This window comes from Ammodytes marinus (genome assembly GCF_949987685.1).
Source record: "Ammodytes marinus genome assembly, chromosome: 10".
Taxonomy (NCBI): Eukaryota; Metazoa; Chordata; class Actinopteri; order Uranoscopiformes; family Ammodytidae; genus Ammodytes; species Ammodytes marinus.
Genome location: NC_137214.1, coordinates 9720049 through 9780996, shown reverse-complemented (window position 1 = coordinate 9780996; position 60948 = coordinate 9720049). Strand labels below are relative to the sequence as shown.

The following is a 60948-nucleotide window of genomic DNA, read 5'->3' as shown; positions in this document are numbered from 1 at the left end:
AACAAGTAACTCCTTCGCATAGCTGACTAAAAAGTACAATATTCCTTTTGAATTGCAGTGAAAAGTATAACATTGAATTGAAATATTCTACTTAAGTTTTAATTTAATGTTTTTCTAAGCAAACCTTGGACTGTGTAAGTAGGAAAACTAAAAGCTGCACACACACACACACACACACACACACACACACACACACACACACACACACACACACACACACACACACACACACACACACACACACACACACACACACACACACACACACACACACACACACACACACACACACACACACACACACACACACACACACACACACACACACACACTTCCTCCTCACCAAAATTAACAAAACCGGTTTGTGGATTCAAATCACCTCTGAGTCAACTTGCACTGTCCTCAAATGCAACGTACAGTATTGAAATTCAGGTTGAAAAAACAAAGTAGGCCTTTCTGTAATCTTCTCTATTTGTGTTTACACTCTAATAACCTCAACCAAACCAGACCCTGAGCGGTTGGCTCACAGATGCCTATAACCATAACCTAACCTAAGACTTTACTCCATCAATTAATGGTATTTGTATTGTGAAGAATTACACACATTGACACATGACTAAGTCTGAGCTATTCTGTTTGCCTGTAAACACTTTAAAAGAAGAAAGAAGCTGGGCTTGATAGTAATAGCAAACCGGATGGCGTACTCACCACAGTATTGAGGTTGTTCAAATTTAAGTTGTAAATGACCTGAGAAAGAACACAAGTTTAAAAAAAAAAGTTTTAACACTTTGGGATCTTTAATATATTTCATTTTCAATTGCTCAGTCAGTTTATCCATTAGTGCATCAATGGAATGATAGATAGATAGATAGATAGATAGATAAAAGAATGTGAATTATGCATAGAAAATTTGAATGAATTTTTTTTGTGTTTATTTATTAATTTAAAGCATAATAATGGTTTTTAACACAAGTTCAGTTCAGTATAATTTCTTCGTTTTAGTTAAAATATAGCCTATTGCAAGCATATAGACATATGTTGGTGCTACCCTTAGTTGCTGGGCGCCAAAAATGGGAAAAGTTGTTGTCTCATAAATAGCCGCTTAAAACTCAAGGGAAACCATCATGGGGCATATCTGAGTCTATATAAAAAATATGGCCTAGAAATAATAATGTGGGCAGGACTTATTCATAAAATTCGATTTTTTTTTTTTTTTTGGGCGGCAATTCCAGAAAATTGTCAATTTTTACAGTGGAGAGACTGATAGCCTCTCCACTTTTTTTTACAGCACAATTTAGCATAGGCCACGTCCATATAAACCGTTAAGGATTATTAGCAAAATTGCAACTGCACAACGGACTTTCCATTTCAGCTCCCACAATTTCTGCTCTATAACTCCCAAACCGAACATCCCACATTCAAAAACTTTACATTCCCGGATTCTGTGAATTGAGCGGTTGGCGCCACGGTCGATGACGCCCGGGTCCGAGTTTCGTCGGAGGCTTCGGTCATAACTGCTTGCAATCGGACCCAGGAGCTCGTTGCAGAGAAAGGTTAACGGAACCGTATGGTGATGGTGGTGACGGTCTGGATTTTTATATAAAAAAAATTGTTTGGCAGAGTTATAATTTGCGTGAGAAATGCAAGGTGTGGCTTGGAGCGTGTGAATTGCCTGAAATGCGTGTGTCTCACTCTCATTGCGTGACAGTTGAGAACCCTGGCAGCAAATGTAATGCAAATACTGGCAACAGCTATCAACGTGTTGTTCAAATGCTCCGAGCAATAAAATACAACACATCTCCTTAGTGACGTCCATGTTTTCCACATATAAAGCACATGAACACACCGATGTTGAGATGAACAAAGTCACAACTCGGCTGACCGTCCCAGGAGCACGTGAATGCAGCATTACCTCCTCTTCATTCTACAAACTATCTGGGCCTAATGGTATCACAAGGTCTGAAGTTCAAACAGTGCTAACATGCTACTAAACAAAGAGCTGACACTGGGATGTTTGCTCAAATAACAGTAGGCCTATGACCTTTTCTTCTGACACCACTTCCCCCCTCAAGCATTCAATTATGCTACACATGAGCTTTTCTCATTTTTTGTAGGCCTATTATTGTTTCCATTCAGCATAGGCCGACTGTTTCTTTGTAGGCTAAACTGCTTCGTCAATAAATCATGTTTTTGTAAATGGAGTATCCGGAGTCTTGGAAGTTCAGAAACAATGTTGCCATTATTACTCTAGCCTATGCCTATGTGAAACAACCCTATGCTGAATATAGCTTTGATATCCAAAACAAATTAAATGTTGACACAAGTCAGCTAATTAACACAATTTGAAAGGCCAATTCCCAGGAGCAAAGAAAAGTTAACCGTTAGGCTAATTAACAAAGGCCTGCTTCACCTGGGCCCTCAGCTCGTGCGCATGTCAGGACAGCGAATAGGTAAGATCAAAGCTTTGTGTTAATTACCTCCGACCCGCTAACTTCTCGTGCCTCCGTTGGATCAGACATTGTAGTCTCTCCGGTTGACCCGTCGGGCGTTTGTTTTCACCGAAGATGGTCTCTTTCAAAGGACTTTATCGCAGCTTTTCCCGCCTGGCTAAGGTTGCAGCTAAAAAGCAATTCAGCAAATATGAGAAACGGCAAACCATAGCAACCACCACTGGCTTTATGGCGGACGATAAGGTAGGCATATGGCATTCATTTTACCCACGCTAATTGGAGCGCGCATGCGTGCTTAATAGTAAAGCAACTGAAAGTGTTGTACAAGTTGTAGCCTACTTCCTGCACACCCACTCAAGTTTAATATTTGACTTAGATGCTCTGTGTAGTTTACCAAACCCAAAACTTTCGTCACACGCTTAGTTTGATATATAAAATCATTGTGTTGTATGATAATTGTGTCAAATGTTTGACTAATGATGCACATTTGGCAAAACATTAATAATGTGTTAAAATCTAGTTGTTGCATAAAAACATATCAGAGTCCAAATGTTTTATAGAACATATTGTGGATAAAGCCTTTTTTCATTTTAAAAATAAAGTAGGCCTACTGTAGCCTACGGGTCTTAACTGTTATTTTCTGTTGGGGTTTTAAGAACAAACTGTCATCAGACAATTAACAACATATGAGCAAATCCTTTTGTGTTAACTGTCAGAATTGTGCAAAGAATGATTCTGGAAAGTTTAGTTAGGGCTTTAGAAATTAAGATTTTTGGTTCAGAGTAGCCTATTGAAAAAAAAAACTGATGTTGAAAAAATGGCTGTTAAAGACACTTGTGTAGAAGAAATATACAGATGCAAACAGACAAGGTTTTGTAAAATAAACTCCCAAATGTACATTTTGGACCTTTTTGATACTTGTGTGAAAGAAGATATGTTATGGAAGCAAAATAGACAAAAAACTCAATTTGCCTGCTGCGTCTCACCTTGAGAGAGAGAGAAGGCCTATAATTGTTTTGAGGGATGGAAAGTTGTAATGATTCCTGCATAACTTCATCCTGGTTTGAATTAAGCTTCTTTATAGCAGGTTCTAGTGAATATCGGGGGATGTTACTTTGTTTTATACTTTTAATGCCTAAATCTCAATGCAACTTGACGATAAAATAGTTTTGGAAAGTTGCTCCTGTGCTGATCAGCCCTCTCAGATGCCACTCTGCTCCCTAGATTGTATAATGGTCGTGAGATGTGTGCAAGTGACTGGTGCAGTGACTGTGCATCAAAAGCAGAATGGGCACGTTTGTCTTCTCTGTGTTCCCACATCAGAGTGTTTCTCAAGATGTAAGCTGAGCACAGTTTGATCATAGTAACCCATACTTCCTCTTTTGTGGCTTGTTGCTATGGCAAGACTTCCCCTCTATGCAGGAAGTGACAAGTGGTGTGTGTGTGTGTGTGTGTGTGTGTGTGTGTGTGTGTGTGTGTGTGTGTGTGTGTGTGTGTGTGTGTGTGTGTGTGTGTGTGTGTGTGTGTGTGTGTGTGTGTGTGTGTGTGTGTGTGTGTGTGTGTGTGTGTGTGTGTGTGTGTGTGTGTGCAAAGATTGTGTATCATGTTTGGGTGGAGCACTGTACTGGGTTCCACTGACTGGAGTGCACATCTTGTTTAAGACTTGAGCTTGTAGTCTGGTGTGTGGGCCAGGGCCACCATGGCGAAGAATTGCAACACGCTAGTGGGGAATCCTGTTGGCCACATGGTGAGTTCTGCAGCTGTCCTTTTTGATCCACTGGTTTGCTTTTTAATGTACCGGTATGTATGAGGTATAAGGGCGAAGGCCATTTCAACCCGTAAATAGTGGAATTTAAAGACTGATTCTATATGATTAAAAAGAAAAAGTAGGGAGTTGAGTTTGTTTAATATTTGTAACTCCTAGCCATATGATCACTTGGTTAACAGGGATCTCTTTTTCTGTCTGCTTTGTTTTTGCTTTTAAATTCACACTATCGATCTGACATCCAGGTGTGCATACCTAGGGTATGTTCCTTGTGTTGGCTTGTATTGCAGTATTACTGTTTGGAAGTGCCTGAACCAATCTGGCAGTGTGACTGGTTACAGTTGGTTGCTACTGAAAACAGACCGGGCCTGCTTGAGTCAGAAGCGGAAGCCAAGCTATGCCTGTTGGCCAATCTGTTGTGTAGGCTGAGTTGGCTTTGATCTATACTCTTTGCAAGACCTTTTTGCGTTTTGTTGAAAATGGTGCAGCTCTGCAAAAGGTGTGACGGTGTATACAAAGATTTGTCCACTGTTCATTTAAAAAAAGGGTCTTTCTGTGCTTTGCATTTTGCGTGATTGAAAACGTCCAGGAACCATGAGGTTCACCGCATCAGACTCTTCCCAGGATATGTTTGCTTATCTTGTCTTTCCTCGAAAGGAAGTGGGGAGAATCCTAATTCTTAGATGGGTTCACAGGCACGGCCAACAATGAGTCATTTGCTTGTATTACACTTTTTGTGTGTGTGTTTGTAGTGTATTTGTGTGTGTGTTGGCACTGACATGTTCTGTTTTTTTTGGGAGCCAGAGTTTGAGCAGTGGAGCAAGAAAGAGGTGGAGCTCACACCCAAAAACACCCGGCCCATATCAGCCTTATATGGGCAATGTTTATCAGTTGCCAAAATATTTGTGCTGTGGGCAAGAACATGATTAATATTTGCATGCAGTTCACACACATGCAGTATTATCTTTTCACTTCGATATTTTGGATGCATTCATCTTGAGGTAAAGAGTTTCTGATCTATTCCTATGTAAATGTTCCATGGTCTCAATGTACTAGACTACTATTTGAACTTCTTGATGTGATCCCATGTGGGATAATCCAGAAATCAAGTCTAATTAAGAGTCTAAATTTGAATTAAAGACTGGCTTTTACGGTCCGGAAGATGCACATGTAAAATTGTCAAGCACAGATCACATCAATTTATAAGAAATAAGATATTAAATACCAAGTATGAAGAATGGAAACCAAAAACAAGATTCTAAAATGCACTAGGAAAAACAAACACACCAGCAGAAGTGATTAAAGTTAACCTACTGGTATTTACGATTAAACAACTAGTTACGTTTAAAAAAAAGTTTTTCAGAAGATAAAAAAATAATTCTGAATAATACCACTGGATAGGCGATGCAAATTCCCCAAATAAAACCCTTCTGTATTGGTTTCGTCCATTTTTATTTTAACTCACTAAAATGATGGATATAGGTCTATAGTTTCCTCATTCACTCAAGTGGCATTGAAGGTGTTGGACTGTTGATGGTGACAACGTTACTTTCCGGTTTATTGTTATACCCTTAACACCTACGTTTTACTGTGGGCAGGTCCCCATTCACAGACCTAACCTACACAGGCGGTCAAACGCATTTACATCACTCCTCTGGGTCATTTTAGAGTTGGAACGTGCATGTGTTGGACTGTGGTTGTGGGTTGACGAGGGGGGCAGAACACCCAGAGGGAACCCAGATGGACAAAAGAACACATCACCTGCAAACAGAAAGGCCTTGACGCCGACTCCCTAAGTCACAGGCAAACTTTGCACACAGACATGGTATCTAGTGGATCTATTAGCAGTATTTTTAATCAAAATGGTTTGAAATGAAAGGGAAAGAACTTTAACACAATTCTGTGAGCGCTGAAAGCTGAATGAGAACAATTGTCTTCAGTGTTACAACCACTTCCTGTGAAAACAGCCCTGAATGATTGCACTACACTGTTACACAGAGGAAAAAAGCAAAAGGCATGCAGCTGTGGTTCACATTTCACTTCCTAAATTTACATTTGAATATGTTTAGCTTCTGTATTTCTACTGTTATGATTAAACTGTGCTACACACATTGTAAAGCTGTTACTATACTATTTAGATGTATTTCCATTGCGGCATCTTAGTCAATACTTGTGTTGTGGATATAAGTTTAACAATTACTGTTTAATTTCTTATCGATCTAGTACCGCAATAATTATCCAGTAATACCATACTAGTCCACAACAGCCTCAGTGAACTATATTTCATCTTATCAGATGTTTTGAACTCTTTTTTTAACAGAGCCAGGCGGTGTCAGACGGAGGTAAGCATGAACATCCAACTTCCTAATACATGTCACAATTGTACTAACCGAAACATGTCTACGCACGAAATAAGAAAGTATCCGTTTCATTCTTGTTCTCGGCTATGTTTTCCTGTTCTGATAAATGGGTGTGTTCTGTGTGGATGTGTTGTAGAGTTGAACATGTCTGCACGAGGCTGTGGCGGCAGCAGCACCAGCCTTCCAGGGACTCCGGGCGGAGACGCCGGCCCGGCCAGCAGTGTGATGAGCTGGGCCGTCTCATTTGAGAAGCTGCTGGAGGACCCATGTGGAGTCTGCAACTTCACGGTGAGACACACTCAAGACATGCCATTGCATTATGTTGTCATTTTCAACACGTTCGGGGAAAAAAAAGTGTTGACGTATTCAATGCACTTCCACGAGGTGAGGTTGTTCATATGCAGCGCATGTGTCTCTCCCCACAGGCTTTCTTGAAGTCGGAGGTGAGTGCGGAGAACATTTTATTCTGGCAGGCTTGTGAAAAGTTCAGGAAGATCCCATCCACCTCCTTGGACGAGGTATGATAAGACACTTGTTATTTGCATTAAACCGATAATGACTCGTTCATGATGTTGTGTGTTTTATTCTTAAAAGCTCAGTTATACTTTCCTATAAATACTCTTTCGTCACATCTCCCCTAAACAACTTCTTGTAGATGTGCTTGAGATGTTTAATGTTTACAGTGAAGGAACATTGGACTTTGTGTAATAATTGTCTTTGTACCAGCATGCCGATGCCTTGTTTTTTTGTTGCTTTAATTATATTAATATATTTTGAATTGAACAAGCCCTAGCATAAAGTAACTATTGAATCTATTCTTTAACAGGCAGTGCATAAATTGACATGGTTGTCCACACAAAAGCTGGTCTTCTGTGGTCTCCTGGCTCACTGGGAAATGAATTGCCATTTAGTGGCTTATTGATTGCTTGACCTTCAGTCAGTGTGAAGGCTTAGGAGGGGTTGATTTTGATTATTTTTAGACTTAGCAAGCGAAGGCACAGAGCCAGAATATCTATATTTAAACTGAGTATATCAGTATTGACTGCTACCTAATTGGCTAAATACTAATTTAAAATCTAAAGAGATGTTGGTTCAGTTTGTTGTTTGGCTTTGTATCTATTCTTCTTATTTAACTAATCAGCTTAGTAACAGTAATTTGGAAACACAGATGAGATGAGTAATCTTAAGGAGCTTTCAGTCTGATGAAGCTATTGTGTTCCTAGCTGAAAGCAGCAGCTCGCTCCATCTACGACACCTACCTGTGTGACACTGCTCCAGAGTGTGTTAATATCGACGACACGGCCAAGACGGAGGAGAAGGACCTGGACCAGCCCACACCTCACATGTTTGACAAAGCTCAATCACAGGTCTGTTTGCTGTCCGTCCACACTCCCATTTCAGCTCAAGCAGCCATAGATTGTTGACGTCTTGGCCGACTGTGTGTTCCACTGTCCCTGCTTTGTGTCAGATCTTTAAACTGATGAAGATGGACAGCTACAGGCGCTTTGTGCGCTCTCCTCTCTACCAAAGCTGCACCTTGGCAACTGTAGAAGGCAAACTTCTATCTCATCTCTCTAAAGAGCCAGAGCGCATTGGATCCTGGGAGAACGTGGCCCTCAGGAGCTCCTCGCTCAGTGACAAGAAGGTATAGTGATGGAAAGGAAAGAAATAGATGGAGGGGCTTTTTAAATGTAGGTGTTATTGTTCATATTTTTTATAACCATCTCAAACAGAACAAGACACCAGACTCTAACAGCTTGCCAGGTGGCAAAGGTGGCTCTGAGAAACGGCATCAGAAAAGAGGATCCTGGGGAGGTAGTGTCAAACAGATCTTGTGCTTTTAATAAATGCCTTGTTGTACATCCTGTGACTTTGATTCTCCTTGGCCCTCTTCTCCCACCAACGATATCAATAGATGCTTCCAACCTCTATGGTTTAATCTCTGGGAAAGAGTCCCATTTGAAGTCAAGCAGCAGCAGTGTGGAGCTCGGCTCCCTCTACAGGCAGATAGAGGTCAGTGCCTTTGTCACAATACGGTTTTGTACTATTGGATCTTTGGAAGTTTTTTATTATTAACAACGTTTTGTCTTTAAAGTAAAACTCACATATTGGAGGGATATCTGCCAGAACCTGACCAGCTCTTGATTGTTTTGAAGTATATTTCTAACTTAGTTACTTTCTGCCTTCTCCCTCTGCGATGTAGAATGGCAGAATGAGTCCCCGGTCTCCAGAGCATGGTCGGATAGGGGTGGAGGGGGGCTACTGCTGTGTCTATCTACCTGATGGCAGTGCCTCACTAGCCCCCACACGCAACGGCCAACCCATCAAAGACATGCTGGCTAGCCTGTGTGAGAAGAGAGGCTTCCCTCTGAAAGATGTCATCATCTACCTTCAGGGCAAGGACAAGGTGAGCACTCTGCTGCTCCTGCACCAGCGTTGAATCCAGGAGTTGTTTAAAAATGATCTACTGTAACAAGCTATAACGTTATTTTGCAACAGGCCTGATGAGAACGATGACTATCATCTTCCTGTTGTAATATCCTCTCAGCCTATCGCTCCCTCTTTTTGTTTCTGAAATGTTGTCAACGTGATTTGTCCTCAGTAGATGCTGACTCAGTTGAAAGTCACTTTATTTTCTCTCACTGTTCCCGTCTCCACAGCAACCCTTATCTCTGGACCAGGACTGCTCCGTACTCAAAGATCAGCAGGTCTCTCTCGAGCTCAGGCTGACATTTGTGTGAGTCAACTGTTACTTCCTTATTTTTATTTTTTTGAATTTTCTGGTTTTTCAACCTAGCAGGCTTTCACACCTCGATCTACATCATGCCACTTCTCACCATATTAGAGGGAAGTCCTTGTGTTAACACCAGACATATACAGTCACCTACAAAAGTATTGGAACAGTGAGACCAATTCCTTTATTTTTGCTGTAGACTGGAAACATTTCAGTTTGACACCAACAGATGAATATGAGACAAGAGATCAACATTTCAGCTTTCATTTCCATGTATTTACATCTGGATCTGATACACAACACATAAGATAGCATTATTTTTAAAGGAACACCACATTTTTAGGTGAGCAAAAGTATTGGAACAGATAGACATAAAATAAATTTAAAACTTAATATTTTGTTGCAAATTATTCTCTTTCAATAACTGCATCAAGCCTGTGACCCATCGACATCACAAAACTTTTGCATTCTTCTCTTGTGAAGCTTTTCCAGGCTTCCACCGCAGCCTCTTTCTGTTGCTGTTTGTTTTGGGGGGTTACTCCCTTCGGTCTCCTCTTTAGCAGGTAAAATGCATGCTCTATAGGGTTTAAGTCTGGAGATTGACCTGGCCAGTCTAAAACCTTCCATTTCTTGCCCCTGATTAACTCCTTTGTTGTTTTTGCAGTGTGTTTTTGGTCATTATCTTGCTGTATCATGAAGGATCTTCCAATCAGTTTCGTTGCATAGTTCTTTAAATTAGCAGACAAAATGTTTGTGTAAACTTCTGAGTTCATTTTGCTGTTGCCCTCATGTGTTACATCATCAATGAAGATTAATGAGCCCGTCCCAGAAGAAGCCATGCAAGCCCAAGCCATGACATTGCCTCCACTGTGTTTCACAGATGAGCCTGTATGTTTGGGATCATGAGCAGGTCCCTTCTTTCTCCAAACTTTAGCCTTTCCATTACTTTGGTAAAGGTTCATCTTGACAACAACACAGTAACACATGATGGCAGCAGCAAAATGAACTTAGAACTTATTCGGTCTGCAAATTTACAGAAAGATGCAACCAAACTGATTGGAAGATCCATCATCATGCAGCAAGATAATGATCCAAAAAAACTGCTAAAACAACAAAGGAGTTCATCAGGGGCAAGAAATAGGTTTTAGGTTTTAGACTGGCAAAGGCAACAATCTACAAAAGTTTGGTGATGTCAATGGGTCACAGGCTTGATGCAGTTATTGCAAGCGAAGGATTTGTGACAATATATTAAGTCTTATTCATTTTAATTTATTTTAAATTAATTTGATCTATTCCAATACTTTTGCTCACCTAAAAATGTGGTGTTCCTTTACAAAAATGTGGTGTTCCTTTACAAAAAAAGCTATCTTCTCAGTTGTGAATCAGATCCAGATGTAAATACCTGGAATTGAAAGCTAAAATGTTGATCTATTGTCTCATATTCATATTTTGGTGTCAAACCCAAATGTTTCCAGTCTACAGCAAAAATAAAGGAATTGGCCTCACCGTTCCAATACTTTTGTACTGGGACTGTACAGTGCAGTATCATTCTAGTCATCAGTTAGCAAGTGATGCGCCTAATGATCAAATTTGGATTTCCTGCTAAGATATCCTTATATATTCTTTGCGTGACTGGATTTTAATGATGCTCTATCTGTCCCACTGCATTTTACTCCAGGGTTATTCAGTGAGATTATTGAATGCATGTGTGTGTGTTTCAGGCTGGAGATTGCCTTCACTGGTAAGACGGTGGGAATCATGGTGAAGTCCAGTAAGACGCTGCAGGAGGCCCTCTCCATGGTGCTACAGAAACACCATCTCAAGCCACAAGATGTCCTGGTCACCATGGTGAGTTTCTGTATGAAGACTGTGCTATTGATCGAAAGGAATCATTTGGGTTGGGTTGATTTCCTTTCTAATTGAGTGAATTTCCTGAAACTTGCAGAGGCTATCAAGAGTCACGGATGGAAACAACATGCCACAAGCAATGTCAAGAGATCTCATATTTTAAGGAGTTGAAATCAATAATTTACAGCTTCATGCTTTTCAGACAAGCAACCAATTTGCCTGACATTCTAAAATGTGCTTTTTAAAAATGATTTCCGTCTGATCTGTCAGCATGCCTCTGCCTACAGCAGCCATTGCTAGGCAACAACCTGTGCATCGTTGTGTATTTAAATCTGTCATTTTAATGTGAACACCGAAAATTGTGTCCGTTAGTGTTTCGTTAGTGGCACTGGATGAAGAGGAATGGTTTATGTTGTATTTCCTTATTGATTTCAGGTTGGAAGCGACGAGCCTGTGAACATGAGCGCCACTGTGTTCAGACTGGCCAATAAGACGCTACGACTCGACAGAACCAAAGGTGTGAACCAGAAAGAAATAGGTTTGCAACATCTGAAATAATAACTGTACTACACTTCTCATGCCCAAGTAGCAACAATATTAAAAACAAAACAAGACACCTTGGCCAATAAATAAGTTAAATGTGTTTACTCTAATCAGACAAACAATGCTGTTAGTTGTCTAACCCTAACCCTGCGATATTGGCGATAAATCAATAATGCCTTGTGTAATGCCTTGTGCTGCCTGAGCCCTGGTTGTGCTTTCTGATTCATTTAACTGTTTCTAAGTGTTCCTTAGCCCTCACTTGCTCATAGCTTGAGGCCAAGAGTCTTTTCACCGTCCACTTGAGTGCCCTGGTTTTTCTGCGTCCCTGTCAACGTGTTTCTTTTGCCTTCACTCTGATTTCTTTGTGCGTCTCTCTCAGCCCCTTCATTCTTTGTCTGTGCGGTTGAAATGTCTGAGTCCATTTGGTTTGTTGAATACTTTCCATGTTCACTCACCTAATTTCCCAACTGCAGAGACCAGAACTCACTTCACTTTGGATCAGTGCTCCACGCCTCAGCTCCACTGGCTGGAGCAGGAAATGGATTTTATTAGACTGGCTGTGTCCCAGGAGGACCAGTTAGATTTCTGTCAAGAATATATTTACCTGGCTGATGTTGGTGTTTATCACAGTACACACAGTGGGGAGTTAGTCAAATGTAGCATCATCAGCAGTACACTGAATACCTTATATTGGAAACTGATTTGTATCTTTTTGTTTGGCGCAGGGAGAGACTCTTTCAGAGCCAGTGGTACAGCAGCTACACAGGTGAGGCCATGGCCATAAAGAAACTTTGCAGTGATTCTGTATGATGTTGGCAAACTATACATACTGTTGTCATGAAAGTATTGGCTTATTTATTTGCAATACTGAATCATTTTTTTTTAATCGATTTGAAACTTAACTACTTTCTCAACATTTTAGAGTGTTAAAGGAAAAAGGCAATATGCTAAGATGCCCAAAGTTTTAGTTATACAAATAGAATGATATTATATTTTGAAGACCAAGGCTATACTTGAATGAATGATGGATTTTGGACATAACCGTCTCATTTAGGTAAAAATCACAAAGAGCTTTTGAAAATGTTGCCTTTTCTGAAATATTTTATATAGATGATTTTCTTTTTCTATTAAAGCTGGGGTGGAGGATTTGGGGAGAAAATGGCAGTTGGGATAGAGATTTGAATTCAAAACCTCAACCGCTTCACTTGTTCCCTCTGGTCCCTCCCCTATGGTCCCTCCCTCCCTGACACGCTCTACACCAACAAAGTCGTGCCAAAGTGAATGGACAGTCCCAACAGCCAATAAGAACAGAGAATCGGAGCATCGCTCTGATTGGTCAAAGTGTACAGCTCATGTTAACTTTGACCAATCAGAAATCGTATACCCCAGCTTTAAATGGAATATGTTTCACATCTATGGTTGTTAGCAGAAAGTAATGCTCTTGCTATTGACACTAGTGATGTAAAACCCTCAGAATTGGCTTTAAACACTTAAATAAAATGGGTAACAAAAAAAAACAATTGGAGTTGTTTAGGACACAGCCAAAGGGCTTTGGACATGACCAACTTTGTTAGAAAGCATATTTTATCCCTCCAATTAAAAATGTAATGCAAGTGTGATTTTAATATAGTATACACATAGATAAAATGTGTTTTGGTCCCAGACAGGAGCAGTGAGTGCAGGGGGTCTGGACGCCCGATCATCGCTGCAGACGGACAGAGCAAAGACTCAACACAAGCCCAGTAAGAACCACGACATGGATGGTAGGATATATCAGCAGTATCTAGTAGGGTTGGGCTATATGGCAATATATACAATAGTTGATTTATAAGAATATTGTCAGATGTTGCCATATTATTGCTATCAATAAATATCTGCCAATGTTATAATTACAAAATGATTTGATCAGTGTGGTTAAATGCCTATAACGAGTTTCTCAATTTGAGCTGGGAGTTTCATTCTTTACCTTGGAAGCTAAAAACTAATTCTCCAGACAAAGGAAGCAGTATTGAAAATTCTCCTTTCTCAAATGTTGAGAAAACAATCTCAACACAGAGTGCATTAAAGAGCCCCTCTGGAGCTTCGGATCACCTCATACAATCTATCTATTGACGATGTGGCAAACTCCCTCTGCCAAGGAAGATTCTCTGATCAAAATCTCAAGGAAAGATAATAAATAAAATAAAGTTTCTCAGTTGAATATCCAGAAAATATACTCCATAATGTGGTATACATTCATGTTGCAATATAAAATGGTATATACCATGATGGAAGACTTCAGCCATATTGCCCAACCCTAGTATACTAGCCAGGACAGGTCTGCAAAGTATATACTTCTTATTGACACAATCCATGTTTTCTAAAACATTATTTATCAAGAACAAGTTGAGAGTAGATTTTACTTGGATATGCTTCCAGAAATAAAATGTTCATTAATAGTTTATTTGTTTGAAACGAACACCAGAACTAGCCTGATATTTTGTGTGTGTCAGGGTTAATTGACATGCTGACGAAGGCTCAGTGCAGCAGGGTTGAAGATCAGCGAGGCCTTTTGACCAAAGAGCAGCTGGAGGTTCCTCTGTTCCTGCAGCAGACCTCAGATCAGGGACAGGATGAGCCCAGTAACACCAGCTCCTCAGACCGCCAGGATAAAGACAGCAAAGAGGACAAGGTGTCATTAGCTTCAAGTTCAGCTGGAGCAGCAGAAGAAACGCCTGGCTCTGCTGACTCTCAACCTAAAGACTTAAGGGAAACTTCACTTTGAAAGACTACAGCATTCGTCTCACAACATCATGCTATCATTCATGTCAAAAGGAAGCCCATTTTTATTGAAAAATGGAAAAGCACTTTTTTATATATATATAATTGTCTACAAATAAGCTCTGGGATAGCAGTGTGCTACCGTCTTCTACAGATAATTGGTGACTTGAAGCATTATGTAAAGAAGAAAAAGAAAGATCATGGCAAACCTTTATAAACACTACACATTTAAATGTGCAAATAATGTTTGCTTTGAATTGTTTAATGTATCCCAACATGTTTGAAAAGAAGTTATACGCTCAACATTTCACCCTGAAGCCCATGTGTTTGCTTCAGTGTAATCCTGTACAGTTTGCAGTACTTATTTCTCTAATTTCACAAACTAACTTTGCTCTTTTTAACTTTAAGTTAAAACATGATTCTTCACAGGACTGAGGGGATTTGAGGTGTATTGCACAATGGTTTTCTTTATTTGAATTAAGATTGAATATTTTTACTAGAAGTTTTTATGATTTTAAATTTTATTTTCATCTTGTGTGCTTGCTGTTTGCAAATGTTTGCGCTATTTCAATGCATTTTGTTTGCTGTGATAGCACTTTGAAAAGCCCTGGTCAAGTCCTGTTTTCCTGTCAACTCAGACTACATGTCATGGTCCGGATCATGAATTAGTAATGTGATTTACAATAGAGAATGAATCAGATGATGTCATCATCAGGCATATCCCACAATGTGTAACTTAAATTAAAGTGTTTCATGATGAAATGGTTTTCCTTTTCCTCTGTATTTCTTATGGAAAAGGAATTTGAGGTTTGAGCTTTTAGACTTTGGGAAGAGGGATTCTGTTGTTTTGAACACGGAGGCCAGTGTAGCTGGACTAGTGATACGTGATTAGGTCTTCTATGTAGTGCAGCCAGACCCCTCTACCTCCAGTGGACAGGCTCTATGACTCATCCAATGTAAAACTCAGATCTGTGTCTGTCTGAGCATGTGGCAATTGTATCTAGCTGTGATTATATTATTGGGTCCCGTTGGTGAATCCTCCATTTCTTTAAATCCCATCATGTGGTGATGTCATGTTGGCACAGTGACGGCGGATCGTTCCAGTGCTGTGATTGGCTTTCTATGGCGGGGTTCGTAACCAATGACTTGCATCATCTGTCCACAGACTTGTTGCTGGAAGCTGTTTTCAAATAGAGGAGTCTAGAAAGACTACTGGTATTATTGGATGGATTTGCTTATTGAATGTGTTGCAAACAAACAAGATGACTCATAGATGGATTCATCCACACGGATGATGTCAGCAGCATGAATATTTTACAGTATATGACAATGAGGTTTGGGAAATTGTTATATGCCCGTATAATTACCTTGTACACGTGATTTTCCCTGAAGTAATTAACCTGTGACAATCTATAAGATGCCTGTTTGTTTCAACCACTGTTTCCGACTGCCAGGCTTGAGCCATTAGCGTCTATGATTGGCACACCTGGCTGTGTGTGTGTGTGTGTGTGTGTGTTCGTCCATGCGCGTACATGCATGAGTGGTGCGTCGGCGTAGCTATGAATGGGGAGAGAGGGGTGTGCTCTCTCTCAGACAGCATAGCAGCAGGGAGAGGAGGAGTGCCGTCTACTCCACTGCACGTCTTTACTGAGGGAAGAGAAGGAAGTAAAAAGGTGAGTGTCTTAATTTCCCTTTGGAATTGCACTAATCTAATCTTTTGAAGTGGTCCCTGTGGTTCACTAGATGTATTTACCTGCCCATCTCTCTCTCCTGTCATTTATTCTAGCCTGTCTTGTCACTGTGTCTTTCTGTGCTTGACGAAATGTCTTATACCTCTTGAGAGAAACCTTTTCATCCCCTCATTCACAGAAAAGCAATCTCGCATTACCATTCAGATTGCGTGTCAATGCTTTTCTACTATCTCTGGTTATTTGCTGCCTCCCTTATTCTACAATGGGAAAGATTATTTTCTGACCTCCATCCTCTTGTTAATGGGGTTCTTTAAACGCTTCTCGCTGTGCCTTCTGAGAGTCCTGTTGAGGAATACTTAAGTGGTGTAAAAAAACAAACAGCCCATTCATCAGATCAATGCTGGCACATTACTGTGCATTGAAAGGTTCCGCTCAGCCGGTGAAGGACAGAGTCAGTGTGGCGAAAATGAAAGACAGTGGATGCTTTATCAGCACTGTCTCGGTTATCAGGTGAGATGGTTGAGCTGTGACTCGGGAGCTATGCTGGTCGAATACTGACTAAAAACATCCAGCTGGGGGGAGTGCGTGTGTGTGTCAGTCACACCTAAGCGTGGCAGAACAGACAGCAATCATGATCAATTACAGGACATAATGTCCTTGCTACTGTTAGACATCTTAATATGTTCTTGACCCTGGCTGCCACTGTCAACCTGTTCACTTTGGTGCTCTTACCACCTCTGTTTACAGGATTGTGCTATAATAGCCTCTGTGTACATATCCTAAGCATATGTTCTGTGAATAGCATGTTCAACAGAACGGTTGTGGTAAGGCGGAAATGTCTCACTAGGCGTAGTTCATCTGGACAGGAACTATGGGGATTAGTTGAGCCACATGATTGGACCCCATCTCCAGGCTATTTATCCCTAAACCCATGGCTGAAATGATGTTTATCGTAATCGTTGCTAGATGACTGAATGAATGAACCGTGATGACCCAAGTCTTTGTCTTCAGCAGGTTGTCAGATGGACAGGCCTTTTTGTGGCAAAGTTCAAGAAGACCCAAGTAGTGATGATGTAGATGCAGCTTGACTGTACTGTTCCCTAAAGACATATTTTCTGTTCTTGTTAAACTCCTTGGCACGCACACTGAACTGAAGCTTAAGAAGCTCTTGTCGTGCTGGGCTCCTCAGCTGGGGAGTTAATTGGTGTTGACCCAACACTCAGATTGGAGCTGGGACAATCTTGGTCCCTGCAGGAATCAAATCTTCCGAGCAGATTTTCTTCTTATGTAATGCAGATGCTCACATTTGTAAAGGCTAAATGCTCTTATTAAACTTTTCTACCTCTGAGTCACCAGTCTCCCTTTGCAGTGCCTCAGGAAAAGTGATGACGGGAGGAGGGAAATACTTCAAGGCAAAAAAATATTCTATTTGCCCATCCTTGTAGAGAGAGTTCTTGAGTAGCCTTCAAGGCGAAAGTTTTTTGCCCATGTCCAAGTAATAAAATATGAGCATTGTTGTATGCATGGTGTTTTTGGATGTGACAATGGCTGTTGTTAGCCTGCTCATGTGGATTAATCAATAGAGAAGTGTTTGGTAAAGCCGCAGGGCTTTTCTACCTCGCCCTACAAAGGCGATGCGCTTCCAACCGCTGCAGTCTATTCTATGCAGTACTTCTACCCTTTTGAGAGACAGGGTAAGGCAAGCAGGCACATCATTCTCATTTAGGTCATTTCCCTCAGTGAGCTGGCCGGAGAGAGCACTTAGGAGCCACTAAATGCCTGGCCTGCCATAGATGCTGGGATTATCCTCTTCTATCCCTCCAAGGGCCGTAATACACACTTTAGAGTAGTGCATGGAGTGCCACAGTCTTGGAAAGGCCTTGGTGTTCCAACTGAACCAACATATGCATAATAGCCCTGATGTATGAAAGGAGCTGGGCACACTCCACTGGGTCAGTCCCTCTGGCACTGATGCTTCAGTCGGCTGGCAGGTATGGCCTTGTTGAATATCAAATATATTCCAACCCCAAGTGGGACTCTGCAAAGGAGTTCCCTGCAGCTTTGAGTGGGTTGTTAACATGACTGGCTGACGTCAGCGGTCACAGTGGGTGAGTGAGCTCCTGTCCATCAGCTCCTGTTCATTCTCTGTGAGCTCTGGGCCCAATGCTTCCTGTAGAGCAGCAGGCTGACCTGGGTGATGGACCTTTTAATGTCAATGCAGTACCATCAGAAAGTCACTCTACTTCTCACTATCTTTATCTCTGTCGACATTGTTGTCTCATCAGGCTATCACTTTTATTATAAAAACCTACTTCCAGGGAAGAGAACATTAGTAATGTGCTGTACATGATTGCTACTCAATGTACTAAATTATAACTTGATTAAAATGCTTTGAAAATTACAGTTTCTTAATCGGCCTCTATGAATGATGGAGTCCTATGTCAGTTAGCACACACAATTTGTAGTTCCACTCTCACTTAATAATTCAGAAATATTTGATTGTATCTCATTTAGACATTAAGAGAAACGGATATGAAGCCACATTTTCAGTGCATTAACTTCCTTTAGGTTGCAAACAGCTATTGAAAAAAATGACTGAAACACTTAATGCCAAAGGCAATTTTCTTTTGTTGAAATATCTAGTAATCTAGTATCAATCTTGAGGCGACTTGATTAACTAAAGCAAGATCTGCACAAACCCAAGGTCCAGATGTTTTTCCTGAAGCTTTTAGCAACATAATATGGCCTTTGCTAAATTGCATATGGCTTTGAAAACACAAAGTAAGTTCACCATGTTTTATGATTTTAAATAACACACTTTTTTTGTAGCCAAGCTGCCAAGTTCAACAATGAACCTTCAAACTCACCCTTTTTTTTGTTAACAATACTGAATATACACGTGTTACTGCTTGGATCGATAGATGGAATTATATAACTTTGAATTTTATCATTGTAGCAGCAATAATGATGATTTTAAAAAAAAGTTCAATAATTTTTGAAATTGTTAACATGTGAATTGTCCACATCCACTGACTGAAGGAGTTATCCTGGCACAGAAGGGAGTTATTGTAGATGGTTATTGCTTTTGGCAGGAATGACCTTCTGGTACAGTCCACTAAAAGCACTCACGTGGTCTGACTAGGAAAAGGCTGTTTAGAGTGTGTGTAGTGCTGTCCATCATCTTCAGCAGCTTGTGAACATCCTATCTCTACTCCACATTGTATTGGTTCCAGAGCAGTTCCCAGCACAGCCAGCCTTTCTTTATCACTTTGTTCAGTTTGTTCACGTTGCTGGCTCTGATACCAACCATTCTCAGAGCGACATCAGTGAACCACATCTTCAGGTCTCTCTGATATCTTATCCTACCCGTGCTTGTACTTGTCAGTTGAAGAACAGGAAGCCAGCAAACCACCCCATTGCTCTGAGATGCCTGGAAGTATTGTTTATCTTATCTATCTGCTCGGATGTCAGACAGACTGTCACACTGATCATTGCAGAATAAAAATATGTCTCCCGCGAATGGACCCAGAGGTGTTTTGTCCCCACTCCCCAGACACCAGGCTTCCTGACACCAGCTGTGCATCTCACTGTGACTGTCGGTTGCTCTTCCTTGTGGCCTTTTAGCTTGGCAAAATATTTTTTTCTTTTTTTTTGTCTTGCGTAGTCCTGCTGTGTTTTGTCTGTGTGTGTGTGTGTGTGTGGGTTGCCGCATTAAAATCCTTCTTTAAAATATTCAATAGGCATCTCTGCCTGTTGTAGAAGGCAATCATTTCTCGATCTTGAGTTTCAAAAGATGTTCAGTATGGCAGCTGGTGGAGCACCTCTGCTTTTAGGCCTCACACAAGCTTTTATTTTACACCATCCAGCCATGACAATCTTAATATTTGATTGGATCAATATAAGCAAACAAGATAGGAAGCCTTATCATCAAGCAGTGTTTTGGTAATCATTTCTGCTTGTAGGATTAAACCCAAATTGTACTACTCTCGGTTAAAAGGTGTGCTCTTGTCTGTACAAATCATAATTGAAAGCAATAATATGAGCCATATGAGTCATACCCCCAAGGTTCATCCGAAGGCTAGCAAGAAAAATCACCCAGAAAAACCATCAGATCAGTTTATAGTGCTTCCAACGGTGGGTCCCTGAGTCAGAGTCGCCATCTAGTGAAAAGCGGCCATAACTGCACATTTGTCAGCCTCCTTGACGTATGTCATTGACTGGTGCTCATCCGTCCACTGGCAATATTAACCAACCTTGACTGTGACTATATACCGGTACGGCTACTCTTGAGGATCATTAAGCATTTTTGTGTTGCATACAACCGCATCATGGCTGTAAAGGTTCTTTCTTCTGTCTTCATAGTTGTGCTACCGCAGTCTTCCTAAGGGCATCATCGTTCCTAAACCTGAAACCTGAACGTCTCCTTCAAGTCAGCCATGGAAAAGAAGGCAAACGAGGTGCGTTAAAGCCTGGTAAACACAATATAGGAGTAATTCTGGCAATGTCTGATATGTTCCTTCCTCGATTGTTCGTTCTCCCTAGAGTGCCAACACCACCTCTCCTCAGAAGCACATGAAGAACAGGTCCAAATCTACAGAGGAGATGCAACACAGCAAGAAGGTCTGATAACCAACACCTCACTAGTGTTGTTTTCCCTCATATTCATTTTTGCACACTTTCACACTCGTCAGATCTAACGTGACCGCCCTTGTCTTACCTCACAGACCTTTTCCTCACAGAAATCACTCCCAGGCAGACCGGAGCTGGACAACGTAAAGGTGAACTGTGCATGTGTTCTAGGCTTCTTCTTTTTTTTTTAAAGGCAAATAATCCTTTTGGTCAATGATAAAACATTTATTTCAAAGATAGAAATATAAGATGAGTTGGATTGAGTAGCGTTTGCATGTGTCTTCCTGTTTTTCCAGGAGTGTCCTGATGGCTCTGACACGCCCTCGTCCTCCACGGAGGAACTAAAGGGATAGATGGAAGGACCAATGAGAAGTTAGAGTTGCAATCGCATTACAATATCACCATAAACACAACATGCACAACAATGTACATATACTGTTTATGTGGGGGAAACATACATAAGGATAATAGTTAACTAAATTATAAAACATACAAGCAATGCATTTTACAATTCGTTGAAGGAAAATTGAAGCCAATCTCATGCACACTGAAACAATTGCATGTAAACAAAAGGACACCCATGACGATGCCGTTTCATTGTACTGTTAGTGTCGTAAACATACCACACTGAATGTGTAATGACAATAAAGTGATGCTGTTCAGTGCATTTGTCTAGGCTCTGCTCTCATTCACATCAAACATGTGACAAGTGATGAAATACCACAGGTTCAAAACACTGCTTTGACTATTAGTTTAAAGTAGTAAAAGCTGTGAGAGTAGTTTGTCAAAGTTCTTACTTGCGTCTGCTATGATGTTAGTGTATAAGTAACCATATTTCATAAAGGAAATATTTCACATGAGAAGGAAAGAGTCATTGATGTAGACTCAATTTAAATGACCTAGGGTGAAACCATAACGGAAGCCATTTGGATATATTCTGCTTAGGAGCCACAGGCCGGGCTTTGCCACAGATGGCTGAGGTTTGTTTGAAATCCTTGTGCATGGCCTGAAAACATTACATTTACTGTCAAACCATATTCACATTTGAGAAGTCTGAACCATTTGACTTCCTGGCACTTAAAAGACTATTTCCTTGTCAAATTAGTCGCCGATGCATTTTTATGTTGATTGACGTATGGATCAATTAACTAATTGTTCAAATTAAGGCCACATTTTCCATGCTGTCAGTGTACTTAAATTAAAAGCTTAATTTTATATAACTTGTCTAGGTGACAGCAGTGTGCCGGGACAAAGATGCATTAGCCTTTCATACTTCTTTTGAAGAGCATGAATTGATGCTGCAGTTACTGTCTGTCACCTTGTCACAACACACATTAAAATAAAAATGATCAAAGCAAAACGAAAAAAAACCTGACGACTCCGAACTGGGATCCACACATGGATTGTCAATGTATCACTTGTCATATGGTCAGAGATAATACTCCATGTTTCCCTGACTCCCTTTGCTACAATAACAACAGATTGAGAGCTTGTACTGGGAACATCATATGGTATGACTCAGTTTGAGATTAACAGGATAACGCGGCCCGCTGAGGAGGGCTGCAGTGTGGTGCACCAATACGGCTCATTGACTGGCAGTTGTTTGGAGTGGCAGGAGGGCTGTACGCTGACTTGCTGACCCCAGTATGCTTTATCCCCAAGCCTAAGCGGTGCCACCAGCCTCCCTGTGACTGGCAGGACTGTCAACATCTGCAGAGGGGATTACCAGCGTCATAGAGAGAGAGAGACAGAGAGAGATATCTGGAACCACGACAGAGATTTAGCCACAAGTGTGTATATACAGTACAAGTGATTACATGTGTGTGTCCCAGGCAAGTGCACAGATGGGACCCAATAGGAGGTTCCTATGTGCCCCCAGAGTCCAAAAGTGCCCGTAATAAAAAGTAAAAACCCGAAAACAACACTAACTTTCTACGTTATCCATTAAAAAAGCAATTAAGTAGGTCAGTAGGACTTGGTTGTAATATGTTTAAACTCTGGCTGCATTACTCAGCAAAAAGTCTGTGGTTAACTCATGAAACAATGTGTTTCAGTAGAATATAACCAGGTCCCATGTTATGAACATATAGTGTGTGATTATTAATGGCAGAGGTGTGAGGACAAGAGGGTTGGAATAGTGCGTGTTGGTGGGGTTAGTGCCTCTCCACTTTACTTTGGTACCAAAATATTTCTGCAAAGCCCTGCAGTGTGTCCATAGGTGTGTGTATGTGTCTGTTGCTCTTTTCCCACTGCTTAATGCTGCACCATACCTCAAGGAAATCAACAGAACTGTTAAGACTCTCTGGCTCCGTGCCCTCACTGAACAACTCAGTCTAGGTGACTATTAAGTCGTGCTCCTCGGAGTTCATTAGAAGCACGTCTGAGGTCAGCAAGTTCGGTAGATTTGGGTGAGAGGGCTGCTGATGTGACAAATATGTTGCTGGACTAATTATTAACAATTACAACATTGCTATGGGCCATGGAGGGGTTCTCCCATGGTGAGGAGGACTTTGACTGTGTGAAGTGTGTGCACATGGGTGTCGAGAGAATACATCACCCTGATAAGTTCATCTCCAGTCACAACAAGCTTGATCTTGAGTTTTGGCAAAGCACCTCAGTACCTGAACATTCTGCACAAGTCGAAGAGATTACACTGTACGTGTTTGAAATACTGCCACTGACTTATCTCAGGAGGAAATGTTGATTTAATAGCCCGACTTTCAACTTTGCCAGGCTACAGTTTGGTTCAGTATAACAGCTGCGTGAGATTATGAACGGACTCGGAGAGCAGTGATGACATGTTTCCTTCCCACATCAACCACTAGATGTCAGATTTTGCCTGCTCTTACACAAAGCTCAAACAACAGGAATCAATAATCACATCACACAGTCCTCCACATCAGAATCCTTGACTGACCTCAGATCAGGTCGTCAACATAATTCATCACTGGTACACGATTTGTTCTCCCCCAACTATGCATCATTAAGTTAGGACGTTGTGTGACTGATTAACAATGAGGCTCCCCGATGATGGAGCAGGTTAATCAGTAAGAGATGAGGTGTTCCTCCTGACACCTCCAGACCTGGATCTGCTTATTTAAGGATGATTTGCACTTGACTATGCTTACACTTTCCTGTACATGGAGTCATACACCACACCGTAAGACTGTTTCAGACAAGGTAAGATACTTAAACCGCATACGTCTGTATCAAATATTTATCACCTTTTTGAGAAATGTCTGAATAAATGTGCAGATTTTGGCCATATGTAACTTGCATCTCTTTGGAAACCAGCAATCTAGATGGTTGGATAAAGCCAGAGATGAAATCTTTATTATTTTTTTTTATTTATTTTTTTTACAACATATTAGTGTCAAAATGTTTATAAAACAACGTTTTATATAATATAATAAAACTACCTTCCACTTCGTAAAAACAGACCAGGTGTAGTAGAATGAACACCTAAAGGTACATGTTGGACATTTCGTTAACACTGGCATGAAAAAAGACATGTTATGGAAGCAAAGTGGCCAAAAAAGTATGAAGGAATTATGTTTTTTCCCTGCAGTGTGTCGCCTTAGAATTCACAGTATACAGTATATTCACAGTTTATTCAGTGGCTAACCCACATACAGATGGATGGATGTACTGTGTATACGCTAACAACCAAAACCTTTAGGAGGATACCACACACAATGGGAACAATGCAGTGCCAGTGACTGTAATTACTGTCATTTCGACTTCTATAATGACTAAACTCATTTCCATCCTCCTTGCTTTTAGGATTCACATTAGCACTATCTCCTCCACTGGAGTCCGCTGAAAACAATAAGGCAAAGTGGATGACATGAAAAGGGGGGGAAAACGCTCTCTTTAAACAGAGAGCGTGAAAACCTTTGAAGGGAGCTGCTTCTCTATAAAAGACAGGGCAGAGTTCCTTTAAAGAAGCAGACTAGCAGCTGCACGAAGCGGAGGACAAGACAAGTTACACGGATCCACTGATTGTTACCTTATTGATCATGACAGGGCCGTAGTCTATTGTCAGGCGAGACGATGCAACACTTGTGGTTGTGTACGTGGTTTAAGTGTGTGAATCGACCTCACAATCAAGGTCGGCTGCCAATTACAAACAATGCGGGCCACTTTTGTTCTCTCGCTAATTGCCTGTCTGTTGAACTCCGGTGGCGTGGTGAGAGGTGGCTGATAAACACGTCCACTCTCCCATTTTTTTTCTCCCTTTCACAATGGTGTCATCCTGTGCATTTAATTACCTCCACGTCTCCTTCTCCACACAGCATTCAAAGCAGCAGCATGTCCTCACGATCTATAACTATAGTGTCGTCTGGACGGAGCACAGCACTGGACTACACTGGTAACTTTTTTTTTTTTTGTTTAAAGAAGCTACGAGGAAATTTTAAATATTTTTGAAACGGTCTAATTTTTCCTCTAATGATCATAAATGACATGTAAACAGCAAACGAGACCATGAGTGCAAAGAATGCTATTTTTATAAAGTTTTTCTTAATGCCTTTGTCCTGGTACGCTCACCCAGGAACAACAGCTGGCGTGGTAAAAAAAAACACTACCGCCTTTGTCCAAAGGGGGCGCTAGAATTAACACAAATTGAAAGTTCCTCATAGCCACTTTAAAGTCCAACATTTCTTTTCTTTTTTACTACACGATTCGAAATGCTTCACCAGCCAAGTGTCTTGTTCTGTGTTATCAGGAGTGATGAGGCACAGTCCTCAGCCCAAACTTCTTCTGGAGGACGACAGGGAGTCTGGCCTGGGCTCTACTCCTGACCTCAGCAGCGCCTTGGAGAACCACGGCAGACATAGCAATCACCAATGCAGCGCACCCCCACTCAGAGAGGCAGACAAACTCCCTACAGAGAAAGGTACAAGAGAGGCATGAAGAGGAGAATCACAGATGAGTCCTTGGTTGGCAGCAGGTCTGATAGGTCTTTTGGAAAAGGCAAAATAAGGACAGTTGAAACTGATCCACATGGCTCATTAGGTATGATACACGCTCCAAAAGACACACAGGACCAGTGTGATCATACAATGCAGTCTGGGCAACCAAGGCAATGTCCTGTTGTCTCTCAGCAGTATTTGGCTGAATATGTATGGGTAATGTAGTATATCAGATGGCTTTGCTCTCCACGTGTGTGTGAGAGATGGCTTACTGAGGCTATCTCTCTAATCCACAACACAGAAACGGCAAGAATGAAAAGAGCATGATGATGTAGCTGCCAGAAACACGGTATATTACTGTCAGTTTTAGACAAAGAAGTCAACCCCAATACTTAAGTCAAAGTATAGACACTCCTGGTGAAATATAACTCATTACTACAAGTGAAAGTTGCCCAGTCAAATTTCATTAAAATATCTTCGAACGCATAAACAATCATGACACTAGAAAACATAATTGAAAATGTTATGAGAAAAGAACATTGTTAAAAGCGGATTTGCTTGTGGTATTAGCAGTCTAAACAAAAAAAAAAGATTTCCTTAAGTTCAGTACTCAAGTAAATGTACTTCATAACTATCCGCCCCTGATTTCTGTGTTATCAGTGATATAGGTTTTGAAAAGGGGGTCAACTTGGGACAAGGTGGGGCTAATTATCTTTTTGGTTGTTGTTGTTTTGAACAGACAGCTCTCCACAGACCACGGCGGTCAGTCCAAACAACATAAGGCAGCTCCTCATCCATCTGTCTAAGATCCCTCTCCTCCTCATCCTCCTCTTTGGCTTTGTTTGCTCCTTGGACACTCTGAGTTCTGCCTTCCAGTTAGCCGGGGGTAAGCACTATTCAGCTGGTTGATGCTGACTCAGCCAGTTGATGGTTGACAAATAAGTGACTCACATAGAATAGTTCACACGGTCCATAAAGGAACCCACTGTGGAATTCACTGCAAAGCTTCATTTGGTAATCCTTTTTTGGAATTGGGTGAAACAAGCAGTTTGAATGTTATTTAAATTATGAAATATTTCTGAAACAGTCTACTTCTTGCTCTGATGATCATAAATGACATTTAACAGCAAACAAGATCATTAGTGCAAATAATGTTATTTTTTATATAGTTTTTCTTAATGCCTTTGTCATGGGTATACGCTCACCCAGAACCAATAGCCGGCACAGTAGCAACACTGCCGCTTTTGTCCAAAGCGGTTGCAAGAATCAGCACAAACTGAAAGTTCCTCGGAGCACAGTCATGTCTGAGACCAATATCTTGGGGTGTGTGTGTGTGTGTGTGTGTGTGCGCTTGTGTGTGTGTGTGTGTGTTTAACCAGGTAAAGTGGCAGGGGACATTTTCCAGGACAGTGTGGTGCTGTCTAACCCTGTGGCTGGGCTGGTGGTGGGGATCTTGGTAACAGTGCTAGTCCAGAGCTCGTCCACCTCCACATCCATCATTGTCAGTATGGTGGCCTCCGGATGTGAGTAGGCACATAGACGTTTGTGTTAAGATTTGAGTGACATACTGTAGGATTAGCTCTTTAAACCTTTAAAAAGGTAAATAGAAAGACGTCCATTCTGTCTGAAATATACAGTATGTTGTATTTGCGCGTGCATGTACTGTAGCTATACACCGTTGGTCTGTGTTTCTCTCAAGGTTATTATTTTGCACGTAAAGATATTAAACTAAGCAGTAAAAACAGGAACACAGCTATGAAAACAGAGAACTCCCATGGTGCAAGTGTGGAAATAACAAAGATCTAATTAAAAAAGCAGCTCATGGTTATAACCTCACTTGTCTGACTCGCAGCAAAATGACATGCCTTATTCACTGTGGCAGATCAAATCAAATATGCATCATGATTTAGCACAACGGACCACTTTAACTCAAGGTAAATACAGATACATGTGTGTGAACATTCTCATATCTTGTAATGCAGGGCCATTCTTATCAACCACGTTGGAGACATAACTCAAACAAGAGTAAATAGTGCATCGGTTGGCGATTATTTGCAGATGGGGAAAATATGCATTTGATGCTATCTTGTGACATTGAATATGAGACTGCCTTAAAATGTTCCATGTCAATTCTAATAAAGGATACGTGTCAGCTTTGATCAGATTCATAATTACAATAAGCCTTGCGATTTAAAGTAGTTTGCATAATTCAATCTTTCTTTTGTATGATTATTACTGACCCCGAATTGCCTTTTAAAGATTGTAGCGCTGCACCAGCCATTTATGAGCATTATTGTAATCAAGGAGTTTGGTCTGGGGATTAGAGAGATAATCAAATCAAACCCTTTCACACCTTGTAATCTCCCCACGTCTCAATCAGTCCACATTTTAACACGCCTTCTAAGACCATTACCACCTGCCTGTTACCAAGGAGCACACAGGCTCCGAGGACTCCACTCTTTGGTCTAGTGTGGTTATGATATCAGTATGCAGGAGTGGCCTCTTTGCTTCTACGTTCTACATGGGAGAAAGAGTCTGGGTAATTATTAAAGACAGGAAGGAGATGCAAAGGCATGGATGTGGGCATGAGTGCGCGTGTCATTGAGGTCGTTATCATAAGATGCATCCTCAAGAATCAGCGTGTGAAGGCTGAGCATGCTTCCACTTATCTCTCAATTACCATCAGCTTTCATCTCCATTTAAAAACAACTCATCTAGCGTTTTAAATTGTATAATTTGTAGTAATTACGTGAAAATGTGCCATTTTGTGTGGTCTCACCCCACAGTGCTGGAAGTGAAGTTGGCCGTTCCAATCATCATGGGCTCCAACATCGGGACTTCAGTCACAAACACAATAGTGGCCATGATGCAAGCAGGGGAGAGGAGCCAGTTTCAACGGTGGGTGAAGACATAGGCGACAAGGTAGACTAGAGCATGAGTGGAGGGGAAGCTGGAGAGCAGAGGAGAAGAAATTGAAATGGAAAAGTGAAGAGGATAAGTGTCGAGATGGAGAGGAGAAGAAGAAGGATAGAAGTGTTAAAAGCTCAGGGGAGAAAGCACTGGCAGCTGTTGACTTCTTCTTTGCTTCAACCTCCATTTCAGTGACATTTCCATACATTGACGATAATGGCACAGATCAACACTGATCCTGCACCAGTAACCCATTTTGTCATGAAAATGATATGACACCGAACAGATGGTGTGATGATGCATTATCTGCTGTTTGTTGAAATACAAATGATGGAGTAATCCTTATGATCATGTTATTATTTAATCAATATATACTCACAGACTGTGTCAGAACTCAAATGCCCATTACGTCACTCACATCTCAAAAAAGTGGAGCAACAGTATGATAAGCAGATTAGCATGCAATCATTGTGAGTAGTTGATCATGCTGATGGCTGACCCTTAGTTAACCCCCGCATGCAGGGCCTTCGCCGGGGCAACCATCCACGACTGTTTCAACTGGCTGTCTGTGCTGGTGCTGCTGCCCCTGGAGGTGGCCAGCGGGCTCATGGCGCGCCTCTCACACCTGCTGGTCACCAGCTTCAAGCTCCAACCAGGGGAGGAAGCTCCAGAGCTGCTTAAGGTCATCACCGAGCCAGTCACCAAGCTCATCATACAGGTACTATACAGTCCAATGATAAATCTCCAGTTTTTGTAATTGTCCTTTTGAAAAACCCGTCCTCCAAAACAGCGATCATCATCTTCCAATGATAGCTTAGCAACCATAACTAGACAGATCAGGCAATCATTTGTTTTTCCAGAGAAGGCTAGGTTTGATGTGCTTAAAGAGTTTGAATGGTGGTGGTCCTTTGTTGGCCTTTCCAAACCCCTCCCCCCAAAAGAAACAAGAGCTAAAGTTGCAAGACCACTCAACCTGAGAACAAGTCATGAACATTTCCTTGCATCAAAGCAGCTTCAAGTCCAAGATCCATGATTTTGAGGGTCAATACTAGTATCAAAATCAGTTCTAGTGCCCCACTGCATGAAACAGATAATATGTGGAACATGCAAACCATCAGCACAACACAACTAAAACTGATCTGAAAGATCCACTTTATCATCAAATATAGGCCTCTAATAGCCGTGTGTTGACCGGTGAGATTAAATCCAAGACCTCTGCCGGAAACCGAGGACATTTTACCTGTGATAGCTTAGTTATCTTACTAAAGGCCTGTAGAATTGTGATATTAGAAATGAGAAAACTAAGCAGCTAATCAGGTGGATGCTGGATCTTACATTGTTTACTTGTTGTAGGCCTACCCTAAATGCTAGGAATAACCAGCTAGCTTTACACTACAGTGAAGAGAAATACAGCTAAAACTTTTTGCCATTGGCCATGCAGCTTAAGCTCAAATTGTTCAGTATGGTATGAAATGTAGCCATGGAGTTCATATTTAAGACTTTCACAAGATATTCCTTTAAAAAAAACAGCCAAAGGCTTTTCATTTTGTTCAGCATACAACTCTCCTCTGTCCCTTGGCCCTCGATTCAGATAAGGAAAGAAGGCTTTTGGCTGATTCTGTCTGAAATGAAGGATACAAAGTTTCTAAAATCTTAAGTCCTAAATCTAAGGCCCTTTTTTTAAACAGCACACAGGCCTTACACAACACATAGCACGGCTGAGCTTAGCTGGCCTAAATGCACAGAGAAACTTCAGCAGGGCGTCACTGTGATGGAAATCCAAAGTGGGACTTCTGGTTGGAGGGCTGAATGTTTAACACTATAATATTTGCTCTCCTTTAACTCGCAAGATAAAAAAAAATGATTCTGCTTCTTCCACCCTCAGCTTGACAAGTGCGTGATCACGGGGATCGCCATGGGAAATGAGGCCATGAGGAACAGGAGCCTGGTGAAGGAATGGTGCCACACTGACCTTGTTATGGTAATGGCTGGTCTCCACTGCTGCCTCCTGCACATCCAGACTATTGTGTCACACACTGGCGCCAAAAACACTCCGTCACTGCCGCCAGTGGAAACTGTATGAGCAAATTTGCGTTTCATTAGGATTATTATAATTCTCATTTCTTTCTTTCTACAGTCTGCTGACAATGTGAGCACTGAACACTGTGGCCCCAGTCATAACTTGTCCCAATCGTCCATGAAGTGTGAGTTCAATAATATCTGTAGCATACTCTTGTGCATTCTTCTGGCATGTGTTGTCTTTCTGTATTGTGTGCTGTTAAAATGTAGTGCAACCAAATGTTTGAGGGGTAATATCCTGATGATTGCTGGTCCCATCACTCCGCAGGCAGGCATCTGTTTGTCTCTACCCAGCTGTCAGACCTCACGGTGGGCCTGATTCTCCTGGCAGGCTCCATGGCTGCCCTTTGTACCTGTCTGCTGCTTCTGGTCAAGCTGCTCAACTCGCTCCTTGAAGGCAAAGTAGCCAAGGTCATCCATAAAGTCATCAATACAGGTGGGCAATGCTTTTTGCTTTTACACAGAGTATCAACATAATCAGTAGCTGTTGAATATGCAGAATGCAGTCTGAATATATAAAAAAAAATAACCTTTATGAGCTGCTTTGGATGCAAATGACAATAAGAAGGCTGTGTATAAGATGCAAATGTTGCAACGTTTTATACATGTGGCGGGTCATTTTTTATCTTTCCTTTCCTTATCTCAACAGACCTCCCCTATCCGTTTGGTTGGCTGGCAGGATACATGGCCATGGCTGTGGGAGCAGGGGTCACATTTGTGGTCCAGAGTAGCTCTGTCTTTACTTCAGCCATGACTCCCCTCGTAGGTGAGTGATATATACTTCTGCTCAATAAAGTATAGGTAAAAGTCAGGACTCATCAGCAGCCTCTAATGCAACACAATCAAATGAGTTTAAGCATTTGAATCAATATGCACAATATACACATGCCAGACATTACAAATCATAGGAATATGTGACTTCACGGTTGAGATGAAAAGCAGCGAAATTAATGAATATGTAGGAATATGTTAATAACCCCACTAAGAAGTCTGCCAAGGACATACATTAAAACATTTTCTCCCGTATTAGACTTAACCCCATGACACCCACCAACACAATACCTTCACCAAAATGTTATGTAAGACCAGCATCTGTTACTTTGTGTTAAGTAAAATGTCCTACGTGGCTTTGAAGGTAAATAAATGAATATTTAGATTTAGTATTTATGAATTCTAATCAATTTAAGTAGGCTTAGGTACATTACAAAACATTCCTTTGCCTTTATCTTTCCCCTGGGAAACCACATGATTGTTTTCTGCAATGCAACACAATTGAGGGTATACAGCATACTTATAGACACAGTTGTTGTTTTCTAGCTGTGTTTTAAACAGGAGGTATGAAGCAAAGCTGTAGTTAGACATGGGGAACAACTTCACAAATATACAACAAGTGGGTCATTTATTAAATGCATGGCTGCTGCAATTATATCTTATACATGTTCTTTCTCTCTTTGTTGAATATCCATCATTGGTCATTTCTTGGTGACCTTAAGAACTTTAGTGTTGCCTTTGCACATAAGTATGTAATTCTATATAACAAGTGGCTGAACAGTATGAGCACAGCTTAAGTAGAGAATGTGCTGCATGACCTTGTTTTATTATTGGTCTCCTGGATGTGCACTGTTGTCCACCACCCACCTGAGTGAGCACAGGAACCTGAAGGCATATTATAACATCTCGCCAGCCATTCAAATACTGGCTGATATTAATGTTACACTATAATTTATTCTGGCTCTGTCTGTTGTTTTATTAAAGTATAAGAGATATGTGAGAAATGTTAAACAACCATTTTATGTCCTTCACTTGTGTGAGGAGAAAAATGAGATCTTAAGGCTGTATTAATCAAGCAAAGTATTTAATCAAAGAATAGTGGCTTCATGTTCCTGGGTCCAGTCACATACTTTATACTTTTAAAAATGCATTCAGTTCACCATAAACAACAATGCAGTGTGTTTCGAATGGCCAGGGATGACAGTCTGAAGACACTAGGCTGGGAGTAACCTAGCTGTCTGAGAGGTGTGGAATATGCATTTGTCCTGTGGGGAGAGGGATGGTGGAGGTGTTAAAAATACATACAGTATCAAGAACAGGAATCTAATATTTCAGTTTAGTATTATGGCAAGAGAAATACAATATTCTATATCTCTCATCACACTATATGTATTTCTCTCATCACACTTTATCCCCTCTACAGAAATGCTTTAAAGTGAACTGGACAGTTAATCCAAGCAGACAACCTGTTTTTTTTTCTTCTTCTTCTTGTAATTCACATGTAGTAAACTTATGCTTGCTGATAAAATAAATGTGTTTTGTGTGAGGGATCAAATCTAAGCACATGGTACCGTAGTAAGATGACTGGCTCGCATAACACAACGCGCACCGCCCACAAAGTAAGCAAATCATTTCTGATAGTGTGATACAACTGTGAGATCCAATTATTTTAGATCCATAACTCTACTTCTCTCAGGGAATGATAACTTGAGTTCACCGTTGCAGATGCTCGACGCCCACACTGAGGCAACCACTTGTTTTAGCAACATTTCTTACTATGGACTATGGCTCCTCTATCCATTTGACACACATATAAATGGCGCTCAGACTTGGAACGCATTAGATTTCTGTGATCCTCTTTTATTTGCTGACATTATATAGTGTATTTGACTGAAATGTGTTGACATTTTTGAAGGGATTGCCATGACATTTAGCTTACATTCATGAACTTTTCTATTATTACAATTTCTTTGGTGATACATTTTCAAGGTGATCAACAGAATGAGCTTTTCTTACATTGAATTCACTCTTCTGCTTTTGCTAACACAGGCCATTTCTCGCTGTCCTTGACTTTCTTGACTTTCTGCTCAGTTTGCTTATAGCGTTCTCCAGTTTGTGTTGGGTGAAGACACAGTGCTACTTCTTTTTTAGTCTGGGGGGCGATTCCCAGTGTCTGTCCAGTCTGAAGGTTTGGAATGATGTGCAGTTTCTTCTCATCATGAGCCTTCAGTAAGGAGTACTGGCTTTCATTTGGTGCAGCCCTTCAGGGAAATGGTGTCCTGTAATGTCTTATGAAGCCAGACTGTAACTGTGCTGAGTGTCAGTCAGAGCTTAGGACAGCACTGTGCAGATGTACGTATACTATCAGATCAGTCCTGTTCCTCGCTTGGACTCTGCTTCTGGCGTTTGGTGTTTGAATCTCTCACACTCCCACTGCAAATGTGCACTTACATGATCTAATCTAATCATGCTGTTAACATGTATAATTTCTGTAATACTTTATTTGTAAGCAGTTGAACTTCGGCAGAGAGAACAACTTAAAACACACCTTGAGGAATTACCACTGCAATCTAGCAGCTCTTAACTGGGCTGTTGTTTCCAAGGTTATTGTTTTTTTTTGTTGCTTCAAGTTAAACATTCTAACACCACAACCTCTAAACAGACATTCACTACAGCAATACATTTATAAATGTACACTGAGCAAAGGTTTGCCAGATTGCTCCATTCGTGCATTCAATTGCTAATTAAAATGAGCATGTTATCCTGCTAGTGATAATTACCTTACATTTCCTTTTTGGTTAATTTTCTAGATGAGGCCAAATAAGGACAAAACAAGTATGTCTTGCTCATGTCCACTGCTTGAGTCTGTTGAAGTCTGTCAGACACATGTTGCATAACAGGCGCTGTATGCCACTGGCTAAATGAAGCGTGTAGGATCGGTGATGGCTGACTCATCAGCCTGCTGCACAGTGATAAATGTGAGATGGAAGTAATTAAGAAAGGCTAATTAAGAAAGGCAAGAAGGCACGACTTTACACACGGAGGAGGATTTCCAATCCGCTGATAAACTAAATGAAGTATTTATTCCTATTGACTTTTTTATGACATCATGTGATGAAAACGATCTAGAAAATAACAGATAGAGAGCAACCATTTGAGTACTTTTAACCAAATGGATGGTAGAGCAGCATTGCTCCACTTTGTCTGTCATTTGCTGAAAAGCTGCAACTCATTTGAGTCATTTTCTCTGGCCAAAGTATATTTTAGCTTCTATCATTCCATTGTTGCTCCTTGAAATATTTTGATTTTGTTTCATCTTAAACACCAAGTAGAAATAATTTTGGTAAGATGAGATAAGTCAGCCATTCTGTAGAAATCAGTGAATATCTCTTCACGATCCACAACCTGTATGTTGTATGCGTGCTGGGAAATAAATGGTGTATACAAAGCCATGCCCTGTAAACTGTTATACAAACAAAGGGGAATGTACACTGGGGCCCACCGTAGCTAGCAACATGTCAGTTTACAGAGCCTAGGCTGTGTACTAATAACACTGGATATTATTTCAGCACAACAGCACAGACAGGTTGCTTATGGTAAGGAGAGATTCACTGATTTTGACAAAAAGTGATTATGACACCAAGTGTTCTCCAGAATTTCTCACTACACCTTTAACCAATCATCGACCATCCCTTGCTCCTTTGGTCTCCCTTAGGTGTTGGTGTGATCAGTTTGGAAAGGGCCTATCCTCTCACCCTAGGGTCCAACATAGGCACCACTGCCACAGCCCTGCTGGCAGCAATGGCCAGTCCTGGGAACAAGATAGCGGCGGCCATACAAGTAAGCTAGTGTTTTATCAGATCCAACTGCCATTTAAAAATAACTGTAGGAAAATGCTTTTGTTTGCCTGAATATATTTTCCACTGATTTGCCTCTTGGAAAGGGAGGATGAACACACACTGTGAGTTAAGAATTAGAGTACACATATTTTAATCATCTTCAGATTGGGCATTATATTAACACATGAACGTACTGTATCTTGAATATGGATTTTTGCATGAATGTGTGCGCTGGAGCTTTTGAGGAAAGTAAAGGGACGCTCCAGGAAAAAGAGCAGTGAGTATGTCTTCTTTGGGAAGCTAAACTGTCAACAATTTGAACCATAACATATGTTATTGGATTATGTTAAACAAATGCTACATGAGGACAACACATGTTGTGCAGAGTCTTTCTGAGAATGTAAATGACAACATACATTGACTGTGACAAAATAGTCCCCTTCAGGCATTAAGTTCTATGGGGCCAGATCTACTAAGGCTTTCTGCCTGTGTAATGCAATCAGTCCAAAAACACATGTGCTGTTTTTATCAAGCAGCTGAAGCCCTAAGCCAGTCACAGTTTGTGTTTCATTTATGCGAGTGATTCCAAGGCGCGTGATAAAATTCCCCACCTTTGAAAAGAAAATGTATCCAAGGGGCAGATTGTACTGGGAAAATAAAAATGTATTTAATTAGGGCTGTCAAAATTAACGCGTTAACGCAGGGTGATTAATTACTAGAATGAACACGTCAGTTGCTGCGCGCAGCCAAACATAGCAGCACACACACACACACACACACACACACACACACACACACACACACACACACACACACCGCGGACTGTAATCAAGTTGTATTCAAGAATGCACAACCTATAGATTCGCCAAATAAATGCCATTATATAGCCTATATTTAATATATAGTAAAGAGACAGACCAATTAAATTATGGTGAGGTAGGTAGCTATATATTTTAGTTTGAATAAAATGTATTTTCAGTATTAAAACCATCATTTGGATTTTCAATTAATACAAATACAAATTTTACATGTACATATCTACCTTCTGACCTTCTGTCATTTATCTTTCTGTTCATACAACAATATACAGAGAAAATTTAAATTTTTCGGGCATATTTCGAATGGTAAAATTAATCGTTATTACAGTTTTTCTCAGTTGCTTTGGTGCTTTTCTCAGATCAGAATGAAAATTCTCATAAATATTAGTTCAACCTCCGCAACATTTAGTCATTTGAGCACATCATAGTAGCAATTTCTCCTTCCTCTGAACAAATTGCAAATGCTTTTGGACATGTATCAGTTGCTTTCATACAATTCTCTGCTGTTTTATTACATTGTCATTTGCTTATGTCATGTCAGTCAAAATGAACTATACTTATGGATGCTGAATAGTCGCTCCCAATAAAACTAATTGTCTTCATTTCATTGCTTGAGTCATTACATACAAAATGGTTGAACTAGTTATCAAATTCTGTCAAGCAAATTTTATACCTTTTCTTTATCATAGATACTTTCCTCGCTGCATTGCAAGGGATAATATCCATTGTGATGTAGATGAAAATACGTGGCCAGATAGACAGGAACGTCTGGATGTGCCAGAATGATTTACCTTTATATGTTCAGTTACGATATGTCCTGTTATATTGTTCACATTTGTGCACAGCTCTACCAAAAGGGTGTTTTTTTATGTTTGTTCTAAATAAGTGACTGAAGTGTATTTTTCTTTTGCACAATGCTGTGGAATTGCAAAGAGCATATACAGTAAAAATTTTAAACATACGTATTCAGTGTCTTGTACTCACTTACTCCCCTAACTACAGCAATGTGTAACTTTACTGTAGTTTTCAAATGGCTGTACAAGTAGTGTATAGTGCTGTCTTGAGCATTTTCAGGTACTGTCACCGAGTTCTGACCTTTTTTTTTGCATTGGAAAACACTGAGAGAATAAACTGTCATAATGAAAACATGACAAAGCCATTTGGTTATCTTGTTCATAAACAATGGTTTCAAGACTTCTCATTTTGATGACACTGGCAGTTTCATTGACATGCATACTTGCTTTTGAGGAATAGACTATCCATTTTGAGCAAGTGACATACTTTTGCAGGTTATCCACTAGGTTTTGCAGTTTGCACTAATTGTTTTGAGAAATGCACTAACTGCTGTGCAAATGTTAATAGTGATGTGAGAAAAGCACCAAAGCGACTGAGAAAAACTGTAATCGTGATTAATCCACAGAATCCTGTTATTAATCTGATTAAAACTTTTAATCGTTTGACAGCCCTACATTTTATTTTAAAAATGTAGACGTTTATGCAACTTAATACTGATTAATTGAAACAACACATTGTCAAATCACTACAGGCTGCAACTAACTACAGGCTATTTTTTTTGCAGCATTTTAATGTACCTGCAAAGGCCACTTCTGTCAGGCTAGATGTTGTCTTAGTTCTTACTCTTCAATACCGCTAACAACACACTGCCAATAACCTTTAGACTAAGAGCAGTTTTGATATTTCCCCAAAGGCTTTTTGTTTTCTTCTTTAAAGGTCCAGTGTGTAAAAGGAATTGGTATTTTCAGAACAAACTTGGTAGAAATGGAACATTAGGCATGTTATACTTACTTATGCCTCTTCTTCCCCCATGGGAAATAAGGCCGTTGACATTAGGCATGTTATAATTTCTATATAATCGTTTGAAAATAGAGTTGTTGTTTCTTTGTATTACCTTTGAATGAGCTTTTTACATCCACATAGGAGCAGAGGCTTCCATGTAGCACCATCATGTTTCTATATTAGCACAGAACGGACACACTTAACGGCCTTACGCATTTTTATAGTAGGTGTCCACCGGAAATGCACCTGTAGGAAGACGAAGACTAAATACTATAGAATAAATAACTAAATACGTCTTCACCTCATCACTTGATACTGTGGAAATACCTGAAGCAGTGGTGGATGGTGCCATCTTTAGGTACTAGCTTCTTGTCCTTGGGTCGACATGGAGCATTGCAATCTAGAACTTTCACCACTAGATGACACCAAAATGCACGTTATTACACACTGCACCTTTAAAAAAAATATACATAAAACATGCCAGTTTATAAGTAAATCTTGCCCTGTTTACCCTTATTTTATCTTTGTACATATATAGATTGCTCTGTGTCACCTCTTCTTCAACATCTTTGGCATCCTCCTGTGGTATCCTCTTCCCTTCATGCGCCTGCCCATAAGGATGTCTCGTGTGCTGGGAGAGCGCACCGCCAAGTACCGCTGGTTTGCGGTCCTGTACCTTGTGCTTTGCTTCTTGCTGCTGCCGGCGCTGGTGCTGGGCCTGTCTCTGGCCGGCTGGCGGGTGATGGCTGGCGTTGGTGCTCCGTTCCTGGCCGTGACCATTTTCATCGCCATAGTAAACGTGATGCAAGCCCGCAACCCCCGTCGCCTGCCCTCTAAGCTGCGGTCCTGGGACTTTTTGCCCCGCTGGATGCGTTCCCTCAAACCCCTCGACCGCGTGATCACCAAGGCAACAGTCTGCTGTAGCTTCACATGCGAGGAGGGGCAGGGAGGAGACAAAGAGGAGCCCGTATCTACACTCACAACCTCTGTCCAAACGAAGAAAGAGTCTGCCCAGAGGAAGGCACAGCTGTCTTATGACAACCCAGTCCTGGACTACCTGGACGAGAGCCGGCCAGGTGTGAGGGTTTTTAGATTAAAAGGGTTAGAGAGGTGCAACAGCACTCCTCTGTAGTCAAAGGGATAATAGAGAGGATTGTTATTCTGATGGTTTTATGCACCTTTTGGCAATAATGTAGGATTGAAAAGCTTTGGAAAATAAGCCTTTTTTTGATTTTTACAAATAGCCTCCAGGCTTTGTATCTTGAGATTGGTATGAGATTTAATCTTGGACAGAATCAACTGAGAATGGACAGCATGTGCAGCTGGATGTGAGAGCAAAGAGTCATCTATGATGGATATGCTGATGTGTTTTGCTAACTCTCATGAGGTAGAGGACAGAAACTAAATGTGACTGACCGAATTTGCCACAAATATATCCACAAACCAGTTATTTAGCATACATTCCACAACATTTCCAGAACAGCCACCATGTTTTCGAGTTTAAACATCTTTTGCATAGTCAGTCGATAACCACTGTGTGAATGCCCAGTCAGAAAGTCTTACAATGGTATAAAACTAACTCCAAAACGCATACGTAGTCATTTAACTATACTACATACTGCAGCTGCTCTTATCAAGTCTGTACATTACCTGCACTATGCACACAACACTGCTGCTTCTTGAACTTTGACCCTCTTGCCATCCATGGCTGCTCAGGCGATGTAATGTGACTTCCACTGAGCAGATGATTGTGGATGAGAATAGCAACAACAAAGAAAAAGCATGATGGCTTGCATACTGCAAATGTGTGATTTAGTAAGACATTCAGTTACTTTTTGTCACACTACATTTGACATCATGAGTGGGACATCCTAAATTTTATTCTGGAATAATAAGAAAATAGTAGCCTATAGAAGAATTGGTATGCACAGATAGTTAGCTCTTAAATTTCCCAGGATACAGCTGTCCAGAGTAATTAGTTTATCCCTTTAGTGTTGTCTGTTCGTGTCGAGAACAGACAGAAATAAAAGGGAACCAGCAGTGTTGTCAGCCCTCAGTCTATTGATAAAAAATGTCATTACCAAGTGGTTACATTCTTTATACAATTCACTTGTTATATAAGTGTAAGTGGGCGACTGAATACACACAGACACTACAAAGGACGCAAAGAATGATCTCATTGGCTTTTTGATCTTTTGTAATCTACAAAGGAGTGTATGAATGTAATACAGCTTATGCACGCGCACGTGTTTGTGTGTGTGTGCTTTTGTGTTTGTGTGTGTGTGTGTTTGTGTAAGTGGGAGGCGATGCACACTCGGGAGCTGTTGTTGAATGTTTGAATATGTGCCGTGTCTTCTCTGTAACTCAATCAATCACTCGTTTGAGAAGTGTCGACTCTTTGCTTGGTGGATTTAATGAGAGAATAAAATCAGACTCTTTCACTTTGACTTTTCAGCTGTCAGACAAAGGAATTCTACTTTGAAGAGCCCTTTACAAATCGAGTACACAAATGACTCTGTCTCTGCCTAGGTGATCAGAAGAAAAAAGACTTAATTTGCTCTTGTGTACCTTCCTTTAGAGAACGTTTTCAGTGGGAGGATGTGTCGAGGCGGGTCAGGGTCGTGACTAGCCCTCATTGATTCACAGTGAGTCCTTTGAGCTGCCCGGGCTCTCTGCATTTTTATTCATACCAATTCACATCAACTTACCCCTAAATGACCCCTCCCCTTCACTACCCAAAATCTTCAAATTATATTATTTTTATTTCACTATTTTTATTATTTTTCATGTGAATATTGCGATCTCTGTCAAATAGGTGACTTCCCAACCCACACTCAGTCACACTCATACTGTGCACTCCATTCCATTGGTAGCACAAGGTTATACGTATGAGCGTTTTTACGCTACAAGGAGGCACGATCCCTTGGTCCCTTTCGAGGCTAAAAAGTAATTTCGTTCTGCCATTTAAGCACAACTTGCTGCTCTATGTAGGGCAAAAGTCACATTGTGCTCTTTAATGGCTAATTGCACAAACTCCTTCAACCCACAGAGTTTGCTTTCCAAAGCATTTTTCTTCACTGCCCAAGATGCTGATGCAGCAATAATCAACAGTGTTAGATATTTCTCAAAGGGATAACCATGCACAGAAAGTTCTAAATAATGTTCCAGAGACACTTTTACGGGGAGTTCGGCGATGAAGTGCATCCCTGAAATGGAATATGTTGCAATATAGTCCTGGAACCAAACATTACAGAGTGTGTGGGTGGTAGCCGTGCATGTACAATCTGCTTTTTCCAGCAATAATTACACACATAGCTTCATTTTAAAATGAAAATATGTCATTGGGTTTCTGCATGTCTAAGATAGCTTAATGATTATGTATAATAACCAAGCTGACTCATACAATATCAATACAAAGCAAATTAAACCATATCGCTTTGCTGACCCAACAATTTCTCAAATGCCATTACTTTGTGGCCTCGAGCAATGTGGCCCTAAAGTTCAGTAAATACCTTTAGATTGATTTATTATACCCATGAGAATAATAACTGAATAAAGATTATCTGGAAACAAAAAAGCTGCAGGCACGCTTCAAACTATGGGTTGCAGTCATTATATCAGGTCCACAAAACTCGGCCAGATATTGAAATACACTAACTGGGATTCATACACTGATTCACTCATGAAGAGAAACAGAGTCACGCAGGTTCCACCAACACGAGCCGTGATGTCGAATTCTAAAACACAATCTCTGTGTGGATGACTTCAATACATATTGAATGTGGGACAAAAGGGCTGGATCCCTGTTTGTTGTATCAAGTCTCAACAATGAATAACAGCACTAATAAAGATCCATTATGATTCAGCCTCTCGGGCTAGAACAACCTGTGCTTTCATGGCCGGCGGCTGTTTGTAAAGTCAGCACTGTGTGACAACATGTTTACCAAAACTCCAACTTCATGCAGAAGTGGGCTGCGTGCACTCATACTACACTTCAAGACGTCTCATTCAGGAGGCCACCTCCACTCTAAATTCACCTCTACACCTTTGTCATGATGAGTGCAGTCTGCCACAAATTACATGCTATGCACTCCCATTTGTTATCGTAATAACCAAAGCATGGCCATGCTCTATGGAAACGTGGGGATGCATTCAAATGAGAACCTTTTGTTTTCAGTGACGTGACCCCATATGATGACTGTTCTGCATGGCTACACATATACTAGAGATCAGACCTCGATAGGCCGTGTTCGGGTGAGGAAAAAGTGCATTTAAGTATGAGGGTAATATCTAAAACCCCTTTGTGCTTTAAGAGGTGAGGATTAGCTGAGGAGTGTCAAGGTAGCTTGTTAAACGCTAATATAGGTGAGGACTCAGGCATTTAGTCGGGTAGCCTTTTGCTACAATAACAACTAGGGGATAACGTCTGATGTTAAAAGATTCTTAGAATGTCAATGTAACTTCGACACACAGGGGCCTAAATGTCACATGAGTCTTTCCTTTGCTAGTTTACAGTGTTGAATTGTTGTATTAACATAAGAAGGGCTCTATTATTTTGTATTCACAGTCAGAAAAGTTTCATTATTGGACACGAAATAGGGATGTCAGTATAAATTATTCATGAAGATCTTATCACTCAAATCAATTTTAAAAAGTTTTAATATAATGGATTTTGGAAAAGTTCAAAAAATATTGATGCGAGAATGCATTCAATAGCTTTTCAGAAAAGTCAGGGTGGACAGTTTTTTCGGCCCTCCCTCTCTGTGCCTGCAGTCACACAATTACCTTCCTTAGCGGCCCACAAACATTTGTATTGAATGCAGCTGAGAGAGAGAGAGAGAGAGAGAGAGAGAGAGAGAGAGAGAGAGAGAGAGAGAGAGAGAGAGAGAGAGAGAGAGAGAGAGAGAGAGAGAGAGAGAGAGAGAGAGAGAGAGAGAGAGAGAGAGAGAGAGAGAGTTTTTGGGGCAAAACAAGCTCTCGTTCTGCACATTAAAGGTACAACGAGTAAGTCGGCACGTTGGCGACACCTTTGAACAAAAGCGGTAGTATTTTTACGACGCCAGCTGTCGTGAAGCTGTTTTCTAGCTCGTGCAGGGCCTCAAGATTCAAATAATCAGGAAGCAATATAGTGCGTGTCCGTGTGTTGAAAGTGTGAGGGCACCGGACACTTTTCGGCTCGGTGAGAGTGGTTAGTGACACAGCATCAACTACACCTGACCTGATTGCAATGAGTTGATCCATTGTCACCTCTCACGGAGCTGAACGAGTATGTGTCCCCAGTCCCCACACAAAGCGAATGAACGAGAGACGGCAGTTAGTTATGGATCACGATGAGGTAATGTGTTTATGTTGTTGTACATAATGACTATTTCAGATGAATAATGGTCATCTGATGATGCTGGTGAGGCAAAGTAAACTTTGTTTTAGTAGGCTACCGCTCATTCATTTAGGAGTAAACACTGCAGTCTAGGTTCGCTGCGTGAAATTGTGTATACGTTGCTTGGCAACGCCCTCCCGCCCGCCTATCACTCTCCCTTTGAGCTTTTCTTCATTGCATTTTATTTTTTTTTCTTTGATGGTTCAGCCCCGTTATCAGTCATTATGACGACAAATAACTGTCTCAAACAAGGCTCCCGCTCCCCTTCTAGGATGACCAGATCGCATTTCCATTACTTTTCACACGTCCCGCAAATTGAGACGTTGTCCCGCATTGTTATTGAAAGTGAGCCCCCCTTTTTAAATGCGTGTTTTATAATCTGGCATTTATCCGATAGCTGTCAGGAGACAGCAGTCTCCGTTTGTCTGTGTGTGTGTTTGTCTGTGTGTGTGTATCGGGCTGCTGGGCTCAGTGGCTCTGTGAAGGTGCTGCCTGCAGTGCTTCAACGTTCACTTTCCTGTTACTTCAAAATAAAAGCCAACTCACGTTTGTCAAGTGAAATGCTAATGTGAAGCCAATGAAATGCTTTTAATGTGAAGCCGCAGCCTTAATGCTCTATTTGTTTAACAGTAGCTAACTTAACTGCTGCACGCTGATCTAAAGATAGTGTTTTTTTAATTTAGAAAGCCGTGTCTCTGGCATTACCGGTGGTGACACGAGTTTATTTTGCTAAAAAAACGGCACTTTGTCCCGCATTGTCCCGCACAAACGTAGTCTTTGTCCCACATCTGGTGAATTGGGATCTGGTCTCCCGCTCCCCTTCCCTCACCTGGAGTGATAGGCTTTTCAATTCACGTTCCTGCGCCACACTGAAATCTGCGACCAATACGGATATGTGACCATAGAGCATGCACGCGTGAACCGAAAATCGGACTGGGTGTACGACCAGATCAAATGCAGTAATAAAAACTATATAAAAACGTCTTTCTTTGCACTGATGGTCTCGTTTGCTGTTAAAGGTAATTTATGATTATCAGAGGAAAAATTAGGCTGTTTAAAAGATATTTAAATGTTACTCGTTGCCGCTTTAAGTGGTTGAAATTATTTGCACATAAATGCTTTTCCATGTTGCTGCTTTTATCGTGTGCAGGCTTGCTGTAGTGCTTGCTTTTACGGCAAGCTTGGTAATACTGAACGCTGGTGAATGCAGTTATACGTATGTATAATTTATTCTTGCTTACATGAGGAAGTTATTATCCTTAATTAGAGCCATTTGTGACCATTATTTTTAAAACTATGAGGCATCATGGTAACACCAGTAAATTTTCATATGTGTTGCTTTGTCACTATCATGAAACACAGAATTGCATGCAGACCGAGGGACCAATACAAACACAGCAGCTGGGTGTGTCCGTGCAGAGGGAATTGTGCTAATCTCTGGTCCGTATTCAATGTGTGTGTGCCACTTTGGGGAAATACATCAAGCAACTGGTTGACAATAAACCTTGCACAATGTGTTGGTACATTCCATTCATACCAATACCTGTGTGGCCAGGGTCTCCACGGCCAGTGTTTACACATGCCAACATTGTGCATGATGCATTTTGAGCAGGTTTGTGAAAAACAACAATCAAATGGGAGGACACGCTTTAACATTTGCAATGAATGGTAGCCTATAAAAAAAAACTGAAATTCAGAATTAGGGGTATGTGTCAAATATGCAATTAAACAGAAGTTAACTTTTCACTTCTTACCAAGTACATTTTATGATGTGAAAATGTAAACAGCAAAACTATTATAGGGTGACACCACACTCTTATATTATTAAAATAGGAATCTTTTTACATTTTAGACCATCTTAACCACCTACCAGTGGAGAAAATGCAACAATGCAAACAATATGACCATACCTTTTTGTATATTCCTTGCATCTGCTCAAATCCCAGGGGAAAATCATAAAATAATTGGGGTGTACAGAACAGCCACATTTTATGAACATTCGGTAAGAGAATTAAATACATCCTGTTTTTGTTTTACATGTACTGCCTCTGGGATGTTGTGACTGTTTCAGTTTTACTCATTGGAAATGTACCATTGACTTGACGACCCAGTGCTCGATGGATGGTTGAGTGCTAGCTCGCCAGCTGAAAATGATTAACCCTCTAATCAAAAGTGATAAGAACTCAGGCTTCTGCCAGGTTATATTAAATCTCTCCTTACCATCCAAAATACTCCTTGTAATTTGGTCAGTGTTGAGGATGATCAAAAATGGCTGGAGCAAGATGGGCTACATTAAAAAAAAGTTGTACAGCCTTCCTGAGACTAACAAAAAACTTTACTGATTTGACTCGTTTGATCAACTCTTGATGACTGCTTCATCCCTCAGTCTAACAGTAAGTAATACATTACCTTTAATCCTACCCCCTCTTTTGGTCAGCACATTAAAGAAATCAACCAGACTATTTTTCCAACTTGTTGATGGTTACAATTAGGTATTTTCTTTTGTCCATGGCTGATGCAGAGATCCTGCTCCCCACCTTTGTCTAATCCAGATTAGATTATTGTTATGTTTTGCTAACTGGTTTGCCTCATGTTACTATAAATTGTACGGATTGATGCAGCTGGATCTTGACTAAAACCAGAACAGTTGAGAACATTAAACCAATGTTAGCTTCCTATCAATGTCAGATCAGACTGTAAGATGGTTCTTACAACTTTGTGGTAAAAACTTTTTTTTATTGTAAATTGGCTTGCCTTTTCCTAACTACTGTTTCTGATCTGATTATCACCTCATATCCTATCCCATGCTCATCACTCTCGAAATACAGGGCTCCTATCTGTCACCAGAGTTAAGAGAAAAGTCAGCTGGGGCTTTCTCTTATTGCGCCCCTTTTTCTCTGGAACAATCTCCCTGTGGACACCAGAAAGACTGACTCAGTTGAAACTTTTGAATATAAATGTATAAACTCATCTTTTGCCTTCACTGTATAGGGTGTGTACTGGTTACCATTATCCTTTCAGTGTCGGTCTCAGTCTCTGTGTGTTTCAATGGGTTTCTTACAGTCTGACTTGTCCATGTTTGTCCTGCCGACAAAACAAAAACAGAAGAAACTTTAATCTTTCTGATATCCACGGTCTGTTGTTCTTTACATTTTACATGCTGCCAAGCTATGCGCATCCCTCTCTCTCTCTCTCTGTCTCCCTAGTTTTCTCCTCCTTTTTACTCAGGCTCTATGGACCATTACTCATCCAGAGTCCCCCCACTCCTCTCTCTCTCTCCCTCTCTCTCCCTCTCTCTCTCCCTCTCTCCCTCTCTCTCTCTCTCTCTCTCTCTCTCTCTCTCTCTCTCTCTCTCTCTCTCTCTCTCTCTCTCTCTCCCCTGGCTGTCTCGGCCTCATCCAGGCAGTTGGATCTGGATCATTGTCTCTCTGGAGATTTTCCCTCGCCTCTTTTCTTATCTCTTCCTAGTTTGCATGCTGTCCTGTCTCTTTGTCCCTCTGTGTGTCTGTCTCTCTATGTATGTGAACGTTGTGTTTTCTTTTTCTGTGGCTGCCTCTTACTCTTCTACTGTCCTCTTACCAAATATACCTGTATATGATGGAGAGGAGGTCAATCAGGTGTTCAACTTCCTCCTGAATCCACATTATGTATACTGTATGTTGTGCAATATATACATGTAATATGTTTGTCTTAAAAACCTATTCAACTTGTGTCATTGTTGTCGTTGTTGTTGTTGTTGTAGGTCTATTCTGCACACACAAAGGCCTAAGTGATTGCATGTATGTTCGTCATGGGAGAAAGATTCCTCCTCTGTCTACCATTTTATCCCCATTAAAGTCCCCCCCCCCCCTTAACTAAATTGAGTGTTTAAGGACAGAGAATGGCAAATGCTGTACAAGTTGTTAAGCCCCCGGAGGAAATTGTTATTTGTTATATTGGGCTTTATAAATACATTCGCCTTGACCTTCAAATTGATTGTTTTTTCCTGTCGAGAGAGAGAGAGGCAATAATCTGAATTGTTTTATGCGACTACAACTCCTGGAACACTCTGGAAAACAAAATGAAAAGTTATTAAAAGTGACTCAATAAAAATAACAAAGTCAACTCATTGGGTTTATTTCCAGTTTTAAACATCACACTAATGTACTTTACTTGTGCTTTAAATGTTTAATGCCTCCATTAAATAGAATATCAACTATTTATTACAGGCCATAGCTTCAAAAACTAAGGGTCTAGAATCATTGATTTCAGGAAAGGTATTAATGAGTTAATTCATAAATAATATTTCATTACATCTGGACATGGCTTGCAGGGTTTTAAGTGGGTTATTAGTTTGAAAAGACAAATGAAATTGATCCAATATCCATTACCCAACCCTGACATTTTATCTTGTGAAATATTAAACGTGCTATAAAAGTTTTTTTTGCAAGTTAATCCAAAACTCATTGAATCTGTAATAAAATTTGAGATTAATAATGTTTAAAAAAGCATGTTGATGTAAGATAGTTTGAGCCGTGGTTCATGGAGATATATTAGCTCTTAGGCTAAACGTTTCACAGCCGTAGTGCACCAGTACTGATCCTGATGATTACTTATTGGCCTAACGTCTGGCGTTCTACTTACTTAAGCTTTAAGTTACTATATACAGAAGCTCCATATACTGTATATAAGCCAGAAGATTTTAGTCACAGTGGGTTGAGGGGATATATATATACGATTTGTTTTGTCTTTGGATCAACAGCATGTGTCTGGTTTACACAGCATCATAACGACTTAGCTGCCGGGAGCTAGCACATGCTAACCAAACAGAGCTGATCAAACAGCCCTGTGTGCTACAGTGGATTTTAACATGGGAGGTTTTATTTGTGTTGGATTGTACTTATCACTGCTGTCTGGAAGAGAGAATCAATCACTACCAACTCTCTCAAAATAAGTCTTCTTTGAAATGTGTTTTCAAATAACATCAGGTAAAAATGAACAAGAGACACATATATTGAAATATCTTCTTGAACCATTGGCATGCTGAAATGTAAGCATCCCACGCAGACATCAGAACATAGATATAATGCAGAGCCACTGGCTTGTTTGAGTATTGCTCCACAACAGGCATTGCTGCTGACCTTTTCAACGTGACTCAGTTCAACATGCATGGCGGCTTATATTAGCTCTGATGTTAGCCAAGCATCTCCCTTAGTTCTGCCCATTTGCTTCGAGGAATAGTGTTTGTGTGAATGTATGTTTGTTCAGTCCTCTCTAAGAAATGACTCTGGCTTTGTCTGCGATGGGAATATAAATTTGGCAAAATCATATTTTTAACAGTGGATCTTGCCAGCATGCGATAACAAAAGCACCCACAAGTGCCAGGTCTTTTAAAGCTTGAAAATTGGGACAGCCGCTGAACAATAGGACAACTATTTGTTATCTTGATGTACTGTTGCCTGTTATTTTTCAGCAGAATCAAGTTCCAATTTTTGCAAACAAGTGCCTGTAATCCCATGTAGTCCTATGTTCTGTGAACTGGTACCTCGTTTTCTCGTACCTTCATTTGGTGTCGTGACCAGGAGTCATGGATGAGTTTGCCCCAGCCCTTTTGTTTTTGTGGATAGCCTCCTAATGACATGCACATGCTCACAATCAAGCGTACCAAAACATGGAAACACACAACGACAATTAACACAGACACACACACACACACACTCGACACAGACCAAATGATCCATCACATTACTGAAAGGGATGCAGTGTTTGTTTATCCTCGGGATGTGAAACAGAAATAAATGACCACTTCATCACAGGCGCCCCCCAACACACACAACCGACCATAAATTCCGCAGAGGAACACGCAAACACGCATAAATATAAAAGTTTTACCCCATGGGGATACTCACATTTCAGCAGAGATAAATCATTAGTGCTGCATGTTTAATTCTACCAAAGTCTCGAAAGAATATACTCCCAGATGGGCGAAGTAGATTTGAATGATACTATGGTTGTATCAGGGCTCTCTGTTACTCTAGCGTAATTACTACAAGTGAAGGTTAACACAGTCATTGGATGATGAAGGATTCCATCTGGTGGTATAAGCTTCAAAACTCTGTACTACGTACATTACACAGCTTTTCACGATAATTCAACTCGACACAAAGAGACAGTGGCCTTTTTATTGTGGAATCTGCCTAGGACTGGTTCTCCTCCAATATAAACAAATGGGTTTTGTGGTGGTGTCCATCTTGCTAACTGAGGGCGACTGTCACAGTATGTTCTTCCCACGGAACATCATATTTCATCTTTACAACATCTCATTTAACTTTCGAGCTGATGAACTACAGATATACATTTACACATAGTCAAATGACTTCAGCAGGCCGGCCACACTACACAGCTGACTATGATGAATACAAAATGTCCAACAACTATTTACAGTTCAACTTTGACACAATTTTTATGGCCTATACATTGCTCCACAAGAACAGAGTAGCATGTTGGTCTCCTAACACCTTATTAACCTCCAATAACTGATTTTGTAAAAAAAAAAAAAAATAAAAAAAAATATATGTTAGGACATAGCATTGATGTATCACCGCCTTTTATGTCAATTAATGAACTTGTGAGCAAACACTTGCTTATTTGTTCATCCAGCGGTTAATGGTTAGCAACATTAGAAGTCAATTAGAGTAGGCCTAAATGTAAGTCAAATATGCACTCTTTTTAACTCTGCAATAGCTGAATATTTAGTGGCATCAAGTGGTAAAAGTTCTAGATCGCAACGCTCCATTGGTAACCTCTCCCTGTCGAATAGTAAGAGACGCTTCAATGGCCTTCAAGGACAAGAAGGTTGTTACTAAAGATGGCAACACCATCCACCACTGCCTCAAGTCTTTCCACAATATCAAGTGATGTGGATTTAGTCATTAATTCTATAGCACTTCTTCGTCTTCCAACAGGTGCATTTCCCACTAAAAAAACGCATATGGCCGTTAAGTTTGCCCATTCTGTGCTAAAGAAACATGGTGGTGCAACATGGCATCCTCCGTGTAGTAGGGTGACCCGCTCCTATATGCTGTAGATGTACAGTCAGAGGCTCATTCTAGGAAATAAAAGAAACAACAACTTTTATTTTAAAGCGATTATACACTAATTAAAACGTACGTGTTTATTATATTCCATTTCTACCAGGCCTGTACTGAAAAATGCCCATACATTCTACTGCACCTTTAACTCCTAAAATATCCCGCTAAATCTTTGTTCTGTTTGTTTTAGAGCAGGTAGGGTAACTCAGAGCAGTGAAAGTGAAGTAAAGTTGCGAGCGGGGCAGCTTAACAATGAGCTGGAACTCGCCGTGAAGCTTGGTAAAGCCCAAGGGGAGCTGCAGAATCACATGATGTATGAACAGGTTTAGCACTTCAAGACATTTTTTATTACTATACAATATTAAAACAAACAGGCATGAGAGGGGAATCAATCTTCTTGCGTAACTCTCCTGCAGGAAAGCAAACAAATGTGTTTTCCCAAGGATTTGAGCTATTCTTTCAAGTCATTAAGTCTGACTTTATGCATACAATTTGCTCAGAATTGTGAACTGTTTGACATCCTTTTCGTGATAACTCCAAGGCTCTGTTTGCATGGCTTAGCTCAGCTTTCGGTCGTTTAAAATTTGCCAGCTACTGACCCAGAGACCAACTATAATTTCCCATATTAGCTCAGTTTTGCACGGAGCATTCCATGGCCCGGAGCCATATTATATTAGTGAACCAATAACTCCCTGCTTTCCTCTTTGGCCTCTCACACCCACTAGTTTTGGTCTTTGGCTGTGGCGCCTCTCCTCTACAAAAGTGTTTTCTTTTGATATTGTATGTTTGCTTTTACCTGCTGGGTTGATAATATACAGCTATGCAAAAACGTGTTCAGTGTAGAATTAAAAAAACTTGAAGGGTTCAACGTTAGAATGCTTTGGCAAGCCCCATTTAATTTCTACATTTGGAGAGCTACACTCCATTTGAGTGATCATTTGCTGGAAAGTAATGGAATTATTAATGACAATTGAAGGGCTCTCTGGCCTTATCGCTCACGACATCTCTATTGGCTTAGGTGTTGTTTTTTTCCATCAGCTTGTGAAGTGCTGTTAAATCATCCAGAGTCGGTCTGCGGCTCGACAAGAGCTCTTCATTCAAATGGACCAGAGGTTACACCGCCTGCTTTTGATCTTCATGAGTGAAGTCTGCCCTCTCTCACTTCATCTAGATTGAAAGAAAAACTCTGGCGAGGTTTCCAACTGGTGTTAGTTTCCTGGTCGCATACAGCCATGAGACAAGGGTAGAATGATTCAATTCAGATTGGACAATAATGAGACAGACAGACCATTTAACATTTTATTATAGGCATCATTCATTTATCATTAAAAGACAGTGATGCATTGAGGAAATCCATGTCAATCAAATCCAGTTTGTGATGCCGCCTCCACTTAACCGCAAATGAAGACAGACTGCAGACAGGTTGCTGCTGCCTCTGTGTCTGCGGTTTCATTGCAGATACACAAAGAGACAGATGGAGAGAGAGAGCGAGAGAGAATTGAGTTCTCTTCGGTCCAACCATGTTGCTTATTTTGGGTCCTTCTCTCTCCCCATTGTTGACAGTTTGTTGGCGGCTCTAGTTAGAATTGAAATAATAATGTCCAAAAAGCTACCAGATATCGCGAGGGAGGATGCTTTCCAAAGGGACCAGGTTGTGGTGCAATATAATATAATTGGAAAGGAACTTCCAATGATGGTAATTACTTTTTGTAAACCTAAAAGGTTTGATTAAACAAGTAATTTTTAATGAATTTCTAATAAATTTTGCCCACACTTGGTGAAAACTTAAACGTTTCATTTGTGAACGATGATCTGGTGAATTGTAATGAGCAATTTAGGATGAAATTACACTGTGCCTGTGCATGACTGTGAGGGAATTATCATTGACCCTGGATTAAGAAATAACTATATTACTATATGCATGTGAGCAAAAACTGTGCAGGAATATATATATATATATATATATATATAAATATATATATATATATATATATATATATATATATATATATATATATATATATATATATATATATATATATATATATATATATATATATATATATATATATATATATATATATATATATATATAAAAGATTCATTATATCATTTGTGTATCCTATACCTACTCCTGGATCTTTACAGTCCACTCAAGCTGTTTGCTAATTTGAGGAGAGCAGTTTTTCCCTCAGACCAAATGCATGTTATTCTAGTTTAAGAAATTCCTCTTCTGCATTGCATCTTACTGCACTTACTGTGGTTTTTATTCTAGGAAAAGAGAGAAGAAATTGCATCATTTGTGTCCGATGTACACCATGCTTTTCCGAGGCAAGTACTTTATGTCTTTTGGACAAGTGGGGATTTATTTGATCAGCTCCTCTCCCCTCCAACTAGCACAGCTATGGGCCATGGAGTGTATTAACCTTCATGTCACCTGTGTGTGTGTGTGTGTGTGTGTGTGTGTGTGTGTGTGTGTGTGTGTGTGTGTCCTGCTCCCACATGCCTCCACAGACATTTTTTTAAATGTCATTTCGTCCAAACCATAGGGGGTTCAAAGGCAACACTGAGTTGTGTGCCCTTTTCGATCCTATTTCCGGCCACTCTTTATTTAACGGATGGATCCTGTTTCCAGTATAGCAGTACAGGTTGAAACAACACTGTACTTCTATGCTGGAATGCTGAAATACTATTATAGGTTTCCATGATAAATCCAGCGAGCTGCTCATACGGTGTTACGATATTCCTGCAAAAAATAAATAAAAATAAAAATAAGAAAAGTTTGGACTCTCAGGGATTCTTCTCTGAATAAATACTGGCTTTTGAATGTAGGTGTTGATGTGCAAACACATTTGCAATTATTCAAATGATCATACAATGATTACCACGGCGTATTTGGAGCGTGCTATGTCTGGCTGATAATCCAGCCTTGCATTGTGGAATCACAGAGGAGTTGCTAGTAGAATTGTTAACAGCAAGTAGAACCGTGGAATCCCTTACATAGTAGGTCTTTAATGTGGATAAAATTTGACTCTTTATGATTTGCTGGGTAAGTATATTCAAATTGCCAGCTGCTACCCCACAGAGAGAAAAGAAGGTTCAACCTTTCAGATACCAAAAGAGTGGGTTGGGGGTATGTGATGTTTGGTGTATCCTTCATTCAGACAAATTTACATTGTCAAGAGACTAGAGTCAGTAATTATTCATTGAATTATATATGTTTTAAACAATCTTGGTAAACTTTAAATTCTGCATTTAAATACATATGCATGGTGGGTATATTTCAAAGGTTTATTGTAGTATTTTTTTTATAAAAAAGGTCTGTCACTTATCAGGTAACTCAATAAACAAATCAGAAAAATTAAGAAAATGTTGACTTTTTCCAAAACTCCACTGAAGCTCAGAAACCTGATAATACAGTGGTGTCAGGTTGAGGGTGGTACAAATAAGGAATGACATCGAAATAGTGTTCCAAACAGACTCAGCATCACAAGCAAACCTGTTGTAAAGAGCGTCTAAAAGTAGGGTTTGCCATACATTTCAAGCCCTTAATGATGACTGGGGATGGATAAATGCACAGTAATCAAAATCCCCCAATAATCACATCTTACACAACTTCCTTTTGTTTCCTTATCCACTCCCACTCGTTTCCCAGGAAGTGGTTCATGCCAAGTGTGTGTGTGTGTGTGTGTGTGTGTATATATGTATGTGTATGTGGTATGTAAGTGTGTGTGCTTGTATGTGTGTGTGTGTGTGTGTGTGTGTGTGTGTGTGTGTGTGTGTGTGTGTGTGTGTGTGTGTGTGTGTGTTTACAAAAGCCTCCAGGAGCAGAGCTGGGAATTAGAGAAACTCACTCATTTGATTTTCTCAATTAAAACCATGATGTCCAATTATATTCAAAAAACCTAGCCAGACTCTTTATCTAAATATATTATTTTTTAGTTTCATTCATGTGTGCAGTGAGCTGCAGAGAGACCGGAACTTCACAACAATGAAGAAGCCTGGAAAAATGTGTGTGTGCATGTGTGTGTGTGTGTGTGTGTGTGTGTGTGTGTGTGTGTGTGTGTGTGTGTGTGTGTGTGTGTGTGTGTGTGTGTGTGTGTGTGTGTAAAGTACTGTCATTGGAATTAATGGGCTGCCCTCTTGGTGGGTGCTCATGATATATCCGTGGAGCGAAAGAAAGGAGATGGTGGTGGATGGGGACAGCGGGGAGGGGGGTTGGGGGGGCGGAGGGTCAGAGGTTGCCATGACGATCCCAGCGGGCTTCATTCACAGTTCAGGAGTCAGCAGCACTGAGCATCACTGGGGATTTGTGTGAAACTCCCCAGCCGACCCTGACTCAGAGACAGTGGTGGTAGACAGTACTCAACCCCATAACTTAAGCCAAAGTATAGATACAGGACTCGCCCAGTTACATTTTTACTCAAGTAAAAATACCTAGTAGAGTAGGCCTATTTGCTTTAAAAAAAATACTGTACATTTTTTTTATTGATATAGGCAAAGGATTCACTCGGGTTCAAACGTGACAAGGGGATCAAATTGAGAAGTGAAGGTGACAAATATTTCGCTCAAATCGTGATGTTATAAAATTACGTCTTAAAAATCACTCATAGTATAAATTTGCAATCATGACAACATTTGAATGTTGCTTGTGGCCAATTGCATTTTTAGAAAATAAAATATCAACTGCTGACTTTAAAGCTTTGTACCCACAAGCTTTCTAGAATGGAGTCCAAAGTCCAATGTTTGTCTTTGAAATGGAGTGAAAGACACACGCTTCCATTAAAAACAGATGTTCAAGTAAATTGTCCATCACTGCTGAGAGCAGCCCCGTTGGTACATGCATGCAATCTGTGTCTTGTTGAAACTGTACTTGTTTTCACACATACTCAACATGACATTATTTGAAAAGGCTCTCCACTCGTCCTCCTCTCCTCTTATGCTGTCCCCAGCCTCCGAGTCTTCTCCCCCTTAACCATCCCTCACCCTCCTGTCTGGGTTGAGGTAGGAGCACCATGAGCCGAATGAATCCCCATTTAATTGACAGGTTCCTGTTGCACTGTGGCCTGGCTGTGTTAAATGGATAATGCATGAGGGGCCAACCTGATTCGGTGTCCAATGAGGAATGACACTGTCAGGTGCTAATGGCTTGTGTGTTGGCGTGTGTGTATGTGTGCGTGTGTGCGTGTGTGTCTGCATATGCTCACCGAACCCGGCTTTAAATGAGCAGTTGCAGTGCCAACTGTCCATCAGATGACAGCCTGCGTGTCAGAGTCTGTTTGAGGATTAATATTCTCCCCACTGGGATGGAGTCATGAACAACATTGTGTATGGAAATGTGTTGCTTTTTTTCTGGAAAAAAATTGTTTCTCTAACCCATGCGCGTGATCACTGGAAAACAAAACACAGATAACAGACAAGCATTGTTATAAGCAAGGCGTTTATCTGATGTCAAACTGCAAGTTAAACAGAATAAAGTTTGTGTTGCCAGTTTAAAATAAAAATGGGAAAGAGAGAAAGGGATGTTAAGATAAGGAGGTGGAGTTAAATTGGCACAATTATATTATATACAAGATTATTATTGATGTGGGTGCCAGATTGGTGGACGTGAGTGGAATTTTCTCCTGTGACAAAATGTGAGAACTGGTCGGTGTAAAAACTAATTTCTCTGTCGAAGGATTAGATCTCGACACCGCATCGCACTACTGGGTTGTGCCTTGGAATACAAGCTGCAGAGATAAAGAGGAGGCTTTGCTTGAAGCAAAAGCATGAAAGATTAATGGAATAAAGTTGAAGGGCACATACGAATCGTAGAAGCGGCCTTGCTCATTTCACGTGTCGACTTTGTAGTTTTCCCAAGATCGATTTTCTATTTATTGGCCTGATGAGCCGGCTGCAGGTTTCACAAGCCACCGTTAAAACAGTTGATGATGGGTCCCTGCTTCACGGCTCTTACCTATTTACTCAATGATGACACTCAGTATCTCATAGTGATTGCACCAGCTTTTTCTCCTAAGCCCCCCCCCCCCCCCAGTCGCTCTGCAGGCTGATATTACAACAACGATGGACTGTGGTTTTCTCACACCATAAGCAGCGTCTCAGTTGGAAAATAACACTGGATTTATTGAGCGGTGTGCTCCGAGCTTGCTGTGTGCCGCTGATCCAGAGAGGAGATATGTGAAATCGTAAGAAAGTATAGAGGCTGGACGTGCACTTGTGGGAAAGAGCAAAGGTGTAAAGGAGAGAGATGGAGAGGTTGAGATAGTTTAGAGGCCACACACTACACTAGTGTTTGTCTGTGTAGCAACTTGTTTCTTTGGCCTCGTTTCCAGTGAGCAGCACAGTTCGGTTCTGCAGGGCACCGTAACCCTTGATCTGGCTTGCATTTCCACAGCCGACAGTAGGCTACCCTTACTTGGTGGGCAGGGTTTATGCCACACGGCTAGATACGCGATCAGAGTGTATACAGTCTATGGGTCACAGCACTGAACGGTGCTGAACTCGGCAGCTACAGTACGTAACAATGGTGACATCATTTCAGCAGGACACAGTGTAGCCCACTGATTACTGTAATTCAATGGAAAATAAAAAAGGAACCCCTTAAAAAATAGGCGCAGCGTTCATATTCGTTATTTGAGACACACATGCAAAAACAAATCCTCTAATAGAGAAAAAAGTGAGCATTGTGTATGTTTTGTGTCAAACTTTTTGAGGTGGATTTATTTCTCCATAGCTGTTTTGTTCTCTCAAAACACGGTATATTTAGATCTATCTTTCTAATAGTAAGTAATGTTGTTTGTTTCATCCTAGTCCTTTTTTTTTACATGGCTGTCTTGAGCCACAGTTCTACAGTATATGCACATGCACATACCTCGTCTGAGATTTTCAAGAGTCAGAGCGTGTCCACACACTCTCAGAATGTAACGCCGTCATGTTTATTTCAAACTTTTATGTGTAGGAGGCGGTGAAGGCCACAGTGACACAAACGTGAGATGTGCTGTAAAGAGGGAGACACCTATAAGGCTACACATGCATATCGACTTTCGGAGAAGTTCTCTTTTTTTTCCTGTGACTGCAGTTCTGCACTACGGTCCTGTCAGATGAATGACATGGCATAGGAAACTGTTGAACCAGTACAGTAAGACTATTTTTAAGTGGTTTGTGGGGGGAATAGTTGGTGGGAGTTATTTCGCAGTCATTTTTCATTCCTCGGACTGGGCTGACAGAAAGGCGGATATTACAGATGATAAAGATTAAAAAAGGTTGAATGTCAAGCAGTGAAAGTAGTTCTTATCCAATTCCTTATACAACAATATACTTTTTGATTGTTGTTTTCATCTTGGTTTGGGTGACCTTTCTATTTTGATCATCAGGGCTCTTAATAGCATAGATTCCAGATGCAGTATCCAGATGTTTTAAGCAAAGTTTGTTGTTTTGCCCCTAAGTGGCCCAGACCCCAATGAAAGCTCTTATCACACTCATTCTCTAAACCCTTGTAATTCTGTTATAATATCATTGTGTAAGAACACACTAAACGCCGGTGTGCCGGTGGTTGCTATGGCGCTGCTACTGACTTGACGTTTTGACGTTTTGCCAGTTAAATGATTTTAATGTGAAGTTAAGCTATAGGAAATGTTCAGTTTGAATTAACAGTAACTTAACTGCGAGCTACATGTATATTATATTTGTGGTGTTGTAGTTGTTCTAACGTTGTTGCAACAGCATGTGAAAAATATACAACATTTGCTAGGCCAAAAAGAGCCTTAATCTCGAGAATTAAAAAATTAACGCTGTTAAAATGGGTTTGCGTGAACGCCGTTGATAACGTGTTTAACTGACAGCACTACTCATAATATATCCCAAGCCAATGTTAACAGAAGTCTTTTCATATATTTATGTGGCTATTTAATGAATGTCTTGTATTTTTCAAAGTAAATTAACATCAGTCGGAAGACATTTTTTTAAGTTGTCAAAGTTGTTGAAAGCTTCAAGCCTGCACCACCTTGTGTTGAGTAAAATGTAATCTTGAGTACAAAGGTAAAAAATGAAACGCACTTAGTTCTACCTCGTCCTTTGCAATTGCCTTCATTTCAAGTGACACATGCCTGAAACAGGATGGACAGCTTGTTTCGAAGTACTGGGTGCACTGATGTTCTTTTTTTGCTTTGTGATTTCTTGAAATACTATCTAAAGTTGCTGCTTTTATACAAATTGAAAATATTATCATGAAACTTTGAGAAATTTTCTGTAACGGCTGGATCAGGAGGACACAGGCGCGGAGACAGTAACAGTTTTAAGAAGATTTATTTTGGAAGTAACCAGCAGGGGGGACCGAGATCCAGGGGGGAAGCTGGCTGTCATATGGGGCTCCAGGGAGAGAGCAACGGGGCAAGTCCAGGGAGCTGAGTGTGAGCAGGCTAGAGCAGGCAGGCAGAGGGGTCCGGGAGGAAGTGCTGGCGGGCGAGGGCTGGAGCTGGTGGCTGGAGTCAGGCCGGGAGAGCTGTGGCAGAAAAAACAGGAGTTTGCCAGGAAAAATGCAAAAAAGCGGAGCTGCAACCAGGTTAGCTTAGAGAGAGGACTGACTGTGTGGAAACAGAATCTACAATCTGGCAGTGTCTGGAAGGTAGGGCCGGGTATATGAAGAGCAGTTGATTGATGATTGATGGCAGCTGTGAATGCTGGTGATTGACTCCAGCACACCTGACTCCAACCCTGCAATTAGACCAGCACACAGACAAGGGTAAAAGGGAAAAAACAACACAAGGCCTAGAGGCCCAAGCAGGATCATGACATTTTCTTTCAGAAAAAAACTAATTCAATCCAAAAAGACAGCACTCTTTTATAGCAAAAATAATATCTGACTGAGAAATAAAAGTCCTCTCACTAGCTTCTTAAAATTGTACTAATGATCACACTGCTGTGGTAGTGGGCGACTCGTGTGTGTGTTCCTTAAAAAATATATATATATATATAATGCACAGTGGGGGAGAGTGTTTACCATACAGCAAAACAGCATATGCTATCCACAGAAAACTCATCCTTTTTCAAAGCAAATCACTGTCAACGTTATTGGCTGACAATTTTATGTTTACATAAGATCTGACTTCTACGATGGGTTATTTATGCAGAGCTGCAGTATTGACTCAACCTTCATGGCGTACCAGACAGTTGCATAAAATATAACGCTTGCGGGGTTAAAATGGCACAGGCTTTAAGCTGCCAAATGAGAAAAAGAGTATGAAATTATTCTCCTCCCGTTGTCAGTGTCATAGGTGAAATGATATCCAATTAGGTGAAAGAACAGCGGAGGCTTAACACCTAACTCCCCGTATGCCAGGGGTTTACACACACACACACACACACACACACACACACACACACACACACACACATATCCAGTTTGTTTTGTTCTCTTCTGTCCAACCTCCGCACCTCTGTCAAGCAACTCTCCCAGGAGAAGCCTTCATCTTTGTTACAGCACGTCTGTCTCTGTAGGACGTGGGCCCGTGGGCTCCACTTCATGACGTGATCATTTTGACCTTTTCGGCTGTGTGGCGCAGGGACCAAGCTTTTGGTAGCCCCGCATTCTACCTGTGGGAGCTTCGGATTATAAGGACGTGACTTTACACCTTTCTCTGTCTTTCCGAAACACAGAATGCACAGCAGAGGAGAAATCACCTGTCTCAGTGAAAAGTGTAAAAGATTAAGCTAGCATATACCTATTACCATTTGACCTGCACTGACAGCTGTGGTGGAAGATGTAGGCTACAGTAGGCTACACGTACATTTATAATACTGAGCTCCGACTCTTACTGAACTTGTGAAAAAAGTTGTTTGAAGCACCACCTAACTAACAGTTAAAGAAGTACATATCTTTACTTTTGAAAGTGTTACTTCTGCTCTTTCATCCAGTAATCAAGCTAGCAGGGGTTTGTCATCTCACGGCAAAACTGGTCTGGATCCATCTGGCTTGACACAACCTAAAACCTCCATAAGAGAAAATGGGTAACTAACATGACGCTGGTTATCAACTTGATTTGTTACAGGTTGTCAGTGATGAAGTATTAAAAAAATGGAATACCTGACAATGTGACAATTGCACATTGCAAAGCACCTACACTTTCAGCTTGACACGGCTTATTTGGACACTATTCCCAAGAATTGCAATTTTGGTCTGACTCGGTCCTGTGAACGATTATGTGGAAATCACTTTGCCTTTTTATCTGCTAAATGCCAATACCAATTTCTTAATTTCAAAGTCGGTGAATATTTCTGACAAATATGAAGTGTACTGTGCAGCAGCTTTAGTGAACCTGCAGCAATGTCCTTAAGTGACACCAATCATCTAGCGGAAAGTAGTAGAGAATACTTTTTCCTGAACATTAATGCTGTCACAGACTTTTCTATTAACAGCTTCGCCCCCATGTCCCCCCCTTGAGGCTGCAGTGATGGTGTGTGAGTGCTGCACCTTTCTGGAGGAATAACACTGAATTTCATATGCAAGTGAACGGCAAACGGATTAATAATACATTTAATATTAATGTAAGGCTTCTTTTATGGCCAGTGTGTGCAAATGTCCCGGGAACGCTGCACA

The 60948-nt window shown here is 40.7% G+C and overlaps 2 protein-coding genes across 5 annotated transcripts; both read left to right on the top strand.

Annotated features, from left to right (window-relative positions):
• The first annotated feature begins 4083 nt into the window (after positions 1–4083).
• rgs14b (regulator of G protein signaling 14b) lies at positions 4084–15227 on the top strand. 4 transcript variants are annotated; one of them, XM_080035024.1, is made up of 15 exons: positions 4084–4197; positions 6536–6557; positions 6712–6863; positions 7001–7093; positions 7799–7942; positions 8044–8220; positions 8309–8390; positions 8491–8588; positions 8779–8982; positions 9236–9312; positions 11031–11157; positions 11593–11674; positions 12426–12466; positions 13364–13442; positions 14193–15227. In XM_080035024.1, the coding sequence occupies exons 1-15, from the start codon at positions 4150–4152 to the stop codon at positions 14462–14464; spliced, it is 1698 nt and encodes a 565-aa protein (XP_079891150.1). In that variant the 5' UTR covers positions 4084–4149; the 3' UTR covers positions 14465–15227. The 4 variants fall into 4 exon arrangements, with proteins under 4 accessions (XP_079891150.1, XP_079891148.1, XP_079891149.1 ...); XM_080035022.1 differs by having other exon boundaries at positions 13364–13463; XM_080035023.1 differs by having other exon boundaries at positions 11593–11695.
• Positions 15228–23259: 8032 nt separating this feature from the next.
• LOC307256899 (sodium-dependent phosphate transport protein 2A-like) lies at positions 23260–39039 on the top strand (the record flags this gene model as incomplete). Its single annotated transcript, XM_080036015.1, has 13 exons — positions 23260–23435; positions 25076–25152; positions 25507–25677; positions 26433–26579; positions 27073–27216; positions 28480–28591; positions 29126–29321; positions 30489–30584; positions 30741–30807; positions 30951–31118; positions 31332–31448; positions 35169–35293; positions 38446–39039. 13 exons carry the CDS (start codon positions 23260–23262, stop codon positions 39037–39039), a joined length of 2190 nt encoding a protein of 729 aa, XP_079892141.1.
• Positions 39040–60948: the final 21909 nt, after the last annotated feature.

What these genes read in the sequence shown, in the direction of transcription:
- rgs14b (XM_080035021.1), top strand. Translation starts at nt 4,150, where the DNA reads ATGGCGAAGAATTGCAACACGCTAGTGGGGAATCCTGTTGGCCACATG. An exon ending in GAAAAGAGGATCCTGGGGAG is followed by an intron (nt 8,391 to 8,490) that starts GTAGTGTCAAAC and finishes CGATATCAATAG; the next exon opens with ATGCTTCCAACCTCTATGGT. An exon ending in AAGATGTCCTGGTCACCATG is followed by an intron (nt 11,158 to 11,592) that starts GTGAGTTTCTGT and finishes TATTGATTTCAG; the next exon opens with GTTGGAAGCGACGAGCCTGT.